This window comes from Bufo bufo, chromosome 1 (genome assembly GCF_905171765.1).
Source record: "Bufo bufo chromosome 1, aBufBuf1.1, whole genome shotgun sequence".
NCBI classification, from domain to species: Eukaryota; Metazoa; Chordata; class Amphibia; order Anura; family Bufonidae; genus Bufo; species Bufo bufo.
Window position 1 is genome coordinate 260,818,572 of NC_053389.1, and position 72,089 is coordinate 260,890,660.

Below are 72,089 nucleotides of genomic sequence, written 5' to 3' on the forward strand. Positions count from 1 at the left end.
AGCACACCAACCAAGGCCCAATAGACAGCTACTATCACAAGTGCCCTTTGACTGTTATTGTAAGAGTTGTGCCTTTTAAACAGAACTACTACACTTAGCGCTTCCTAGTGATAGAAACCATTGCACTTTTATTACCACCAACTTGGCTACTAATCTTGTACCTGAACTGTAACCATTACGTTAGTACTGGACTGTAACCACAAGATATACTGAATATTTCCTATAAGTGAATTTGCTCAGCTTCTCCTGCTCTATACCATGCTGCCTTCCTGTTTAAAGGATCCATGACATATCATGCATCCACTTTGATCAGTTTTGGAACAGGTCCTTCTGACTTATAATGGGTCTCTCATGTACAGAGTATAATAGCACAGCCGACGACTATTACTACTATTCTGCACATCTAAAGCAACAGATTTTGTATACCATGCCATATTTTGGATAATGCCTTTTATGTTCTTTCGTTCTTTCAGTACAATTGATTTTTTTCTTTCAATTGCAACTTTGCAGAACAACATATTATCAGGATGTCTGCCCAGGGTCCATTTTGTCCTAATATGGGCCTGCTGTTACACCATCACCTTTTTCTTTATGATATCACTTTAGTCTTTCATTCTCCTCTGACAGCAAAAAGAAAATAATCAGAAAATAATTTGGAAATACTGGGAAGATGTCTGGAAACAGTTGAGAAAACTGGGGAGTTTTTTCTTGTAAACATTTCTAGCAGAAAATAGCAATTTTCCCGTTACAAGACCAGTACTGACATCAATTGGCAGGAAATATGATGTTCTATAGCAAAGATAGATTAAAAAAAAAAAACTCAGCAAAACACAATAAACAACTTTTCCTGTAAATCATAACTGGGTTACTCCTCTCTGGGAAAGAAATGAATCTCTAACCAGCAACCTACAGGTGTTCCTAATCATTTTTTGTTGGATTTTTGAGGAACCGGACTGTACCACTTGAGCCAAATCTTGAAAAACTGCGTCTTTGCCAGGGCAACCTCACTGTCGGCCAATATGCTCTAAGTATCTGTAAAGTGGCTTCAGAACTGTCCTGGAATAATGAGGCATTTGTGGCAGTGTTCTGGTTGGGTCTCTCCAGTCACATCAAGGATGAGCTGGCAGGCTGTTATATTCGTTCCATGTACAACAACATTCTTTAGCCACTTGCATTAACCTCTGGTTCAGGGAACATGCCAAGAAAGTTGTGCATGAGAGAAGAGTACCCAGGCTGGCACCTGCTTTTCAAAGACCCATGCTTCCGATTCCTACACCTCTAGCTCCTGGGCCTGGACAAGGTCCTGTGCATGTACTGCGGAGCCAAGGGATACTGCGTTCGGCCCCGGGCGAAGACCAGCTCTCTCCAAAATTAACTTTTCCTGTGAATTTGTATTGCTCAGATACTTGGTTTACCATATAGACCTTCCTGGACTCTGGCTTGGCAGGAAAATTCTTGCATGAAGCCTTGGTGACTTAACTCCACATAACCGCCATGCACCGGGAGAAGTCCTTGGTGATGACATCTGTCAATGGAATGGCAGTCCCAGAATCTATGCAGTACATCACCGTGCCCATGGAGTTTCAAGTGGGAATACTCCACACAGAGAAGACATAATTTTATGCCCTGTCAAATCTACTTGTCCCCTGCTGCTGGAACTACCATGGCTCCCTTCACAAACTCCAGTCCTCAACTGGAAGACTGGGCAGTTTCAGAGTTGGGGTTCTGCCTGTCACTCCGTGTTATTGGCCTCAGTACTGCTTGCTCAAGCTCTTCAGATCCCTCTGCAGGGTCTACCTCCACCTTATGCCAATTACGTTGATGTCTTCAACAAGAAGGAGGCTAAGACACTGTTACCACATTGTCCCTATGACTGACATATTGACCTGTTACCTGGTATTACTCCTCCACATGGGCATGTCTATCCGTTGTCCTTACCGGAGACACAAGCCTTGACAGAATACTTGGAGAGAACTTGGAAAGAGGCTTCATTAAAAAATCTTCTTTTTTGTCAAGAAGAATGTGTCTCTACGGCAGTGTATTTTGTCTAAATAAGATAACACTAAAAGACAAATATTGTCTGCTGTTGATTTCAGAACTCTTTAATAGGTGCCATGGAACCAGAATGCTCACTAAACTGGATGTCTGAGGTGCTTCCCATTTACTTTGGATTCGAGAAGAAGATTGCCATTGCGAATACCTGGTCTTGCCATTCGGTATTCTAAGAATTCATCAATGATATATTTTCTCTAGATCTGTGTTGTCATTTATTTGGGTGACATCCTAATCTTCTTGCCATATCTGATCCCCCACCATACACTGCGTGCAGAATTATTAGGCAAATGAGTATTTTGACCACATCATCCTCTTTATGCATGTTGTCTTACTCCAAGCTGTATAGGCTCGAAAGCCTACTACCAATTAAGCATATTAGGTGATGTGCATCTCTGTAATGAGAAGGGGTGTGGTCTAATGACATCAACACCCTATATTAGGTGTGCATAATTATTAGGCAACTTCCTTTCCTTTGGCAAAATGGGTCAAAAGAAGGACTTGACAGGCTCAGAAAAGTCAAAAATAGTGAGATATCTTGCAGAGGGATGCAGCACTCTTAAAATTGCAAAGCTTCTGAAGCGTGATCATCGAACAATCAAGCGTTTCATTCAAAATAGTCAACAGGGTCGCAAGAAGCGTGTGGAAAAACCAAGGCGCAAAATAACTGCCCATGAACTGAGAAAAGTCAAGCGTGCAGCTGCCAAGATGCCACTTGCCACATATTTCAAGATGCCACATTTTTCAGAGCTGCAACATCACTGGAGTGCCCAAAAGCACAAGGTGTGCAATACTCAGAGACATGGCCAAGGTAAGAAAGGCTGAAAGACGACCACCACTGAACAAGACACACAAGCTGAAACGTCAAGACTGGGCCAAGAAATATCTCAAGACTGATTTTTCTAAGGTTTTATGGACTGATGAAATGAGAGTGAGTCTTGATGGGCCAGATGGATGGGCCCGTGGCTGGATTGGTAAAGGGCAGAGAGCTCCAGTCCGACTCAGACGCCAGCAAGGTGGAGGTGGAGTACTGGTTTGGGCTGGTATCATCAAAGATGAGCTTGTGGGGCCTTTTCGGGTTGAGGATGGAGTCAAGCTCAACTCCCAGTCCTACTGCCAGTTTCTGGAAGACACCTTCTTCAAGCAGTGGTACAGGAAGAAGTCTGCATCCTTCAAGAAAAACATGATTTTCATGCAGGACAATGCTCCATCACACGCGTCCAAGTACTCCACAGCGTGGCTGGCAAGAAAGGGTATAAAAGAAGAAAATCTAATGACATGGCCTCTTTGTTCACCTGATCTGAACCCCATTGAGAACCTGTGGTCCATCATCAAATGTGGGATTTACAAGGAGGGAAAACAGTACACCTCTCTGAACAGTGTCTGGGAGGCTGTGGTTGCTGCTGCACGCAATGTTGATGGTGAACAGATCAAAACACTGACAGAATCCATGGATGGCAGGCTTTTGAGTGTCCTTGCAAAGAAAGGTGGCTATATTGGTCACTGATTTGTTTTTGTTTTGTTTTTGAATGTCAGAAATGTATATTTCTGAATGTTGAGATGTTATATTGGTTTCACTGGTAAAAATAAATAATTTAAATGGGTATACATTTGTTTTTTGTTAAGTTGCCTAATAATTATGCACAGTAATAGTCACCTGCACACACAGATATCCCCCTAAAATAGCTAAAACTAAAAACAAACTAAAAACTACTTCCAAAAATATTCAGCTTTGATATTAATGAGTTTTTTGGGTTCATTGAGAACATGGTTGTTGTTCAATAATAAAATTAATCCTCAAAAATACAACTTGCCTAATAATTCTGCACTCCCTGTAGACATGTTTTTCACTGTTATTCAACCCCATTATGTTAAATCTAAAAAAGGATCTTTAAGAAAACATCCTTACACTTCCTGGGCTGCTTCAGACTGGGGCATTAAGACTGTGGTCCTTCAGGTTTGCAAGCTATTCAGCATTTCTTGGGTTTTGCCAACTGCTGCAGACAGGTTATTAATCACTTCTCTTTCTTGACTTATACAGTAGTTGTCCCTTGAAGAATGGCATGATCTGTGGAGGGTGACAGTCACCCAGTCATTATTTACACAAATCACAAGAACCTGACATTTCCAGTCACCTTCTCAGGCCCTGTGGTGCTGTTTAAGTCCAAGTTATGAATAGCTTGTAAACTACTGGTCATCTAATTGGACTTTTCATACACTTAGCTTCCACAGATCAGATATGTATTTTTTACTTCAAGTTTTCTTATAATAACTAGTGATGAGCGGCAGGGGTCATATTCTAATTCGCGATATTTCACAAATATTTTGTAGAATATTCGTCGAAAATTCGCAAATTTGAAAATTCTCAAATTTTTTTTTTACTCGAAAAATCGGAAAGGTAATGATTGTGTAATATGCGGATTTTTGGAATTCAAATTTTCGGATTCAAATTTTTTATTGCGAATTTTTCAACTTACAACTATTAGACAAAGAAGATTATAGCACTATATTAGCTAAATTGCTCTATATTCGATTTTTTTCGAATATTCTCTATATTGCTATAACTTAGTTTTTTCTAATATTCATAATATTCTAAAACAAGAATATTTAGCAATATAGCGAATATTAAAAAAAAACGAATATAGAGCAAAATTCGCAAACACTACTACTCCTAAAGTCAAGTATATTGCAGCCTTCTTATTGGCCCACAAGCTAGAAGCAGTGAGGGATCATGTGTACTGATAAATAAATAAATAAAAATATTCGAAATTACGAATATATATAGCTATATTCAAAATATTCTCGAATTTTCGAAGTACCTATATTCGCAATAAAAATTCAAAATTCGAATATTCGTGATCAACACTAATAATAACCAGTCTAGCGAATCTACCGGAAAGTCTTTCTTCTTCATCCTGTACGGACACTGACTATGGATTCTTGTTTCTGTGACAGTTTTCTCTAGAGTGCAGGCAGAAGACAGACTCCTCTGTCAAAAACTTCACTCTGGCAGGAAACTAGAGCCTCTCTTCTGAGGATCTGTTTGGATGAAAAAGTTTACTGATCAAAAATGCAGAGCCCAGGTCTGGCTATCTTCTAAGAACATCAGACTCAAGGCACCCTCATAAAGGTTGGCACATTATTTAAACGGCTCATTCAAGGTGCTAAAGTAATTGAACGGGGTCTGTTACAAATTATGTATTCCAGTCTCTCTACGAATACCAAATTCATTTAATGTCTCTCTCCTCAATCCAGTTGTCTTCAATACATATTCCAGATGTCCAGCTCCTGCTTCTTCTCCAGTCACCTCTGAAAGCGTGTATGAGGTTAAGGACAGGAAGAAGATCAGAGGTAAAACCTTTTTCTTGATTGACTGGAAAGTTTTTGGCCCTGAGGCGAGATCTTGGGGACCCCATAAGAATATTACCCAGCCTTACCTAGCTCTTAACGGACCAGCGCACACACTGTAATCTTTACCTTCCTCTATGGGAGGATGCCTCAGTATTAGGTCTACTAGCTTACTAGATACTACAAAGGTGCGTAATTTCTGCCCGTCTACCCATGTACCGGCCACTGCCCGATTCCTGTATTTTGACCCTCTTCTACCTGACCTGACCCATACTTAATTACTGTATTGACCCTTCCCTGCCTGCCTGACCTCAGAGTGTTTAATCATTCGCACATACTCTGCCTGCCCTAACCTCGGCCTATTACTGACTATGAGCTTAGCCTGTCCTTTGGGTGCTATGCACCAGTGTCTCTAGGCCCACGTGGGTCAGCAACCAACTACACAGAGACTACTCCAAGAGTTATGGGTCTGGTGTGTATAGAGGTTAAAGAGTGAAAACCAGGGAACCAACAGGGTTATGCCAATAAGCTTAGCCCTAATTCAAATTCATTGTTTGTAACAGTAGTTCAAAACACACAATAAAAAGGGGGCGGAGCTAGCGCCAGAGAGAGATGGTGGTGTGCGTCTGAGCTCCGTCTGACTTACAGAGCTTTACCGCAGCTAACACTAGCTATACCGATCAGACAATGGTCAAAATCGGCAACCCGAGACAGGGGGACACCCTGCAACACCAGAAGCCTTCCATTACCTCAGGGGACATGGACAAATTCATTAAAAAAGCGGCGGCAATACATGTCGCTAAAGAAACTAAAATGGCGCCTGCGGCTGCCCCAGAAGAAGAAAACATGCTCTCAGAGGAAAAAGACAGCGATATGGAAGAAACGGGTGGACGTCAAAACCTACCCATCTCCAGGAAATACCTGGAGTCGGTCCTCACCAAAGCCCTGGAACCACTGGTTAGTGAGGTCTCTTCCCTGAGACAAGATATCAGACACATTGGGGGCAGGGTGGAGGATCTGGAGTCGGCGCATCATGCGGTGCTAGATTTTCAGACGGCGGCTTCCAATAGCCTGCAAAAGGTTCAAATACATCTTAACCATGTTTATGCGGCTTTAGAGGACCAAGAGAACCGGGGCAGGAGGAACAATTTAAGATTCCGCGGGCTGCCTGAGTCAATCCTCCCCTCAGAAATACCGGAGGCAATGAAGGCCCTATGCAAGCAACTACTAGGCCCTGATTATCCCAGCCCGACCATTGAAAGGGCTCACAGGGCCCTCAGGCCTAAGCCGAAACCGGCCGAACCATCAAGAGACGTAATATGCCGTTTCCTAAACTTCCAGGATAAGGAAGCTATTCTAGAGTGCGCAAGAAAGAAAACCGAAGTCCTATTCAGGGACTACCGCATCCATGTATATCAAGACCTAGCGCCACTCACGCTGAAAAAGCGCAAGGCGCTTAAACCCCTCACAGAATGGCTTATCCAGAGGAAAATTACATACAGATGGACTTTCCCCTTTGGCATTTCGTTCCTGTACAATGGAAGCAGGATCACAATCAGATCCCACGCTGACCTGGATCAGGTGTTCCAGCATCTAGAGATCCCCGACATGGAAATTGAGAACTGGGACTTAATCCAGGATGTCACTTCCTTACCAGAAGTTCCTAGGCCGCAGCTCTTTGAACCCAGGAGGACCCCTAAAGCCCAGCGCCAGAGAAAGAAAGCCAACTCAATCACTCCTAGACGTCTATCCACAGACTCATTTTGATCCAACTGGAGATTATTGTGTCGTTTGATGGCCAAATAGGAGCTATTCCCCATGGAAGGGATTAAAGTAGTACTTGTTTTTTTTATCTCTTATAAGTATATTGCTTTTATTATCCATATATATTGTCTCCAGTTATCGGCAGCACTGCCCCTATGGTACAATGGGTACAATGTATATAATCTGTATAACCTGTCTCCCTTCCCCCCCCCCCCTCTATACCACTCATCTCCCCCCCTCCTACCCCCCCCTTTCTTCCCCCCCTTTCCCCCCCCCACCCCTCCCCTCTTCTTCCACCTAGAATGTTGATACGCTGGGGTATTAACACAAAGCAATACTTAACCTAGTATTAAGTAACGGGAAATCCTTCCTCCCCCAGTTTCAGGCCTTTACCTTTTCTGCCGCCTTCCATTGTTTTGGCCGGTAGTGTTGGAGCAGGGGGTGTTCCGCTGGTTCACTTCCCTCCTCTGACACTCGCAGGAGGCATATTTGGTGGAGCTCTGTACATTAGGGGTTCACCCTTATTCCCCCCCACACATAGAGCAATGTCTCTAATATGTTGTTTATGCCTTTTGTTCTTTTCTTGTTATTTTAGTTACCATTCTTATAATGTCAACATGTCGCCTGATGACCTCAGACGGATGGCTTTGGTATGGGATGCAAGTAAAAGGTTTGATATCTCCAAGCCCACACTCTACCATCTTCACATAACTATCATGGCTTCCACCTCTCCTCATATTCCAGATGGATGACCTTAAGATAGCATCTTACAATGTGAGAGGCTTTAACTCGCCAGCTAAGAGGGGTCAGATATTTGGAGTGCTGAGGAGAGAGGGGGTGAAGGTGATTTTTCTCCAAGAAACTCACCTAAAGTTGGGCCATTTTCCAAATCTGTCACACTCATATTTCTTCCAATGGTACCATAGCGGCTCTAATTCTTCCAACTCAAGAGGTGTCAGCATAGGATTGCAAAGAGGAATCCAATTCCAACACATAGACCAGGTCTTGGATCCTGAGGGTAGGTTCATAATGCTGAAAGGAAAAATAGCTCAGCATATCTATACTTTTATCAACGTATATGCTCCTAATAGGAAACAAATCCCCTGGTTAAAAAACGTTTTAGACAAAGTAAACAAATTTGGGGAGGGGACCTTGGTGATGGGAGGAGACTTCAACCTTGTAATAAATCCACTATTGGATTCTTCCTCGGGCAAATCCGTACATTCCCAGTCAGCTGTTAGATCCCTGACTTCGAAGTTGTGGAAAGCTCAACTCATAGATGTTTGGCGAACTTTCTATCCAGACACCAAGGATTACTCCTTTCATTCAACAGTTCACAACTCATATCAGCGTCTGGACTATATTTATGTCTCCAAAAACCATCTGCAATATTGTAAAGACACTAGCATAGGAAATATCCTACTATCTGATCACTCCCCTATTTATTTGTCCCTGACTTCTCCAAAGAAAAACAGTACCTCGAGATCTTGGAGATTAAATGAGCAATTGCTAGGCAACCCTGAATCTAGATCAAAAATCAAAACAGTCCTGAAAGACTACTTTGATCTAAACGTCTCATCAGAAATATCCCCCCAGACCCTGTGGGATGCCCACAAGACAGTAGTAAGAGGCCAATGTATCAGCATTGGAACTTATCTTAAAAAATCAAGGAACAAACAGATAGATGAGCTACATGCGAACATAACTAAATTAGAACAAACACATAAAATTTCCCTGCTCAAAAGTCATCTAGAGGAACTGAATGGTTATAGACGCTCTCTTAAGGATCTTCTTAACTCCCTCTCAGCAAAGTACTACCTCAACTCTCAGCACAAGATATTTGCCCACGGGAATAAGGCCACTAAATTCGTGATGAGCAGAGTCAAAAAGAGGAAATCAAATAACTTTGTCCATAAACTTTCAACCACATCAGGCTCACATATTTTCGACTCAGAATTGATCGCATCGAAATTTAGAGATTTTTACGAATCTTTATACAACATAGACACTCATACTCCCCCCTTGTCCTCCCCTGATTCCTCATCTCATATTTTAGCGTACTTAGAAAAGCTACATCTTCCTACTCTGACCGAGGAGAATAGATCAATGCTAGCCACTCCCTTTACACCAAAAGAACTTTTAGAAGTTATACGTAATTCACCCAAAGGGAAAAGCCCAGGCCCTGACGGTCTCCCTATCTCATATTACTCATCATTTTATGACACCCTCATTCCCCACTTAATCCCACTGTTTAACCAGACTTTATCCGGCACCCCATTATCTAACGACATGACCAAAGCCCATATCGTATTAATCCCTAAAGAGGGTAAGGATCCAACACTTTGCCCTAGCTATAGGCCTATCTCTTTCCTTAACATCGACCTTAAACTCCTAGCTAAAATGCTGGCAAACCGTCTAGCGTCAATCTTGCCCTCTCTGATACACAGAGATCAGACTGGCTTTGTTAGGGGGAGAGAAGGCAAAGACAATACTGCTAGAGTTCTTAACGTTCTCTTCCACGCGAAAAAAAAATCCTCGCCCTTAGTCCTTCTCAGCACAGATGCTGAGAAGGCTTTTGACAGGGTCAAATGGTCATTTATGAATACGGTCCTCTCCTCGCAGAAATTCCCGCCCCCATTCCTTTCAGCCATAAACGCCATGTACTTAAAAGCTTCCGCCTCCATCTCGGTCAACAATATCATCTCCTCCCCTTTCACTATCAGAAACGGCACTAGGCAGGGTTGTCCCCTTTCCCCCCTTCTCTTCGTCTTAACTATGGAACCACTACTGCAAGTCATTAGATCTGATAGAGACATCAGAGGTGTAGTCCTGGGAGATCAGGAACATAAGACGGCGGCCTTTGCCGACGACTTATTGATGCTGATCAGCAATCCTGCAACTGCACTCCCCAAAGTCTATCATCATCTAGAGACGTTCGGTAGCATGTCCAATTTTAAGGTTAACCATGGGAAATCCCTAATCATACATACTGGCCTCTCCTCTAGTTTAGCAAAATCCCTGGAACAAAATTCACCCTTCAATTGGGCAAGTCCTCACCTTACATACCTTGGGATAAAGATCAGCAATGACCCCTCCCAATTGTTTGCGTTAAATTATTTACCATATCTCCACTTCCCTCAAAGATCTAGACCTGCCAATCCTATCCTGGTTTGGTAGGAAGAACCTACTCACATCCCTGGTGTTACCTAAATTGACATACTTAATTCAGGTTCTCCCTATCCCTATCCCCTCCTCATACTATTCCTCTCTCCGATCGTTATTCAGCGCTTTCATCTGGTCGGGGAAGAAAGCTCGTCTTGCCTATAAAACCCTAAACAAACCAAAAACCCTAGGAGGTATAGCCCTTCCAGATCCAGAGCTATACGGGAATGCAGTCCTGTTAGCCAGAGTAGTAGATTGGCTGAGAGTCCCCTCTCATAAATCCTGGGTCCAAATAGAACAGTCATTAATTAAGTCATCTTTTAGTACGCTTTTGCTAGGATACAAATCTATACCTCCTTTTCCCTCAGATGTAACACCTATAATTAGAGCTACTTATAAAGCCTGGAAATGGTTCCAATCTACCTATCTTCATGTTCCCTTCCCTTCGCCCCTCCTCCGGCTTGGCGACATTCTACGAACTGCCCCTAAAGCATTACAAGACAGCCTACCCACACACCTCAGAGACTCTGGTATTAAGCTGAGAGATCTTCTCATAGACAATACTTCTCTATCATTAGACAAACTGAGAGAGAGTCTTGCAATCCCTCCCTCTCGCATACTCAATAACCCTATATACTTTATCAAGACATACATGTCCTTACACATCTCAATGGGAGAATTAACAAGACCTCTAACATGGTTTGAAAGCTTGATAGAGAGCTCATTGTGTCCCAAAAAAATTATTTCGCAGCTATATAGTAGATTTAGATCTCATACCCCCAATGTTTTACCTTCATTCATTGGCCTATGGGAGAAAGACCTGGATCGAACCTTTACTAGTAAAGAAATTATCACTATACTACAATCTCCACATAAATTGTCTAGATGTGTTCGTATCCAAGAAAACGGGTACAAGATCATGACTAGATGGTACAAGACCCCAGATATAGTCTCCAGATACTCATTGTCTGGCTGTGATAAATGTTGGAGATGTCTGTCAGAGAGAGGCTCCTTCATCCACATATGGTGGAGATGCCCTAGACTCCTTAAATGGTGGGAGAAAATATTCCATGTAACCAACCACATATGTGGAGCAGATCTAGTACCTTCTCCAGAAGTAGCACTCCTGAATGTATTCCCGTCCGGACAGAGGATCACTAACATGACTCTGTTTAAACATCTGATAGCAGCTGCCAGACTTCTCATTCCGAGATTATGGCTCTCTATAGAAACCCCCTCCATTGAACAATGGTTACTAAAAGTCGACCAAATCCACAGATTTGAAGAAATTTCCTCTTGGGAACTAAGAAACTTCCAAAGTTTCACAAAGGTATGGAAGGACTGGAAGGCATTCAGGAGTCTCAACGACATATCACAATTCTATCCTTAGTATCAGGATTCTATTTCATTCTATATGTTCCGGAGTCTTGGGCCATTCATCCTGGTCCTTCTGACCTAATTGTGCTTTATATCTCAAACCATGTAAACCAAACTTCTTGTGCACCCATACCAATCCATCACCGTACATAATATTATCCTGTATTGTTCATGAAGCCTTCTTGACAAGAATTGCTTACTTGTAATGAACCAACACATTGGCCTGTCATTGTATACTGTGACAACAATGGTATTGTTTTACTTTATGTTCTTTATTTGTGAGGATGCTTCCTCCACTTGTTAAATCTTTTTGACTTCAATAAAGAAATTTGAAAACAAAAAAAAAAAAAAAAAAATATATAAAAAGAACTTCACATTTGCATTCACACACAGTAACTGAAGCAAATTTTTTGAACATTACATTGCTCTAAATTGTAAATCGATGTTTAAAAGTTGCAGCTGTCAGTAGTACAGTGGAGGTACCACTATATACTCTATTCCTTACCAAAGATACAGAATAATTTCCCATTAACAGTGAAGAGTATGAAGAATATGGTATGTTAGAAATGATATTTGATAATAAAAAAGTCTGCAATATTTGTTTTTTGAATGATGTGGACCTTCCGGTTCACAGTATACTATTTTAGTAATGGTTGATTGCGAGAAAACAGTGACATCATTTCCCAGACTTTTCCCAGAGTTGTTTGCAATTATGAATGTTTACACAGTCTCTTTGATTTTAAAACAGATTAATGCTTTGAGATCAGAGATCTGTAAATATTGGAATGGGGCCTAATGCTAAAAAATCTATGGGTCATTAAGTGCAATTTCAATTTCACAGGCCGAGGCATCTACTGAGTCCCGTAGTTATCTGAAAGGATGTTTTCTGCTAAACTGGAGCTGACTAATTAATCTATAAATCAAGGGGGAAAAAATCAACCCATTCAGCTCTAAGAGCTCTGAGTTTGAACAGTAGGAGGCAGATGTATATAAATAGGGAAATAGATGCATTCTCAGATTGAAATACTGATATATGTTGGACACCTGGCTATGGATACCTATAATTGCATTCTACTTATTTTGGGCTAAAATATTTTTTTCAATTGCTCTTTTAAAAAAAAAAATCTATTTTTCCTATACAGTTTTCAGTTTTAGTGTTTCTGCAGAATGTTAATAATTCAATAGTCTAGGACTATAATTTCCTGTTTCTAGTCTTTAATTTAAAATATAACTTTTATTCTTTATTTTCAAAACAATAACCAAAGCACGAAAACCAAAAGTGAAGATTTAAAAATACATATGGAGGGCTACTATATAGGGGCTGAATGTATAGTGTGCCACTACTTTATTGATAAATCAGGAGGATATTATTTGCATATCCACCAGGAGGTAGTGTGTGGTCTGTATCATTGTTGTTGCTTATGTCTGCAATGTCATTCGACAACAGCTACTCTATCGCCTAGTCCAGTGGTCTGCAAAGGGCGGCTCGCGAGCCACAAGCGGCTCTTTAGATCCTTGAATGCGGCTCTTTGGTTCGGGCTGGCGGGTGGGCGGCCGCGCAGCCATATCGCGCTGCTCAAGCTGCTTGCAAAATGTCCGTCATGCGCCTCCTGCCCCGTCTGTCTGCTCCTTCCACTTTATGAATGAAGCAGGCAGGCGGGGCAGGAGGTGCATGACGGAGGGTGAGATGTCACGCTGCGCACAGCAGCAGAAGGGTGGGCAGCGGCGGACTTTCGGCAGAACACCGGCCATGTGAGGACTGGTGAAGAGGCCGCCGCTCAGGAGGAGCGAAATGTCCTTCAGCAGAAAGGTAGGAGCTGCCCCGGCCCTGCCGCAAGTGTCCCTGCCTCCTCCCTTCCCCCCACTAATACATTACTTTACTTACTGGAGAGCACTTATGGGGGATATCTGTGGAGGGCACTTATGGGGGATATCTGTAGAGGGCACTTATGGGGGATATCTGTGGAGGGCACTTATGGGGGATATCTGTGGAGGGCACATATATAGCATCTTATGCTATATATGTGTCATCCACAGATATCCCCCATAAGTGCGTCATCCACAGATATCCCCCATAAGTGCGTCATCCACAGATATCCCCCATAAGTGCGTCATCCACAGATATCCCCCATAAGTGCGTCATCCACAGATATTCCCCATAAGTGCGTCATCCACAAATATCCCCCATAAGTGCGTCATCCACAGATATCCCCCATAAGTGTGTCATCCACATTACATCCACATCTGCAGACAAGTTTAATAAAAGTAAAAAATGATAAAGATAAAATGAAATAATAATCAAGATCCAAATAAAAGAAAGTACATATAAAAGTATTCAAAAACACACTCTGGGCTTATGCCCACGAATGTAAGGGCGCCGTGCCTGTGCTGCGGACCGCAAATAGCGGTCCGCAATGCACGGACACAGACCATGGGGCAGCTGCATGAGGATCGCGGACCCATTCACTCCGCATCCGACTGCCCGCACCGCAAAAAAGTAGCGCATGCTGAAGTGAATGGGTCCATGATGCGGGCTGCACACCGTGTGCAGCCCGCATCATGGACCCATTCACTTCAATGGGTCCAGGATCCGGGATATGAGTGCTACAGTGTGCTTTCTTGGTGCTTCTGGCTGTGCCTCCGCACCGCAAAAAAGTAGTGCATGCGCTACCTTTTTGCAGTGTGGAGGCACAGCCAGAAGCACCACGGAAGCACTCTGTAGCACTCATATCCCGGATCCTGGACCCATTGAAGTGAATGGGTCCTTGATGCGGGCTGCACACGGCCAGTGCCCGTGTATTGCTGACCCGCCGTATGCGGCCTGCAATATGGCAACGGCGGGCAGACAGTCGTGTGCATGAGCCCTAATAGTCCTCACTGGTACTGTTGACGCAATATTTTAGGTTTTAAAAATGTGGCTCTCGAAAGAAATTTCAATCGTGGTTTTGGCGATATTTGGCTCAGTTGACAAAAAAGTTTGCCCACCACTGGCATAGTCCACACTCTATTAGCTAATCGACCTTAGGGGAGTGCTCTTTGCGATTTGTAATTTAGACCTTTCTAGGATTCCCCCGGTCGTAAGCTAATGGCACCTCGATTTTTATCTATACTGCCCCTATCATATGAGCATATATGCTTGGCGTCTGCAGATCGCCGTGCTAATGTTCAATTGTTTGCCCTGCCATAATTTTTAAAAAATCATTCAAGACGCAGCTCCCCTGACATGTTTTACCACAGCAAGCGGCGTCTTCAGGGGGAATGGAGCTACATTCAGCCCCTAAATAGTATCCCTCCATATGTATTTTTAAATCCTCACTTTTGGTTTTCGTGTTTTGGTTATTGTTTTGAAAATAAACAATAAAAGTTATATTTTAAATTAAAGACTAGAAACAGGAAATTATAGTCCTAGACTATTGAATTATTATTATTGACCTCCTGGGTTCAGTGGGTCATTTGAAATATTATATCTGCAGAATGTTGCTTCTGTTTCTCCTTGAATCAGTCAGAGAATTGCTCTGACAGCTGCCTTTATTTTAGTTGACATGACACCTCAAAAACACTCATTTAAAGCATATTGTTTTCAGTTTGGTAAGAATTCAGCTTAAATTAGTGTTTATGAGTAGAGTTGAGCGAACACCTGGATGTTCGGGTTCGAGAAGTTCGGCCGAACTTACCGGAAATGTTCGGGTTCGGGATCAAAACCCGACCCGAACTTCGTCCCGAACCCGAACCCGAACCCCATTGAAGTCAATGGGGACCGGAACTTTTCGGCACTAAAAAGGCTGTAAAACAGCCCAGGAAAGGGCTAGAGGGCTGCAAAAGGCAGCAAAATGTAGTTAAATCCCCTGCAAACAAATGTGGATAGGGAAATTAATAAAAATAAAAATAAAATAAATAAAAATTAACCAATATCAATTGGAGAGAGGTCCCATAGCAGAGAATCAGTCTTCATGTCATAGCAGAGAATCAGGCTTCACGTCACCCAACACTGGAACAGTCCATTGTCAGATATTTAAGCCCCGGCACCCAGGCAGAGGAGAGAGGTCCCATAACATAGAATCTGGCTTCATGTCAGCAGAGAATCAGTCTTCATGTCATAGCAGAGAATCATGCTTCACGTCACCCACCACTGGAACAGTCCATTGTCAGATATTTAGGCCCCGGCACCCAGGCAGAAGAGAGAGGTCCCATAGCAGAGATTCAGGCTTCATGTCAGCAGAGAATCAGTCTTCATGTCATAGCAGAGAATCAGGCTTCATGTCATAGCAGAGAATCAGGCTTCACGTCACCCACCACTGGAACAGTCCATTGTCAGATATTTAGGCCCAGGCACCCAGGCAGAGGAGAGAGGTCCCATAGCAGAGAATCTAGCTTCATGTCAGCAGAGAATCAGTCTTCATGTCATAGCAGAGAATCATGCTTCACGTCACCCAACATTGGAACAGTCCATTGTCATATAATTTAGGCCCCGGCACCCAGACAGAGGAGAGAGGTCCCATAACATAGAATCTGGCTTCATGTCAGCAGAGAATCAGTCTTCATGTCATAGCAGAGAATCATGCCTCACGTCACCCACCACTGGAACAGTCCATTGTCAGATATTTAGGCCCAGGCACCCAGGCAGAGGAGAGAGGTCCCATAGCAGAGAATCTGGCTTCATGTCAGCAGAGAATCAGTCTTCATGTCATAGCAGAGAATCAGGCTTCACGTCACCCACCACTGGAACAGTCCATTGTCAGATATTTAGGCCCAGGCACCCAGGCAGAGGAGAGAGGTCCCATAGCAGAGAATCTGGCTTCATGTCATAGCAGAGAATCATGCTTCACGTCACCCACCACTGGAACAGTCCATTGTCACATATTTAGGCCCAGGCACCCAGGCAGAGGAGAGAGGTCCCATAGCAGAGAATCAGGCTTCATGTCAGCAGAGAATCAGTCTTCATGTCATAGCAGAGAATCATGCTTTACGTCACCCAACATTGGAACAGTCCATTGTCATATAATTTAGGCCCCGGCACCCAGACAGAGGAGAGAGGTCCCATAACAGAGATTCAGGCTTCATGTCAGCGACTCAGCAGAGAATCAGTCTTCATGTCATAGCAGAGAATCAGGCTTCATGTCACCCACCACTGGAACAGGCCACTGTCAGATATTTTTAGGCCCCGGCACACAGACAGAGGAGAGGTTCATTCAACTTAGGGTTGCCCCGCAATATAATGGTAAAATGAAAATAAAAATAGGATTGAATGAGGAAGTGCCCTGGAGTACAATAATATATGGTTAAGGGGAGGTAGTTAATGTCTAATCTGCACATGGGATGGACAGGTCCTGTGGGATCCATGCCTGGTTCATTTTTATGAACGTCAGCTTGTCCACATTGGCTGTAGACAGGCGGCTGCGTTTGTCTGTAATGACGCCCCCTGCCGTGCTGAATACACATTCAGACAAAACGCTGGCCGCCGGGCAGGTCAGCACCTCCAAGGCATAAAAGGCTAGCTCTGGCCACGTGGACAATTTGGAGACCCAGAAGTTGAATGGGGCCGAACCATCAGTCAGTACGTGGAGGGGTGTGCACACGTACTGTTCCACCATGTTAGTGAAATGTTGCCTCCTGCTAACACGTTCCGTATCAGGTGGTGGTGCAGTTAGCTGTGGTGTGGTGACAAAAGTTTTCCACATCTCTGCCATGCTAACCCTGCCCTCAGAGGAGCTGGCCGTGACACAGCTGCGTTGGCGACCTCTTGCTCCTCCTCTGCCTTCGCCTTGGGCTTCCACTTGTTCCCCTGTGACATTTGGGAATGCTCTCAGTAGCGCGTCTACCAATGTGCGCTTGTACTCGCGCATCTTCCTATCACGCTCCAGTGCAGGAAGTAAGGTGGGCACATTGTCTTTGTATCGTGGATCCAGCAGGGTGGCAACCCAGTAGTCCACACACGTTAAAATGTGGGCAACTCTGCTGTCGTTGCGCAGGCACTGCAGCCTGTAGTCGCTCATGTGTGCCAGGCTGCCCAGAGGTAAGGACAAGCTGTCCTCTGTGGGAGGCGTATCGTCATCGTCCTGCGTTTCCCCCCAGCCACACACCAGTGATGGGCCCGAACTGCATTGGGTGCCACCCCGCTGTGAACATGCTTCATCTTCATCCTCCTCCACCTCCTCCTCATCCTCGTCCTCCTCGTCCTCCAGTAGTGGGCCCTGTCTGGCCACATTTGTACCTGGTCTCTGCTGTTGCAAAAAACCTCCCTCTGAGTCACTTCGAAGAGACTGGCCTGAAAGTGCTAAAAATGACCCCTCTTCCTCCTCCTCCTCCTGGGCCACCTCCTCTTCCATCATCGCCCTAAGTGTTTTCTCAAGGAGACATAGAAGTGGTATTGTAATACTGATAACGGCGTCATCGCCACTGGCCATGTTGGTGGAGTACTCGAAACAGCGCAACAGGTCACACAGGTCTCGCATGGAGGCCCAGTCATTGGTGGTGAAGTGGGGCTGTTCCGCAGTGCGACTGACCCGTGCGTGCTGCAGCTGAAACTCCACTATGGCCTGCTGCTGCTCGCACAGTCTGTCCAGCATGTGCAAGGTGGAGTTCCACCTGGTGGGCACGTCGCATATGAGGCGGTGAGCGGGAAGGCCGAAGTTACGCTGTAGCGCAGACAAGCGAGCAGCGGCAGGATGTGAACGCCGGAAGCGCGAACAGACGGCCTGCACTTTATGCAGCAGCTCTGACATGTCGGGGTAGTTGTGAATGAACTTCTGCACCACCAAATTCAGCACATGCCCCAGGCAAGGGATGTGCTTCAAACCGGCTAGTCCCAGAGCTGCAACGAGATTTCGCCCATTAACGCACACCACCAGGCCGGGCTTGAGGCTCACCGGCAGCAACCACTCGTCGGTCTGTTGTTCTATACCCCGCCACAACTCCTGTGCGGTGTGGGGCCTGTCCCCCAAAAAGGAGTTGTGGCGGGGTTTCAGAATGGCCTGCTGACGTTTACCCCGGGCTGTGCTGAAGTTGGTGGTGAAGGTGTGTGGCTGACTGGATGAGCAGGTGGAAGAAGAGGAGGAGGAAGCCGAATAGGAGGAGGAGGCGACAGGAGGCAAAGAATGTTGCCCTGCGATCCTTGGCGGCGGAAGGACGTGCGCCAAACAGCTTCTTCGCCTGGGGCCCAGCCGCCACTACATTTACCCAGTGTGCAGTTAGGGAGATATAGCGTCCCTGCCCGTGCTTAATGGTCCACGTATCTGTGGTTAGGTGGACCTTGCCACAGATGGCGTTGCGCAGTGCACACTTGATTTTATCGGATACTTGGTTGTGCAGGGAAGGCACGGCTCTCTTGGAGAAGTAGTGCCGGCTGGGAACAATATACTGTGGGACAGCAAGCGACATGAGCTGTTTGAAGCTGTCTGTGTCCACCAGCCTGAATGACAGCATTTGATAGGCCAGTAGTTTAGAAATGCTGGCATTCAGGGCCAGGGATCGAGGGTGGCTAGGTGGGAATTTACGTTTTCTCTCAAATATTTGTGAGATGGAGAGCTGAACGCTGCCGTGTGACATGGTTGAGATGCTTGGTGACGGAGGTGGTGGTGGTGTTGGTGGTACATCCTCTGTTTGCTGGGCGGCAGGTGCCAACGTTCCTCCAGAGGCGGAGGAAGAGGCCGAGGCGGCAGCAGCAGAAGAGATAGCAGGGGGAGCCTGAGTGAGTTCCTTGTTTTTAAGGTGTTTACTCCACTGCAGTTCATGCTTTGCATGCAGCTGCCTGGTCATGCAGGTTGTGCTAAGGTTCAGAACGTTAATGCCTCGCTTCAGGCTCTGATGGCACAGCGTGCAAACCACTCGGGTCTTGTCGTCAGCACATTGTTTGATGAACTGCCACGCCAGGGAACTCCTTGAAGCTGCCTTTGGGGTGCACGGTCCTAGATGGCGGTGGCAAGTAGCAGACGGACTCTCTTGGTGGCGGGTGTTCTGCTTTTGCCCACTGCTCCCTCTTTTTCTACGCTGTTGGCTCGGTCTCACCACTGCCTCTTCCTCCGAATTCTGAAAGTCAGTGGCACGACCTTCATTCCATGTGGGGTCTAGGACCTCATCGTCCCCTGCATCGTCTTCAACCCAGTCTTCCTCCCTGACCTCCTGTTCAGTCTGCACACTGCAGAAAGACGCAGCAGTTGGCACCTGTGTTTCGTCATCATCAGAGACGTGCTGAGGTGGTATTCCCATGTCCTCATCATTAGGAAATATAAGTGGTTGTGCGTTAGTGCATTCTATCTCTTCCACCCCTGGGGAAGAGCTAGGTGGATGCTCTTGGGAAACCCTGCCAGCAGAGTCTTCAAACAGCATAAAAGACTGCTGCATAACTTGAGGCTCAGACAGTTTACCTGATATGCATGGGGGTGATGTGACAGACTGATGGGCTTGGTTTTCATGCGCCATCTGTGCGCTTTCTGCAGAAGACTGGGTGGGAGATAATGTGAACGTGATGGATCCACTGTCGGCCACCCAATTGACTAATGCCTGTACCTGCTCAGGCCTTACCATCCTTAGAACGGCATTGGGCCCCACAAAATATTGCTGTAAATTCTGCTGGCTACTGGGACCTGAGGTAGTTGGTTCACTAGGACGTGTGGCTGTGGCAGAATGGCCACGTCCTCTCCCAGCACCAGAGGATCCACTAACACCACCACGACCATGTCCGCGTCCGCGTCCCTTACTAGATGTTTTCCTCATTGTTACCGTTCACCACAATAAGAAAAAAATTATTTGGCCCAATGTATTGAATTCAAATTCAGGCCTTTTTTTACAGGCACCTAACACTATCTGGCTATCTATTTAGGTACCGTATTACACTAATAAAGGCACAACAGTAACGACAGATTTAGCTGAATATAAATTGTAGGCCTAGTATTTAGGCGCTGGGTGACAGGTATACGTTTACGGACAGAATTATTTAAACTTGGAAATGCACGGTAGCGTGTGACGTTATTGAGGATGACACTATCCGCACCTTCAATCTAATATACCCTTTTATGGATCAATTTAAACTCGGCTTGATACAGCAGAAAAAATATATTTAGGGGATTGCTAAGTTGGGAATTGTATTCAACCCAGAACAAAAACTGTGCTTTGGCGGACACTAAATAAATTGACCAGCCTCAGCAATAAACACAGATTGAGCTGAATATAAATTTTAGGCCTATTATTTAGGCGCTGGGTGACAGGTATACGTTTACGGACAGAATTAGACTTGGAAATGCACGGTAGCGTGTGTGTGAAGTTATTGAGAATGACCCAATCAGCACCTTGAATCTAATATACCCTTTTAGGGATAGATTTAAAGTAGGCCTGATACAGCAGAAACCACTAATTTAGGAAATTGCTAGGTTGGGAATTGTATTTCAACCCAGAACAAAAACTGTGCTTTGACGGACACAATATAACTTGACCAGCTACAGCAATAGCCACAGATTTTGCTGAATATAATTTTGAGGCCTATTATTTAGGCGCTGGGTGACAGGTATACGTTTACGGACAGAATTAGACTTGAATATGCACAGTAGCGTGTGTGTGAAGGTATTGAGAATTACCCTATCAGCACCTTGAATCTAATATACCCTTTTAGGGATAGATTTAAAGTAGGCCTGATACAGCAGAAACCACTAATTTAGGAAATTGCTAGGTTGGGAATTGTATTTCAACCCAGGACAAAAAAACTGTGCTTTTACGGACACAAAATAACTTGACCAGCTACAGCAATAGCCACAGATTTTGCTGAATATAAATTTGAGGCCTATTATTTAGGCGCTGGGTGACAGGTATACGTTTACGGACAGAATTAGACTTGGATATGCACAGTAGCGTGTGTGTGAAGTTATTGAGAATGACCCTATCAGCACCTTGAATCTAATATACCCTTTTATGGATAGATTTAAATAACCACAGTATTGATGGTTAAATGGACTTGGTGGCAGCTTGCCCCTGATGTAGGATATGGCCAAAAAATAACCACACTATTGATGGTTAAATGGACTTGGTGGCAGCTTGCTCTTGATGTAGGATATAGCCAAAAAATAACCACACTATTGATGGTTAAATGGACTTGGTGACAGCTTGCCCCTGATGTCGGATATAGCAAAAAATAATCACACTATTGATGGTTAAATGGACTTGGTGGCAGCTTGTGCTGGCGCACCACAAGCCGTAAAATGGCCGCCGATCACCCCAGAAAAAAGTGACTGAAAAATGTTCTGTGCAGCCTAAAAACAGTGAGCAATTGAATAGCAGCAGTTCAATGATCCACAGCTGTAGATCGATCACTGTCTTAAGTGTTTTGGAGGAGTTAATCTGCCTAATCTCGCCCTAACGTCGCAGCAGCATCCTCTCCCTACACTTGTAACAGCAGAGTGACGTGCAGCGCTACGTGACCCAAGCTTATATAGAGGCTGGGTCACATGCTGCACTGGCCAATCACAGCCATGCCAATAGTAGGCATGGCTGTGATGGCCTCTTGGGGCAAGTAGTATGACGCTTGTTGATTGGCTGCTTTGCAGCCTTTCAAAAAGCGCCAAGAAAGCGCGGAACACCGAACCCGAACCCGGACTTTTACGAAAATGTTCGGGTTCGGGTCCGTGTCACGGACACCCCAAAATTCGGTACGAACCCGAACTATACAGTTCGGGTTCGCTCATCCCTATTTATGAGCAGTTAGAAAAGTAAAGATAAGGGCTATAGATGGCTGTGTCACAGCAGCTCTCCGATGGAATCATTGAGAAGGAGAAGCAGCAGTCTGAAGAGGCACTGAAACTGAAAGCTATTGAGGTAAAACTGTTAAAATGTTTTAATAACGACAAAATTGAAAAATAAATTTTAAAAAAATAGCCCAAAAAGTGTAGGTTTTCTACTGTATCCTTTGCTGTTTGGGTTGTTTTTACTGTATGAAATAAAGACTACATTTATACAGAATTTGGATGCTGGAATATACCATCTTCTTTCATTTTATTGTTCTGGATCCACAGACCTTCGGTGCATTCTAGTTGAATCAGCAAGTGAGCTATAATTTTTGACTCTTGGACCCCGCTACTACAGAATGGAGAGTAATGTCACTAATTGTACCCTCATGCTTCATACACTGTGCTGATGTAAATTATAATTATCAGGACAGTCTAAGACTATAGTTCTCCCATACTGCCACTGCAGGGATATGGTAGTCTGAAAGTCACAGCAACATTGCATCCTGCTGGAATTGTGAAGAGCTCGCTAAGGTGATCCTTGTCCCAAAAGGTTGTCAGGTTAATTATACATTGTTGTTTTTTAGCTCAGATAGTTTATAATGAACTTTTTTAACAATAAAGTACACTTAAAATTAACATTCCCCAAAAAGCCTCACTCTCCCAACTTCATCACCTTGCAGCCAAAATTACTATATATTTACAATTATATACATACACAATGTAAAATCACTTAATGATACGGAAGATTTTTGTGCCACATACAGTACTGTAGGGCAGATATATCACAATACACCATTCAAAGATCAAACCAATGTGTCTTTGTTTATTGTAAGAGCACAAGCCTAGTTCCACCTAGTGCTGAAGATGGTAAGCCTGCAATATTCATCCACAGATCCCACTTTATATCAAATTTTGATGGAATCTCTCTTTCCAAGTAGACCCACTTTTCCAACAATATCACTAAGTTCAATAGACCGATGACTTCATCAACCTACAGAGCTTTGAGTTTTAACCAATGTCTAGATAATGACTAGTGTTGATCACGAATATTCGAATTGCGAATTTTAATCGCGAATATCGGCACTTCGAGAATTCGTGAAAATTTAGAATATCGCTAAATATATTCGTAATTGCGAATATTCGATTTTTTTCAAAATACCAGTTCAATTTTTTATGCGCATATTTTCTCCGAATTTTAGGCGAATTTTCGCAATCAAGAAAATAATGCCTGGAGATCATGAATTCGCAAATTCTCGGATATATGGCGAATATTCGCCCAAATATTCGCGAAATATCGCGAATTCGAATATTGCCCCTGCCGCTCATCACTAAAAATGACTCGCAGAAAAAAAGGTCATACACACAATTCCAAAGTAAGGAAATATCTGGGCATAACCACAGCATATGCCTACAGGGCTTTTCCAGTTTGCATCACCATCCTTTAAAATAATAATTTATGAAGGTGGCTTTAATTTTGTAATGTATTTCTTTTACCTTTATTGCTCTTTTCTTCCTCTCTAGTCTGTGATCACATGACCATGTCCATGCAGCTCTTTCTGATTTCCTATGATATTATGTCCATGAGAATGTAAAAAAGGCATTGATAGGGGAGGAGTTTCTATGTAACTAGCTGGGTATGAGGACCAATAAAATATGTGAGTGTTGTTAGGGATGGCGCTGGAGCTGTGGCAGTAAAAGAAGACGTGCATCATGGGTTTGGTTGGAGAAACAGGAAGTGGTACAATACATACAGGATAGAAGCAAAAAAGATTAGTTTACATGGTGACAAACGGGTTACGAGAGCCAAAATTGAAAAGAAAAAGCATGAGGACGATGTACATGAGGTAAGCAACTGCATGACCATATCCATTAGAAACCAGAGTAATCCCATAAACCTCTTTTAGGATCAGATTCTAGTGCTGGGCACGTAAGACACTATGCATCCATTCTAATTCCAATTTAAAATAAAATTGCTGGGATTCTGTATCCTTGTGGATGAGAAATAGTTGAGAGCAACGATGCTCCACACTATGTGCAACAGTGGCAGTGCTCATAAAATACTCCCATACCTGAGCAGCCATTGTGTCCACATCCACCTCCCATTTTTCTTCTCAAGTATCATCCAAATATTTATGTAGGAGCCACTGACAGGTGAAAAAAATTAGATTTTAGGAAACAGTTGAATCTGCAACATGATCATTTACATTCAAAGAAATAGTACAGCATGAAGTGTGTTCTACATGTCTCAATTTAAGGCATTGTTAAAATATAGAATGTGGAAGCTCAGACTCTGGTTGTAACTCTTAGAATGACTTGAAATTTGTGCCATGGTTGATACACATATTTAACACACTTCTGGGCTCACCTATCAAACCTGTAAAACTCCCACAGATACACATTTTCCCAAAATGGAATATATTTAGTGCCCTGACAATATATCTAAAGCTAGGCCCAGATGAAGAGTGGTGGAACCCACTGGCCAAAAAATTGTTGGCGGACCACTCCTCAAAGTTCTTATATTTGTACAGATCTTATCACCTTTTGTTTAAAGGGCTGCTCCACATAAATTGGAAGTGTTGGCAAGAATGAATGTTTTTAAGTGTCACAATTAGGGATGAGCGAATCGACTTCGGACGAAACATCCGAAGTCGATTTGCATAAAGCTTTGTTCTAATACTGTAGAGAGCAGGAGCTCTGTACAGTATTAGAATGAATTGTCTCCGATGAGCCGAAGTTATTGCTTCGCTAAGTTTCGCGAGACTTCGCGCAATAACGTCATAAATTAATTTGTACTGTAAAAAAACACAGTTTTGTTTTTTACAGTACAAATTAATTTATGAAGTTATTGCGCGAAGTCTCACGAGACTTCGTGAAGCAATAACTTCAGCTCACCAGAGACAATACATTCTAATACTGTACGGAGCTCCTGCTCCGTACAGTATTAGCACAAATTTTTATGCGAATCGACTTCGGATGTTTCATCCGAAGTCAATTCGCTCATCCCTAGTCACAATGTTCCCAAGTTTCTGCCATTAGGGAAAATATGGTTACGGGATTTTAATATGCTTGATCCTTTGATCAACCTGTACATAAGTGAAACCATATGTATAATGTGGCAGCTTCTTATAATCTCTCCCTAATTAGTAGAGAGGGTACAAGCTCTTTCCCCTAGAAATAACCGTTATTAAAAGATACATAATCCGTCAATTGTTACATATTAAAACAATTCATTCTCCCTCCTTGCTGCTGGAAGTCTTTAGGAAGGACTAGGGGGTACTACGTGGGACAGCAGTTCATTCAGAACACAAGGTGTTGTTTACCTTTGCACATGTGGTTGTCCATTAAACTATGTAGGTAAAACGAAGCGCAAATTGAGACAAAGAGTTGGCGAACACATAGGGGATATCAATAATCTAAGGGACAAGCCCATTTCACGACATGTGTTACAGGTGCACAATGGCGATATCAGAACCTTAAACTTCCAGGTAATTAAAGTGGAACGACAGTCACCAAGGGGGGGAAATTGGGATAGACTAATCCTGTGTAAGGAGGCCCAGTGGATTTACCGTCTCAAGACGGTGAGCCCACTGGGTTTAAATTAACAGATCTCATTTAGTTGTTTTTTGTGATACGGTCATGGGCCTCACTTTTAACTCCAGAATTTAGTTTTATTTTATTTTGGTACCCTTTCATTGTTTCCTGCCATCCATTTAACCGCAATAGGTTCAGTATGGTTATCCAATTATATGGGCTTCTATTGGCACTATATCATTTTTTTGTGGCGATTGATTTTTATTTATTTTGACCCATCTATTATTTAGGCATATAAATTTCCTGTTGTGGGAGGTTAGCGCTATAATCCAGAACAACTAATCAACAGAATTAATTGGTGTTACGTTCCACCTTGGAACGCGGTATGTTATAGTCATCTCTCGTCACAATTTGGAACGCATACCCCATATACTTATTTATGATATCATTGTACAAACCAGTCATTATCATAGTAACATAGTAACATAGTACATAAGGCCGAAAAAAGACATTTGTCCATCCAGTTCGGCCTGTTATCCTGCAAGTTGATCCAGAGGAAGGCAAAAAAAAAAACTGCGAGGTAGAAGCCAATTTTCCCCACTTTAGGGGAATAAAAAATTTCTTCCCGACTCCAATCAGGCAATCAGAATAACTGATTGGATCAACGACCCCTCTCTAGTAGCTATAGCCTATAATATTATTACACTCCAGAAATACATCCAGACCCATATTGAATTCCTTTTTTTGTACTCACCATCACCACCTCCTCAGGCAGAGAGTTCCATAGTCTCACTGCTCTTACCGTAAATAATCCTTTTCTATGTTTGTGTACAAACCTTCTTTCCTCCAAACGCAGAGGATGTCCCCTCGTCACAGTCACAGTCCTGGGGATAAATAGATGATGGGAGAGATCTCTGGACTGACCCCTGATATATTTATACATATTAATTAGATCTCCCCTCAGTCGTCTTTTTTATAAAGTGAATAACTCTAATTTTGATAATCTTTCAGGGTACTGTAGTTGCCCCATTCCAGTTATTACTTTAGTTGCCCTCCTCTGGACATTCTCCAGCTTTGCTATGTCTGCCTTGTTTACAGGAGCCCAGAACTGTACACAGTACTCCACGTGTGGTCTGACTAGCGATTTGTAAAGTGGTAGGACTATGTTCTTATCACGGGCATCTATGCCCCTTCTGATGCAAACCATTATCTTATTGGCCTTGGCAGCAGCTGCCTGACACTGTTTTTTGCAGCTTAGTTTGCTGTTTATTAAAATTCCTATATCCTCTTCCATGTCACTGTTACCGAGTGTTTTATCATTTAGTATGTACGGGTGACTTGCATTATTCCTTCCCATGTGCATAATTTTACATTTGTCAGTGTTAAACCTCATCTGCCACTTATTTGCCCAAGTCACCAATCTATCCAGATCCCTCTGTAGTAGTATACTGTCCTCTTCAGTGTAAATTACTTTACACAGTTTAGTGTCATCTGCGAAAATTGATACTTTACTATGCAAGCCTTCTACAAGATCATTAATAAATATATTGAAGAGAATAGGGCCCAATACTGACCCTTGAGGTACCCCACTAGTGACAGTGACCCAATCTGAGTGTGTACCGTTAATAACAACCCTCTGTTTTCTATCATTGAGCCAGTTACTTACCCACTTACAGACGTTTTCTCCCAGTCCGAGCATTCTCATTTTATATACTAACCTTTTATGTGGTACAGTGTCAAATGCTTTGGAGAAGTTCAGATATACGACATCCATTGATTCGCCGCTGTCAAGTCTAGAACTTACCTCCTCATAGAAACTGATTAAATTAGTTTGGCATGACCGATCCCTCACGAAGCCATGCTGATATGATGTTTTTTGCTTATTTCCGTTGAGATGCTCTAAGATAGCATCTCTCAGAAAACCTTCAAACAGTTTACCCACAACAGATGTTAAACTTACCGGCCTATAGTTTCCAGGCTCTGTTTTTGGACCCTTTTTGAATATTGGCACCACATTTGCCATGCACCAATCCTGTGGGACATTCCCTGTCAATATAGAGTCCGCAAATATCAGAAATAAGGGTCTGGCTATGACATTACTTAATTCCCTTAGGATACGGGGGTGTATGCCATCCGGTCCTGGCGATTTGTCTATTTTAATCTTTTTAAGTCGCTGATGTACTTCTTCCTGGGTCAGACAGGACACTTTTAATGGGGAATTTATTTTTACATTCTGCATGTCATCTGGCAGTTTATTTTCCTCAGTGAATACATTGGAGAAAAGCTTTGCTTTCTCCTCATCGCTCTCTGCGACTCCCCCCTCATTACTTTTTAAAGGGCCGACACCTTCAGATTTATACTTTTTAAAGGGTTTCTATCACTTCGTATGACATATTTAGGTGTCAGACACTAGCGATCCGCTAGTGTCTGCTCTGCCCAACCATCCTAATATGATAGGTTTTGGGGCAGCCGTTTTGCTAAAATAACAACTTATATCTATATGCTAATGAGCCTCTAGGTGCTATGGGGGCGTCATTAGCACCTAGAGGCTCCGTCTACCTTCATAAACTGTCGCCGCCCAGCGCGTCCCTCCAGCCCGCCCATCTCCTGCTGAATGCGATCCTCTCCGTGCGCGTCTCTGTTCTGCGCATGCGCAATGAATGTCTGACCGCTTCCCTGCTCAGACATCTCCACTGCGCCTGCGCCGATGACATCATAGTGCTCCGAGGAACAGGCGCAGTGGAGATGTCTGAGCAGGGAAGCGGTCAGACATTCACCTAGAGGCTCATTAGCATATATATATAAGTTGTTATTTTAGCAAAACGGCTGCCCCAAAACTTATTATATTAGGATGGTTGGGCAGAGCAGACACTAGCGGATCGCTAGTGTCTGACACCTAAATATGTCATAGGAAGTGATAGAAACCCTTTAACATTTATATAATTGAAGAACATTTTAGGGCTAGTTTTACTCTCTTTGGCAATTAATCTCTCGGTCAATGACTGTAATATGTGGTGTTCACACTCCAAGAATAAATTTACTATCAGAGTTAGTCGGAATTGCGTTCCATCTTGGAACGCAGTATGGCAGTATCGTCTTGCGTTACATCTTGGAACGCATGCCTTTTTTATATATATAATCTGGATATGGTTGTATCTTTTCCACCTAAAAGTATATTATAGAGTTGTTCGGTATGATCTATTCTTATATCTAAATTTAATATCAGCGATTGTGCCTTTCACTTGTCAGATGTGGTGCACGGCTTTCGGATATCTATTGACAGCCGAGGCTATGCGTCACTTCCAGTGTGCGTTCCATTTACCGGAAGTGACGCGTCTCGTGTATGCGCGCCAGGCGCGAATTTTGTCCGTGGCACTTCCTCTTGCAGCAGGTATTTAATCTTGGCACCTGAGCTATCTCAGAGCGCCTTTGCCATCTGGATGCCACATCGTCATTTTTATATATTATAAAATGGTCCCCTGATGAACCAGAATATCTATACATTGGGGAAACGGGTCTGGACAGATTCGGGACAGATCTACATCAAAGAACACTATTTTCCTAACTTTCAGGTCTTTTTCAGGTGATAGCAAGGGTTTTGCCACCAATAAGTGGGGTCGCCCCTTTCGGGGCGGGTGATCTGCTTTTAGGCAGGGGTAGCCTCAGGGACAAAATTGGGATAATTTGTAATTTTAGTCCTGACCTCACTGCTGACCTGCTCTCTCTACCTGAAGTCATCAAATTGTAAGTTAGAATCGACCATCTTATTTTGTTGGATTATCATGTCCAGTGTGCTTAGTATCTAAATATCTGTGTGTACCAGTGTTTTCATAAATAGCCTCTGAATTTGCGAGAAATTACAAATTTTATTGCTCATTGGGTAATTTTTGTTTTGGGATGAAACTAATCTCTTATCTCTTATATATAAATAAAAACTAGCAGAAGGACCTGGCTTCGCACGGGTATATTTCATCTATTTCATTTCATGTTCATGTCACGGCCATGGCTATGACCGTGACTCCTGAACCGCATGCGGTTGTCAGCGGTTCTCTTTGGTGTTCAATCACAGGTGAGGGCTGTGGTATTTGCCTCACCTGTGGTTGCCGCTGGCAACAGTGTGTATGGGCAGCGTAGCAGTCGGAGCTGTGCCATTGCAGCTTGCTACGTTGTGCATGCGGTTTTGTGTGATGTGTATATGTGTGCACTTGTTGTTAGTTATTGTGTGCACTTTCCCTTTATGTATGTTTGTTTTCCCTTCTGTGTTACTGGAAGGGTTAACTTCCTTCCCAGTGTGTGTGTGATGTCACTGGGTGTGTCCAATCCTTGGGTGTGGCCACTTGGGCCTATAAAGACCCTCTCTCTTGCAGAGCTCAGTAGGTTGCTTCAGCATGCTTGCTGATAGCAGCCTCCTGTGTTTGTCATCCGCCAGTGAGAGCCACCACTGTGGTCATAGTTTAAGTTTGAGTTTACAGTTTAAGTTTAAGTCTATGTTTATGTCCTCTTATGTCATGTTGTATGTGATGTTCTGTTGGGACCTTCCTTGTCACTTTGTGCAGTTTACGGTTCTGGATTCCTGTTGCTCAGGGATCCAGTCAGCAAGGCTGTGGCAGGTTGGTGGAACTTCTAGTTCGCCTGCCATACCCGTAAAACTGTTTGTGTTCTCCTTTTTCCCAACAGCTTGGCCAGTGAGACTCCTGCTCCTCCGCGTCTAGGAGGAGTAGGTCGTCTTACCCTGACTCCTAGCGCAGGGACCGGACGGAGGGTGAGTTAGGGATCCGAGGTTCCTGCGCATGGGTCCTCCTACCTTTAAGGTCGGCCCATGCAGTTAGGAGTTAGGGTCAGGGTAGGGACGATGTTAGGAGGTGACCTGCTCCCTATCCTGTTCTCCTGGCCGAGTAGGCCAACAGCATCTGGCATTGCACGGCTGAGGATTTCCCCCATCCTCAGCCGTGACAGTTCATCAGTGTCGTAAAAAAAATTATCAACAGTATCCCCCATAAGTGACCTTTAGAGTATCCGCCCCTTTAACAATGACCTCCACAGAACCCGCCCATTTAACAATGATCTCCACAGTGGCCGTCCCTTTAACAGTGACTTCCACAGTGGCCGCCCCTTTAACATTTACCTCCACAGTGGTCTCCCCTTTAACATTGACCTCCAAAGTGCCCGCCCCATTAACAGTGACCTCCACTGTGCCTGCACCTTTAATAATGACCACATCTTGAACAGTGACCTACACTGTGCCTGACCCTTTAACAGTGACCTCCACATTGTTCACCCTTTTAACAGTGACCTCCACAGTGCCCCCCCTTTAACAGTGACCTCCACATTGCCCACCCCTTTAACAGTGCTCACCCCTTTAACAGTGACCTCCACAGTTCCCGCCCCTTTAACATTGACCACCCCTTTAACAGTGACCTTCATAGTGGCTGCCCCTTTAACAGTGACCTTTACAGTGCCTGCCCCTTTAACAGTGACTTCCACAGAGCCCGTCTCTTTAACATTGACCACCACTTTAACAATGACCTTCATAGTGGCCGCCACTTTAACAGTGACCTCCACAGTGCCCACCCCCTTAACATTGACCTCCACAGTGTCCACCCATTTAACAGTGACTGCATCTTTAACAGTGACCTCCACAGTGCCCACCCCTTTAACATTGACCTCCACAGTGCCCGCCCCTTTAATATTGACCTCCAAAGTGCCCGCCCCATTAACAGTGACCTCCACAGTGCCTGCCCCTTTAACAGTGACGTCCACAGTGTTCACCCCTTTAACAGTGACCTCCACAGAGCCCGCCCCTTAAACAGTGACCTCCACATTGCCCACCCTTTTAACAGTGCCCACCCCTTTAACAATGACCTCCACAGTTTCCGCCCCTTTAAAATTTACCACCCCTTTAAAAGTGATCTTCATAGTGGCTGTGCCTTTAACACTGATCATCACAGTGCCCACCCCTTTAACAGTGACCTCCACAGTGCCCACCCCTTTAACATTGACCACCCCTTTAACAGTGACCTTCATAGTGGACGCCCCTTTAACAGTGACCTTCATAGTGGCCGCCCTTTTAACAGTGACCTCCACAGTGCCTGCCCCATTAACAGTGACTTCCACAGAGCCCGCCTCTTTAACATTGACCACCACTTTAACAATGACCTTCATAGTGGCTGCCACTTTAACAGTGACCTCCACAGTACCCCCCCTTAACATTGACCTCCACAGTGTCCACCCATTTAACAGTGACTGCATCTTTAACAGTGACCTCCACAGTGCCCACCCCTTTAACATTGACCTCCACAGTGCCCGCCCCTTTAATATTGATCTCCAAAGTGCCCGCCCCATTAACAGTGACCTCCACAGTGCCTGCCCCTTTAACAGTGACGTCCACAATGTTCACCCCTTTAACAGTGACCTCCACAGAGCCTACCCCTTAAACAGTGACCTCCACATTGCCCACCCCTTTAACAGTGCCCACCCCTTTAACAGTGACCTTCACAGTGCCCTCCCATTTAACAGTGACCTTCACAGTGCCCTCCCCTTTAAAAGTGACCTTCACAGTCCCCTCCCATTTGACAGTGACCTTCACAGTGCCCTCCCTTTAAAAGTGACCTTTACATTGCCCGCCCCTTTAACAGCGACCTACACAATGCTCGCCCTTTTAACAGTTACCTCCACAGTGCCTTTCTCTTTAACATTTACCACCCCTTTAACCGTGACCTTTATAGTGTCTGCCCCTTTTACAGTGCCCCCCCTTTTAACAGTGACCCCACAGTGTCCGCCATTTTTACAGTGACCTCCACAGTGCCCATCTCTTTAATAGTGACCGCCCCTTTAACAGTGACCTCCACAGTGGCCACCCCTTTAACCCCTTAAGGACATAGGACGTACCGGTACGCCCTATTTCCCGAGTCCTTAAGGACACAGGACGTACCGGTACGTCCTGACTTAAAATCGGCATTCCGGCGCCGCGGGGGTTAATCGGAACGGGATGCCGGCTGAAATCATTCAGCCGGCATCCCGTAACAATGCAGGGGGGGGTCATTTGACCCCCCCGTATCGACGATCGCAGAAAACCGCAGGTCAATTCAGACCTGCGGTTTTCTGCATTTCCGGTCCATTCGGGTGTCCTGTGACCCGATGAACCGGAAAAAGACTGCGATCGGTGGCGTAATTATACACCACCTATCGCAGTCCGAGGATTTGGAGAGGCGTTGCTGGCCCTGGTGCTGAACGCCGCTGTCCAGGGTGCTGATTGGAGCAGGGGAGAGAGGCGCGAGATTCAAACTTCCTGCGCTCCTCTCTCCCCTCCTCTTCCTGTCCAGCACCCTGACCGTGCAGCACCGTTCGGCACCAGCTCCTGCGTCCCCCTAATCGCCATTCATCACCCTCCTGCACCCATCGCCACCCAGGTAGGTTAGGGTCAGTGAGGGAGAGGCACCGTTAGGCAGGGAAAGAAGGGAAAAGTTAGAAAAAAAAAAAAAGTTCTTTTATTTCAAAACTTTTTTTGATCCATCAGACCCCAGACCCCCCCACCAGCCCCGCACCCCCCCCACCCCCACCAGCCCCCCACCCCCCACCAGCCCCCCTTCCCCCACCAGCCCCCCCACCCCCCACCAGCCCCCCTTCCCCTCACCACCACTTTTTTTTTTTTTTTCTGCGTGCGCTGACTGGCCGGCACTTTTTAGCGTCCGTCCACTGTTAGCGCATCGCCCACCCCACCACCGCACCACCCCACCGACCGCTGATCAGCGTTGTACCGCTGATCAGCAAATTTGAACTTTTTTTTCCTAACACTTGCCCTTTCTTTTTTTGCCTTTTTTAGTACGTGAACACCCGTTGCCCCCACACACACGCACATATAATAAAGGTTTCCACACACGCACACATACACGCACACACACCCATGGCCCGCCGGATGTTCTCGGCCGAGGAGGCATACGCCCAGATTGCCTCCGACTCTGAGAGCCCCAGTGAGGATGAGGATGACCCCACGTTCCTTTTGTCATCCGCATCCTCCTCATCATCATCGGATGATGATGAGCCACCGAGGCGGCGGAGACGCCGCCAGGCGGAGCCAGGGGCCCCACATGCTAGGGATCCTGTGGCCCACCCTAGTACGAGCCGCCCTGGGGTTCGTACTGGTTTCCCGGCCCACCAAATAAGTCCACCGGAGCCCCCTGCCGATGAACTTAGTTGGTGTCCCCCAGTGGACTTTGAGCCTGAGATTCCGGATTTTGCTGGCAATCCTGGAATCCAGATTCCCACAGTGGGGTTTACTGAAATTGACTATTTTAGTTTTTTTTTCAGTAACCCACTGGTGAATCTGATGGTGGAGCAGACGAATCTGTACGCCCAACAGTTCGTCGCTCAAAACCCAGGCTCATTTTTGGCTAGACCCGGTGGCTGGACGCCGGTCAGTGCAGCCGAGATGAGGACATTTTGGGGCCTCGTGCTGCATATGGGTCTAGTCCAAAAACCCAGTGTCAGGCAATACTGGAGTGGGGACGTCCTATACCAGACCCCACTGTACAGTATGGTCATGACACGCTCCCGGTTTGAGGCCGTCCGGAAATGTCTGCATTATTCCGATAATGCAGCATGTCCACCCCGAGGTGATCCTGCCTATGACCGGCTGTATAAGATACGGCCGGTCATCGATCACTTTGGGGCCAAATTCATGGAGGCCTACGTACCTGGAAGGGAGGTCGCGGTTGATGAGTCTCTCGTTGCGTTCAAGGGGAGACTCAGTTTCCGCCAATACATTCCCACAAAGCGGGCGAGGTATGGCGTGAAGCTATACAAAATTTGTGAGAGTACCTCAGGGTACACTTACAAATTTCGTGTGTACGAGGGGCGAGATTCCCGTATTCAACCCCCAGAATGTCCCCCCACTCTGGGTGTTACCGGGAAACTCGTGTGGGACCTTATGTACCCACTGCTGGATAACGGTTACCACTTGTACGTGGACAACTTTTATACCAGTATCCCCTTGTTCAGGTCCCTTGCCGCCAGATCCACGTTCGCTTGTGGGACCGTGCGGAAAAATCAACGCGGCCTCCCTGCCTACCCCCTCCAGGTACCTATCCCCAGGGGTGAGACCTGTGCCCTTACCAGTGGAAACCTGTTGCTGGTCAGGTATAAGGACAAGAGGGATGTCCTTATGCTGTCCACAATCCACAGTAACAGCACCACCCCAGTCCCTGTGCGAGGTACCGCGGCAACGGTCCTCAAGCCCGATTGTATCGTCGACTACAATCGGTATATGGGAGGAGTTGATCTCTCTGATCAAGTCCTCAAGCCATATAACGCCATGCGCAAAACCCGGGCATGGTACAAAAAAGTTGCGGTCTACTTGGTACAGGTTGCCATGTACAACTCTTTTGTACTATCCCGAAGCGCTGGCAGCACAGGGACATTCCTCCAATTCTATGAGGCAGTCCTCAAGGCCCTGATCTTTTCGGACCGGGAAAGAGCAGGCCGGAGTACCTCGGGAATTGGAGGCGCCCGGATCGTCCCTGGCCAACACTTTCCAGGTGTGGTCCCCCATACTGGAAAGAAGGGACGAACCCAAAAAAAGTGCAGAGTGTGTCACAAGAGGGGGATACGGAAGGACACCACCACTCAGTGTGACACGTGCCCCGATCATCCGGGCCTCTGCATTATCGATTGCTTCAGGGAGTATCACACTTCCATGGAGTACTAAATTTTTATAATCCCCAACAGTCCACTAGAGAACATAAAAAACTATGGCTCTCAGACTTTGGAGACACGGAAACATTTTTTTTTTCCCAAAAAAATATTAGTTTTAGTGCAGGCATCCTCAAACTGCGGCCCTCCAGATGTTGTAAAACTATAACTCCCAGCATGCCCAGACAACCTACAGCCATCAGCAGGACATGGTGGGAATTGTAGTTTTACAACATCTGGAGGGCCGCAGTTTTTAGGATGCCTGCTTAGTGTCTCCAAAGTCTGAGAGCCATACATATTGGGCATCGTCGCGTGCGTAAAAGTCGTCGCTATAAAAATAACTTTTGCCCAAACGCCTCGGATGAACGGTGTTAAAAATATAAAATAAAAACGGTGCCAAAACACCAATTTTTGGGCAAAATTTCCATTTGAATCCTTTTTGCCGGTAATAAAGCTAGGGTTAACAGCCAAACAAAACTCAATATTTATGGCCCTGATTCTGTAGTTTGCAGAAACACCCCATATGTGGTCGTAAATGGCTATATAGCCGCACGGCAGGGCATAGAACGAAGGGAACTCTATATGGTTTCTGGAAGGCAGATTTTGATGGACAGTTTTTTTTTTGACACCATGTCCCATTAGAAGCCCCCCCTGATGTAGCCTAGACTAGAAACTCCAAAAAAGTGACCCCATCTAAGAAACTACACCCCTCAAGGTATTCAAAAGTTACTTTACAAACTACGTTAACCCTTTAGGTGTTCCACAAAACTAAATAGCGAATGTAGAAACAATTTTAGAATTTAATTTTTTTGTTACATTGCCTCAAAAAGAGTAATATAGAGCAACCAAAAATCTAATTTACCCCTAAAATAGTCCCAAAACAACAACCACCTTATCCCGTAGTTTCCTAGATGGGGTCACTTTTATGGAGTTTCTACTCTAGGGGTGCATCAGGGGGCTTGAAAGGGTACATGGTGTCAATAAACCAGTCCAGCAAAATCTGCCTTCCAAAAACCATATGACATTCCCCTTCTTCTATGTCCTGCCGTTTAGCCAAACAGTAGTTTACGACCACATATGGGGTGTTTTTGCAAACTACAGAATCAGGGCAACCCATTTTGAGTGTTGTTTGGCAGTTAACCCTTGTTTTACTCCTGGAAAAAATTGATTATATTGGAAACTTTTCCAAAAAATAGAAATTTCAAAATTGTTTCTCCATCTGCCATTAACTCTTGTGGAACACCTAAAGGGTTAACAAAGTTTGTAAACCCAGTTTTGAATACCTTGAGGGGTGTACTTTCTTAGATGGAGTCACTTTTTTGAAATTTCTATTCTAGGGGTGCAACAGGGGGCTTCAAATGGGACATGGTATAAACAAAACCAGTCCTGCCAAATCTGCCTTCCAAAACCCATATGGCGTTCCCCTCCTTCTATGTGCTACCGTTCGGCCAAACAGTAGTTTACGACCACATATGGGGTGTTTTTGCAAACTACAGAATCAGGGCAACCCATTTTGAGTGTTGTTTGGCAGTTAACCCTTGTTTTACTCCTGGAAAAAATTGATTATATTGGAAACTTTTCCAAAAAATAGAAATTTCAAAATTGTTTCTCCATCTGCCATTAACTCTTGTGGAACACCTAAAGGGTTAACAAAGTTTGTAAACCCAGTTTTGAATACCTTGAGGGGTGTACTTTCTTAGATGGAGTCACTTTTTAGAAATTTCTATTCTAGGGGTGCAACAGGGGGCTTCAAATGGGACATGGTATAAACAAAACCAGTCCTGCCAAATCTGCCTTCCAAAACCCATATGGCGTTCCCCTCCTTCTATGTGCTACCGTTCGGCCAAACAGTAGTTTACGACCACATATGGGGTGTTTTTGCAAACTACAGAATCAGGGCAACCCATTTTGAGTGTTGTTTGGCAGTTAACCCTTGTTTTACTCCTGGAAAAAATTGATTATATTGGAAACTTTTCCAAAAAATAGAAATTTCAAAATTGTTTCTCCATCTGCCATTAACTCTTGTGGAACACCTAAAGGGTTAACAAAGTTTGTAAACCCAGTTTTGAATACCTTGAGGGGTGTACTTTCTTAGATGGAGTCACTTTTTAGAAATTTCTATTCTAGGGGTGCAACAGGGGGCTTCAAATGGGACATGGTATAAACAAAACCAGTCCTGCCAAATCTGCCTTCCAAAACCCATATGGCGTTCCCCTCCTTCTATGTGCTACCGTTCGGCCAAACAGTAGTTTACGACCACATATGGGGTGTTTTTGCAAACTACAGATTCAGGGCAACCCATTTTGAGTGTTGTTTGGCAGTTAACCCTTGTTTTACTCCTGGAAAAAATGTATTATATTGGAAACTTTTCCAAAAAATAGAAATTTCAAAATTGTTTCTCCATCTGCCATTAACTCTTGTGGAACACCTAAAGGGTTAACAAAGTTTGTAAACCCAGTTTTGAATACCTTGAGGGGTGTACTTTCTTAGATGGAGTCACTTTTTTGAAATTTCTATTCTAGGGGTGCAACAGGGGGCTTCAAATGGGACATGGTATAAACAAAACCAGTCCTGCCAAATCTGCCTTCCAAAACCCATATGGTGTTCCCCTCCTTCTATGTGCTACCGTTCGGCCAAACAGTAGTTTACGACCACATATGGGGTGTTTTTGCAAACTACAGAATCAGGGCAACCCTTTTTGAGTGTTGTTTGGCAGTTAACCCTTGTTTTACTCCTGGAAAAAATTGATTATATTGGAAAATTTTCCAAAAAATAGAAATTTCAAAATTGTTTCTCCATCTGCCATTAACTCTTGTGGAAGACCTAAAGGGTTAATAAAGTTTGAAAAAACAGTTTTGAATACCTTGAGGGGTGTAGTTTCTAGAATGGGGTCATTTTTGGGAGGTTTCTATTATCTTAGCCTCACAAAGTGACTTCAAACCTGAACTGGTCCATAAAAAGGGATTTTGAAGATTTCTGAAAATTTCAAAATTTGCTTCTAAACTTCTAAGCCTTGTAACATCCCCAAAAAATAAAATATCATTCCCAAAACAATTCAAACATGAAGTAGACATATGGGGAATGTAAAATCATCATAATTTTTGGGGGTATTACTATGTATTACAGAAGTAGAGAAACTGAAAGTTTGAAATTTGCTAATTTTTCAAAATTTTTGGTAAAAATTGTATTTTTTTATGCAAAAAAATTAAATTTTTTGACCCAATTTTAGCAGTGACATGAAGTACAATATGTGACGAAAAAACAATCTCAGAACGGCCTGGGTAAGTCAAAGCGTTTTAAAGTTATGAGCACTTAAAGTGACACTGGTCAGATTTCCAAAAAATGGCCTGGTCCTTAAGGTGAAAATGAGCCCGGTCCTTAAGGGGTTAACAGTGACCTCCACAGCACCTGCCCCTTTAACAGTGACCTTCAAAGTGCCCGCCCCTTTAACAGTGACCTTAATAGTGGCCGCCCCTGTCCCTTACTAGCCAATAGAAGCTTGCAGGTCCTACTCCAGGTTGCCATAACAACTGATCACAGGTTTTAGCAGTTCGCAGGTCCTTAAATATTCAGACATATGACGTATGATGGCACAACTACACTGCTACATGGCGGGCGGGCAATGTGGAAGTTACTGTTAAAGGGGCAGGTACTATGGAGCTTACTGTTAAAGGGGCGGCCACTATGAAGGTCACTGTTAAAGGGGTGGTCAATGTTAAAGGGGCAGACACTGTGGAGGTCACTGTTAAAGGGGTGGCCACTATAAAGGGGTGGTCAATGTTAAAGGGGCGGACACTGTGGAGGTCACTGTTAAAGAGGTGTTCACTGTTAAATGGGCGGTGTCACACCGGTGACAGGTTTTAGAAGGTCTGAAAGATTTTCTGCACATTAGTGATCTGACAGCCTCATTTGGTTTTGGTTTCATGATCATGTGACTTTACCCATCACTCCTTGCTCTGGATAGCTTCATTTGGTTTTTGGAAGAGCTGGAGTGTGGTTCTAGTTGAAGTCTTGTTCATCCATCAGCCTCAAAAGTTAAGTGTTCCGCTTGTTGTATTTTGTATTCCCCCCACCTTTGTTGTTTACTAGGCCTCTTTGTTGTTTACTAGATGCTGGTTCCTTCACCGGGAAAGGAGCGGGTTGTTTCTGCCCTGTCATTACTAGGGATGAGCGAACCCGAACTGTATAGTTCGGGTTCGTACCGAATTTTGGGGTGTCCGTGACACGGACCCGAACCCGAACATTTTTGTAAAAGTCTGTGTTCGGGTTCGGTGTTCGGCGCTTTCTTGGCGCTTTTTGAAAGGCTGCAAAGCAGCCAAACAACAAGCGTCATACTACTTGCCCCAAGAGGCCATCACAGCCTTGCCTACTATTGGCATGGCTGTGATTGGCCAGTGCAGCATGTGACCCAGCCTCTATATAAGCTTGGGTCACGTTGCGCTGCACGTCACTCTGCTGATTGAAGCATAGGGAGAGGTTGCAGCTGCGACGTTAGGGCGAGATTAGGCAGTGATTAAATCCTCCAAAAGACTTCATTCTGTGATCGATCTGCAGCTGTGGATCATTGAAGTGCTAGTATTGACTTGCTCACTTTTTTGAGGCTGCCCAGAAGATTTTTAGATCACTTTTTTTCTGGGGTGATCGGCGGCCATTTTGTGACTTGTGGTGCGCCAGCACAAGCTATCACCAAGTGTATTTAACCATCAATAGTGTGGTTATTTTGTGCTATATCCTACATCAGCTGCAGGCTGAGCCTGTGTCACCGAAGTGCATTTAACCATCAACAGTCTGGTTATTTTTTGGCCATATACTACATCAGCTGCAGGCTGAGCCTGTGTCACCCAAGTGCATTTAACTATCAACAGTGTGGTTATTTTTTGGCCATATACTACATCAGGGGCAAGTTGAGCCTGTCACCCAGCGCCTAAAAAATAGACCTGACATTTCTACTCAACCAAATCTGTACTGTTTTAGCTGGTCAAGTTATTTGTAGTGACCGTAAAAGCACACTTTTTTTCTGGGTTGAAAAACTATTCCCAAATTTGCCATTCTCAAAATAACTAGTTTCTGGTATTTGAGGCCTACTTGAAATCTATCCCAAAAAGGATATCTTACATTGAAGGTACTGATAGTGTCATTCAGAAAAACCTAAGACACACGCTACCGTGCAGATAGAAGTCTGATTCTGAGATTAAACCTTAACCTGTCACACAGTGCAAAAAAAAACAGGTCTCACATTTCTATTCAAGCAAATCTGTACAGTTTTAGCTGGTCAAGTTATTTGTAGTGACCGTAAAAGCACACTTTTTTTTCTGGGTTGAAAAACTATTCCCAAATTTGCCATTCTCAAAATAACTAGTTTCTGGTATTTGAGGCCTACTTGAAATCTATCCCAAAAAGGATATCTTACATTGAAGGTACTGATAGTGTCATTCAGAAAAACCTAAGACACACGCTACCGTGCAGATACAAGTCTGATTCTAAGATTAAACCTTAACCTGTCACACAGTGCAAAAAAAAACAGGTCTCACATTTCTATTCAAGCAAATCTGTACTGTTTTAGCTAGTCAAGTTATTTGTAGCGACCGTAAAAGCCCCTTTTTTTTCTGGGTTGAAAAAGTATTCTCAAATTTGCCATTCTGAAAATAACTAGTTGGTGGTATTTGAGGCCTACTTGAAATCTATCCCAAAAAGGATATCTTACATTGAAGGTACTGATAGTGTCATTCAGAAAAACCTAAGACACACGCTACCGTGCAGATAGAAGTCTGATTCTGAGATTAAACCTTAACCTGTCACACAGTGCAAAAAAAAACAACAGGTCTCACATTTCTATTCAAGCAAATCTGTACTGTTTTAGCTGGTCAAGTTATTTGTAGCGACCGTAAAAGCACACTTTTTTTCTGGGTTGAAAAACTATTCCCAAATTTGCCATTCTCAAAATAACTAGTTTCTGGTATTTGAGGCCTACTTGAAATCTATCCCAAAAAGGATATCTTACATTGAAGGTACTGATAGTGTCATTCAGAAAAACCTAAGACACACGCTACCGTGCAGATAGAAGTCTGATTCTGAGATTAAACCTTAACCTGTCACACAGTGCAAAAAAAAACAGGTCTCACATTTCTATTCAAGCAAATCTGTACTGTTTTAGCTGGTCAAGTTATTTGTAGCGACCGTAAAAGCACACTTTTTTTTCTGGGTTGAAAAACTATTCCCAAATTTGCCATTCTCAAAATAACTAGTTTCTGGTATTTGAGGCCTACTTGAAATCTATCCCAAAAAGGATATCTTACATTGAAGGTACTGATAGTGTCATTCAGAAAAACCTAAGACACACGCTACCGTGCAGATAGAAGTCTGATTCTGAGATTAAACCTTAACCTGTCACACAGTGCAAAAAAAAACAGGTCTCACATTTCTATTCAAGCAAATCTGTACTGTTTTAGCTGGTCAAGTTATTTGTAGTGACCGTAAAAGCACACTTTTTTTTCTGGGTTGAAAAACTATTCCCAAATTTGCCATTCTCAAAATAACTAGTTTCTGGTATTTGAGGCCTACTTGAAATCTATCCCAAAAAGGATATCTTACATTGAAGGTACTGATAGTGTCATTCAGAAAAACCTAAGACACACGCTACCGTGCAGATAGAAGTCTGATTCTGTGATTAAACCTTAACCTGTCACACAGTGCAAAAAAAAACAACAGGTCTCACATTTCTATTCAAGCAAATCTGTACTGTTTTAGTTGGTCAAGTTATTTGTAGCGACCGTAAAAGCCCTTTTTTTTACTGGTTTGAAAAACTATTCCCAAATTTGCCATTCTCAAAATAACTAGTTTCTAGTATTTGAGGCCTACTTGAAATCTATCCCAAAAAGGATATCTTACATTGAAGGTACTGATAGTGTCATTCAGAAAAACCTAAGACACACGCTACCGTGCAGATAGAAGTCTGATTCTGAGATTAAACCTTAACCTGTCACACAGTGCAAAAAAAAAACAGGTCTCACATTTCTATTCAAGCAAATCTGTACTGTTTTAGCTGGTCAAGTTATTTGTAGCAACCGTAAAAGCACACTTTTTTTTCTGGGTTGAAAAACTATTCCCAAATTTGCCATTCTCAAAATAACTAGTTTCTGGTATTTGAGGCCTACTTGATATCTATCCCAAAAAGGATATCTTACATTGAAGGTACTGATAGTGTCATTCAGAAAAACCTAAGACACACGCTACCGTGCAGATAGAAGTCTGATTCTGAGATTAAACCTTAACCTGTCACACAGTGCAAAAAAAAACAGGTCTCACATTTCTATTCAAGCAAATCTGTACTGTTTTAGCTGGTCAAGTTATTTGTAGCGACCGTAAAAGCACACTTTTTTTTCTGGGTTGAAAAACTATTCCCAAATTTGCCATTCTCAAAATAACTAGTTTCTGGTATTTGAGGCCTACTTGAAATCTATCCCAAAAAGGATATCTTACATTGAAGGTACTGATAGTGTCATTCAGAAAAACCTAAGACACACGCTACCGTGCAGATAGAAGTCTGAATTTGTGATTAAACCTTAACCTGTCACACAGTGCAAAAAAAAAAAACAGGTCTCACATTTCTATTCAAGCAAATCTGTACTGTTTTAGTTGGTCAAGTTATTTGTAGCGACCGTAAAAGCCCTTTTTTTTACTGGTTTGAAAAACTATTCCCAAATTTGCCATTCTCAAAATAACTAGTTTCTAGTATTTGAGGCCTACTTGAAATCTATCCCAAAAAGGATATCTTACATTGAAGGTACTGATAGTGTCATTCAGAAAAACCTAAGACACACGCTACCGTGCAGATAGAAGTCTGATTCTGAGATTAAACCTTAACCTGTCACACAGTGCAAAAAAAAACAGGTCTCACATTTTTATTCAAGCAAATCTGTACTGTTTTAGCTGGTCAAGTTATTTGTAGCAACCGTAAAAGCACACTTTTTTTTCTGGGTTGAAAAACTATTCCCAAATTTGCCATTCTCAAAATAACTAGTTTCTGGTATTTGAGGCCTACTTGATATCTATCCCAAAAAGGATATCTTACATTGAAGGTACTGATAGTGTCATTCAGAAAAACCTAAGACACACGCTACCGTGCAGATAGAAGTCTGATTCTGAGATTAAACCTTAACCTGTCACACAGTGCAAAAAAAAAAACAGGTCTCACATTTCTATTCAAGCAAATCTGTACTGTTTTAGCTGGTCAAGTTATTTGTAGCAACCGTAAAAGCACACTTTTTTTTCTGGTTTGAAAAACTATTCCCAAATTTGCCATTCTCAAAATAACTAGTTTCTGGTATTTGAGGCCTACTTGATATCTATCCCAAAAAGGATATCTTACATTGAAGGTACTGATAGTGTCATTCAGAAAAACCTAAGACACACGCTACCGTGCAGATAGAAGTCTGATTCTGAGATTAAACCTTAACCTGTCACACAGTGCAAAAAAAAACAGGTCTCACATTTCTATTCAAGCAAATCTGTACTGTTTTAGCTGGTCAAGTTATTTGTAGTGACCGTAAAAGCACACTTTTTTTTCTGGGTTGAAAAACTATTCCCAAATTTGCCATTCTCAAAATTGTGGTGAACGGGAACAATTAGGAAAACATCTAATAAGGGACGCGGACGCGGACGTGGACATGGTCGTGGTGGTGTTAGTGGACCCTCTGGTGCTGGGAGAGGACGTGGCCGTTCTGCCACAGCCACACGTCCTAGTGTACCAACTACCTCAGGTCCCAGTAGCCGCCAGAATTTACAGGGATATTTGGTGGGGCCCAATGCCGTTCTAAGGATGGTAAGGCCTGAGCAGGTACAGGCATTAGTCAATTGGGTGGCCGACAGTGCATCCAGCACGTTCACATTATCTCCCACCCAGCCTTCTGCAGAAAGCACACAGATGGCGCATGAAAACCAAGCCCATAAGTCTGTCACATCACCCCCATGCATATCAGGGAAACTGTCTGAGCCTCAAGTTATGCAGCAGTCTCTTATGCTGTTTGAAGACTCTGCTGCCAGGGTTTCCCAAGGGCATCCACCTAGCTCTTCACCAGGGGTGGAAGAGATAGAATGCACTAACGCACAACCACTTATGTTTCCTGATGATGAGGACATGGGAATACCACCTCAGCACGTCTTTGATGATGACGAAACACAGGTGCCAACTAATGCGTCTTTCTGCAGTGTGCAGACTGAACAGGAGGTCAGGGGTCAAGACTGGGTGGAAGACGATGCAGGGGACGATGAGGTCCTAGACCCCACATGGAATGAAGGTCGTGCCACTGACTTTCAGAGTTCGGAGGAAGAGGCAGTGGTGAGACCGAGCCAACAGCGTAGCAAAAGAGGGAGCAGTGGGCAAAATCAGAACACCCGCCGCCAAGAGACTCCGCCTGCTACTGACCGCCGCCATCTGGGACCGAGCACCCCAAAGGCAGCTTCAAGGAGTTCCCTGGCATGGCACTTCTTCAAACAATGTGCTGACGACAAGACCCGAGTGGTTTGCACGCTGTGCCATCAGAGCCTGAAGCGAGGCATTAACGTTCTGAACCTTAGCACAACCTGCATGACCAGGCACCTGCATGCAAAGCATGAACTGCAGTGGAGTAAACACCTTAAAAACAAGGAAGTCACTCAGGCTCCCCCTGCTGCCTCTTCTGCTGCTGCCGCCTCGGCCTCTTCTGCTGCTGCCGCCGCCTCGGCCTCTTCTGCTGCTGCTGCCGCCGCCTCGGCCTCTTCCTCTGCCTCTGGAGGAACGTTGGCACCTGCCGCCCAGCAAACATGGGATGTACCACCAACACCACCACCTGCGTCACCAAGCATCTCAACCATGTCACACGGCAGCGTTCAGCTCTCCATCTCACAAACATTTGAGAGAAAGCGTAAATTCCCACCTAGCCACCCTCGATCCCTGGCCCTCAATGCCAGCATTTCTAAACTACTGGCCTATGAAATGCTGTCATTTAGGCTGGTGGACACACACAGCTTCAAACAGCTCATGTCACTTGCTGTCCCACAGTATGTTGTTCCCAGCCGCCACTACTTCTCCAAGAGAGCCGTGCCTTCCCTGCACAAACAAGTGTCCGATAAAATCAAGTGTGCACTGCGCAACGCCATCTGTGGCAAGGTCCACCTAACCACAGATACGTGGACCAGTAAGCACGGCCAGGGACGCTATATCTCCCTAACTGCACACTGGGTAAATGTAGTGGCGGCTGGGCCCCAGGCGGAGAGCTGTTTGGCGCACGTCCTTCCGCCGCCAAGGATCGCAGGGCAACATTCTTTGCCTCCTGTCTCCTCCTCCTCCTACTCAGCTTCCTCCTCCTCTTCTTCCACCTGCTCATCCAGTCAGCCACACACCTTCACCACCAACTTCAGCACAGCACGGAGTAAACGTCAGCAGGCCATTCTGAAACTCATATATTTGGGGGACAGGCCCCACACCGCACAGAAGTTGTGGCAAGGTATAGAACAACAGACCGATGAGTGGTTGCTGCCGGTGAGCCTCAAGCCCGGCCTGGTGGTGTGCGATAATGGGCAAAATCTCGTTGCAGCTCTGGGACTAGCCGGTTTGACGCACATCCCTTGCCTGGCGCATGTGCTGAATTTGGTGGTGCAGAAGATCATTCGCAACTACCCCGACATGTCAGAGCTGCTGCATAAAGTGCGGGCCGTCTGTTCGCGCTTCCGGCGTTCACACCCTGCCGCTGCTCGCCTGTCTGCGCTACAGCATAACTTCGTCCTTCCCGCTCACCGCCTCATATGCGACGTACCCACCAGGTGGAACTCCACCTTGCATATGCTGGACAGACTGTGCGAGCAGCAGCAGGCCATAGTGGAGTTTCAGCTGCAGCACGCACGGGTCAGTCGCACTGCGGATCAGACACACTTCACCACCAGTGACTGGGCCTCCATGCGAGACCTGTGTGCCCTGTTGCGTTGTTTCGAGTACTCCACCAACATGGCCAGTGGCGATGACGCCGTTATCAGCGTTACAATACCACTTCTATGTCTCCTTGAGAAAACACTTAGGGCGATGATGGAAGAGGAGGTGGGCTAGGAGGATGAGGAGGAAGAGGGGTCATTTTTAGCACTTTCAGGCCAGTCTCTTCGAAGTGACTCAGAGGGAGGTTTTTTGCAACACCAGAGGCCAGGTACAAATGTGGCCAGACAGGGCCCACTACTGGAGGATGAGGATGAGGTGGAGGAGGATGAGGATGAAGCATGTTCACAGCGGGGTGGCACCCAAAGCAGCTCGGGCCCATTACTGGTGCGTGGCTGGGGGGAAACACAGGACGATGACGATACGCCTCCCACAGAGGACAGCTTGTCCTTAACTCTGGGCAGCCTGGCACACATGAGCGACTACATGCTGCAGTGCCTGCGCAACGACAGCAGAGTTGCCCACATTTTAACGTGTGCGGACTACTGGGTTGCCACCCTGCTGGATCCCCGGTACAAAGACAATGTGCCCACCTTACTTCCTACACTGGAGCGTGATAGGAAGATGCGCGAGTACAAGCGCACGTTAGTAGACGCGCTACTGAGAGCATTCCCAAATGTCACAGGGGAACCAGTGGAAGCCCAAGGCGAAGGATGAGGAGGAGCAAGAGGTCGCCAACGCAGCTGTGTCACGCCCAGCTATTCTAAGGGCAGGGTTAGCTTGGTAGAGATGTGGAAAAGTTTTGTCAACACGCCACAGCTAAGTGCACCACCACCTGATACGGAACGTGTTAGCAGGAGGCAACATTTCACTAACATGGTGGAACAATACCTGTGCACACCCCTCCACGTACTGACTGATGGTTCGGCCCCATTCAACTTCTGGGTCTCCAAATTGTCCACGTGGCCAGAGCTAGCCTTTTATGCCTTGGAGGTGCTGGCCTGCCCGGCGGCCAGCGTTTTGTCTGAACGTGTATTCAGCACGGCAGGGGGCGTCATTACAGACAAACGCAGCCGCCTGTCTACAGCCACTGTGGACAAGCTGACGTTCATAAAAAAGGAACCAGGCATGGATCCCACTGGACCTGTCCATCTCTTGTGCAGATTAGATATTAACTACCTCCCCTTAACAATATATTATTCTACTCCAGGGCACTTCCTCATTCAATACTATTTTTAATTTCATTTTACCATTATATTGCGGGGCAACCCAAAGTTGAATGAACCTCTCCTCTGTCTGGGTGCCGGGGCCTAAATGTGTGACAGTGGCCTGTTCCAGTGGTGGGTGACGTGAAGCCTGATTCTCTGCTATGACATGAAGACTTATTCTGTGCTGACATAAGGCCAGATTCTCTGTTACGGGACCTCTCTCCTCTGCCTGGGTGCCTGGGCCTAAATGTGTGACAGTGGCCTGTTCCAGTGGTGGGTGACGTGAAGCCTGATTCTCTGCTATGACATGAAGACTTATTCTGTGCTGACATCAGGCCAGATTCTCTGTTATGGGACCTCTCTCCTCTGCCTGGGTGCCTGGGCCTAAATGTGTGACAGTGGCATGTTCCAGTGGTGGGTGACGTGATGCCTGATTCTCTGCTATGACATGAAGACAGATTCTGTGCTGACATAAGGCCAGATTCTCTATTACAGGACCTCTCTCCTCTGTCTGGCTGCTGGGGCCTAAATGTCTGACAGTGGCCTGTTCCTGTGGTGGGTGACGTGAAGCCTGATTCTCTGCTATGACATGAAGACAGATTCTGCGCTGACATAAGGCCAGATTCTCTGTTACGGGACCGCTCTCCTCTGTCTGGGTGCCTGGGCCTAAATGTGTGACAGTGGCCTGTTCCAGTGGTGGGTGACGTGATGCCTGATTCTCTGCTATGACATGAAGACTTATTCTGTGCTGACATAAGGCCAGATTCTCTGTTACGGGACCTCTCTCCTCTGCCTGGGTGCCTGGGCCTAAATGTGTGACAGTGGCCTGTTCCAGTGGTGGGTGACGTGATGCCTGATTCTCTGCTATGACATGAAGACAGATTCTGTGCTGACATAAGGCCAGATTCTCTATTACAGGACCTCTCTCCTCTGTCTGGGTGCCGGGGCCTAAATGTGTGACAGTGGCCTGTTCCAGTGGTGGGTGACGTGATGCCTGATTCTCTGCTATGACATGAAGACAGATTCTGTGCTGACATAAGGCCAGATTCTCTATTACAGGACCTCTCTCCTCTGTCTGGGTGCCGGGGCCTAAATGTGTGACAGTGGCCTGTTCCTGTGGTGGGTGACGTGAAGCCTGATTCTCTGCTATGACATGAAGACAGATTCTGCGCTGACATAATGCCAGATTCTCTGTTACGGGACCGCTCTCCTCTGTCTGGGTGCCAGGGCCTAAATGTGTGACAGTGGCCTGTTCCAGTGGTGGGTGACGTGAAGCCTGATTCTCTGCTATGACATGAAGACAGATTCTGCGCTGACATAAGGCCAGATTCTCTGTTACGGGACCTCTCTCCTCTGCCTGGGTGCCTGGGCCTAAATGTGTGACAGTGGCCTGTTCCAGTGGTGGGTGACGTGATGCCTGATTCTCTGCTATGACATGAAGACAGATTCTGTGCTGACATAAGGCCAGATTCTCTGTTACGGGACCTCTCTCCTCTGCCTGGGTGCCTGGGCCTAAATGTGTGACAGTGGCCTGTTCCAGTGGTGGGTGACGTGAAGCCTGATTCTCTGCTATGACATGAAGACTGATTCTGCGCTGACATAAGGCCAGATTCTCTGTTACGGGACCTCTCTCCTCTGCCTGGGTGCCTGGGCCTAAATATGTGACAGTGGCCTGTTCCAGTGGTGGGTGACGTGATGCCTGATTCTCTGCTATGACATGAAGACAGATTCTGTGCTGACATAAGGCCAGATTCTCTATTACAGGACCTCTCTCCTCTGTCTGGGTGCCGGGGCCTAAATGTGTGACAGTGGCCTGTTCCTGTGGTGGGTGACGTGAAGCCTGATTCTCTGCTATGACATGAAGACAGATTCTGCGCTGACATAATGCCAGATTCTCTGTTACGGGACCGCTCTCCTCTGTCTGGGTGCCAGGGCCTAAATGTGTGACAGTGGCCTGTTCCAGTGGTGGGTGACGTGAAGCCTGATTCTCTGCTATGACATGAAGACTGATTCTGCGCTGACATAAGGCCAGATTCTCTGTTACGGGACCTCTCTCCTCTGCCTGGGTGCCTGGGCCTAAATGTGTGACAGTGGCCTGTTCCAGTGGTGGGTGACGTGATGCCTGATTCTCTGCTATGACATGAAGACAGATTCTGTGCTGACATAAGGCCAGATTCTCTGTTACGGGACCTCTCTCCTCTGCCTGGGTGCCGGGGCCTAAATGTGTGACAGTGGCCTGTTCCAGTGGTGGGTGACGTGAAGCCTGATTCTCTGCTATGACATGAAGACTGATTATGCGCTGACATAAGGCCAGATTCTCTGTTACGGGACCTCTCTCCTCTGCCTGGGTGCCTGGGCCTAAATGTGTGACAGTGGCCTGTTCCAGTGGTGGGTGACGTGATGCCTGATTCTCTGCTATGACATGAAGACAGATTCTGTGCTGACATAAGGCCAGATTCTCTGTTATGGGACCTCTCTCCTCTGCCTGGGTGCCTGGGCCTAAATGTGTGACAGTGGCCTGTTCCAGTGGTGGGTGACGTGAAGCCTGATTCTCTGCTATGACATGAAGACAGATTCTGCGCTGACATAAGGCCAGATTCTGTTAAGGGACCGCTCTCCTCTGTCTGGGTGCCGGGGCCTAAATATGTGACAGTGGCCTCTTCCAGTGGTGGGTGACATGAAGCCAGATTCTCTGCTATGGCATGAAGAGACTGATTCTCTGCTGACATGAAGCCAGATTCTTTGCTATGGCATGAAGAGACTAATTCTCTGCTGACGTGAAGCCAGATTCTCTGCTATGTGACCTCTGTCCAATTGATATTGGGTCATTTTTATTTTTTTTATTTTTATTTTAATTCATTTCCCTATCCACATTTGTTTGCAGGGGATTTACCTACATATTGCTGCCTTTTGCAGCCCTCTAGCTCTTTCCTGGGCTGTTTTACAGCCTTTTTAGTGCCCAAAAGTTCGGGTCCCCATTGACTTTAATGGGGTTGGGGACGAAGTTCGGTTCGGGTTCGGATCCCGAACCCGAACATTTCAGTGAAGTTCGGCCGAACTTCTCGAACCCGAACATCCAGGTGTTCGCTCAACTCTAGTCATTACCATTAGGGCATCCGAGGGCCACCAGGGTTTTCTAGGTTCCTGTGAATGGGCATCTCTATCATCGAGAGGTGCCCATATGGATAGGAGTTAGGGCCAGGAGCAGGGTTTTATAGGTGGTGACTAGAGTTGAGCGAACACCTGGATGTTCGGGTTCGAGAAGTTCGGCCGAACTTCCCGGAAATGTTCGGGATCCGAACCCGAACTGAACTTCGTCCCGAACCCGAACCCCATTGAGGTCAAAGGGAACCCGAACTTTTGGGCACTAAAAAGGCTGTAAAACAGCCCAGGAAAGAGCTAGAGGGCTGCAAAAGGCAGCAACATGTAGGTAAATCCCCTGCAAACAAATGTGGATAGGGAAATGAATTAAAATTCAAATAAAAAAAATAAAAATGACCCAATATCAATTGGACAGAGGTCCAATAGCAGAGAATCTGGCTTCACATCAGCAGAGAATCAGTCTCTTCATGCCATAGCAAAGAATCTGGCTTCATGTCAGCACAGAATCAGTCTTTTCATGCCATAGCAGAGAATCTGGCTTCATGTCAGCACAGAATCTGTCTTCATGTCATAGCAGAAAATCAGGCTTCACGTCACCCACCACTGGAACAGGCCACTGTCACACATTTAGGCCCCGGCACCCAGACAGAGGAGAGCGGTCGCGTAACAGAGAATCTGGCCTTATGTCAGCACAGAATCTGTCTTCATGTCATAGCAGAGAATCAGGCTTCACGTCACCCACCACTGGAACAGGCCACTGTCACACATTTAGGCTCAGGCACCCAGGCAGAGGAGAGAGGTCCCGTAACAGAGAATCTGGCCTGATGTCAGCACAGAATCTGTCTTCATGTCATAGCAGAGAATCAGGCTTCACGTCACCCACCACTGGAACAGGCCACTGTCACACATTTAGGCCCAGGCACCCAGGCAGAGGAGAGAGATCGCGTGACAGAGAATCGGGCCTTATGTCAGCACAGAATCTGTCTTCATGTCATAGCAGAGAATCAGGCTTCACGTCACCCACCACTGGAACAGGCCACTGTCACACATTTAGGCCCAGGCACCCAGGCAGAGGAGAGAGGTCCCGTAACAGAGAATCTGGCCTGATGTCAGCACAGAATCTGTCTTCATGTCATAGCAGAGAATCAGGCTTCACGTCACCCACCACTGGAACAGGCCACTTTCACACAATTAGGCCCCGGCACCCAGGCAGAGGAGAGAGGTCGCGTAACAGAGAATCTGGCCTTATGTCAGCGCAGAATCTGTCTTCATGTCATAGCAGAGAATCAGGCTTCACGTCACCCACCACTGGAACAGGCCACTGTCACACATTTAGGCCCAGGCAGAGGAGAGAGGTCGCGTAACAGAGAATCTGGCCTTATGTCAGCACAGAATCTGTATTCATGTCATAGCAGAGAATCAGGCTTCATGTCACCCACCACTGGAACAGGCCACTGTCACACATTTAGGCCCCGGCACCCAGACAGAGGAGAGCGGTCCTGTAACAGAGAATCTGGCCTTATGTCAGCGCAGAATCTGTCTTCATGTCATAGCAGAGAATCAGGCTTCACGTCACCCACCACTGGAACAGGCCACTGTCACACATTTAGGCCCAGGCACCCAGGCAGAGGAGAGAGGTCCCGTAACAGAGAATCTGGCCTTATGTCAGCGCAGAATCAGTCTTCATGTCATAGCAGAGAATCAGGCTTCACGTCACCCACCACTTGAACAGGCCACTGTCACATATTTAGGCCCAGGCACCCAGGCAGAGGAGAGAGGTCGCGTAACAGAGAATCTTGCCTTATGTCAGCACAGAATCTGTCTTCATGTCATAGCAGAGAATCAGGCTTCACGTCAACCACCACTGGAACAGGCCACTGTCACACATTTAGGCCCAGGCACCCAGGCAGAGGAGAGAGTTCGCGTAACAGAGAATCTGGCCTTATGTCAGCACAGAATCTGTCTTCATGTCATAGCAGAGAATTAGGCTTCACGTCACCCACCACTGGAACAGGCCACTGTCACACATTTAGGCCCCGGCACCCAGACAGAGGAGAGCGGTCCCGTAACAGAGAATCTGGCCTTATGTCAGCGCAGAATCAGTCTTCATGTCATAGCAGAGAATCAGGCTTCACGTCACCCACCACTGGAACAGGCCACTGTCACACATTTAGGCCCAGGCACCCAAGCAGAGGAGAGAGGTCGCGTAACAGAGAATCTGGCCTTATGTCAGCACAGAATCTGTCTTCATGTCATAGCAGAGAATCAGGCTTCACGTCACCCACCACTGGAACAGGCCACTGTCACACATTTAGGCCCAGGCACCCAGGCAGATGAGAGCGGTCCCGTAAAACAGAGAATCTGGCCTGATGTCAGCACAGAATCTGTCTTCATGTCATAGCAGAGAATCAGGCTTCACGTCACCCACCACTGGAACAGGCCACTGTCACACATTTAGGCCCCGGCACCCAGACAGAGTAGAGCGGTCCCGTAACAGAGAATCTGGCCTTATGTCAGCGCAGAATCTGTCTTCATGTCATAGCAGAGAATCAGGCTTCACGTCACCCACCACTGGAACAGGCCACTGTCACACATTTAGGCCCAGGCACCCAAGCAGAGGAGAGAGGTCGCGTAACAGAGAATCTGGCCTTATGTCAGCACAGAATCTGTCTTCATGTCATAGCAGAGAATCAGTTTTCACGTCACCCACCACTGGAACAGGCCACTGTCACACATTTAGGCCCCGGCACCCAGACAGAGGAGAGCGGTCCCGTAACAGAGAATCTGGCCTTATGTCAGCGCAGAATCTGTCTTCATGTCATAGCAGAGAATCAGGCTTCACGTCACCCACCACTGGAACAGGCCACTGTCACATATTTAGGCCCAGGCACCCAGGCAGAGGAGAGAGGTCGCGTAACAGAGAATCTGGCTTCATGTCAGCACAGAATAAGTCTTCATGTCATAGCAGAGAATCAGGCTTCACGTCACCCACCACTGGAACAGGCCACTGTCACACATTTAGGCCCCGGCACCCAGACAGAGGAGAGGTTCATTTAACTTTGGGTTGCCCCGCAATATAATGGTAAAATGAAATTAAAAATAGTATTGAATGAGTAAGTGCCCTGGAGTAGAATAATATATTGTTAAGGGGAGGTAGTTAATATCTAATCTGCACAAGGGACGGACAGGTCCTGTGGGATCCATGCCTGGTTCATTTTTATGAACGTCAGCTTGTCCCCATTGGCTGTAGACAGGCGGCTGCGTTTGTCTGTAATGACGCCCCCTGCCGTGCTGAATACACGTTCAGACAAAACGCTGGCCGTTGGGCAGGCCAGCACCTCCAAGGCATAATAGCCTAGCCCTTACCACATGGACAATTTGGAGACCCAGAAGTTGAATGGGGCCGAACCATCAGTCAGTACGTGGAGGGGTGTGCACAGGTACTGTTCCACCATGTTAGTGAAATGTTGCCTCCTGCTAACAGGTTCCGTATCAGGTGGTGGTGCAGTTAGCTGTGGCGTGGTGACAAAACTTTTCCACATCTCTGCCATGCTAACCCTGCGCTCAGAGGAGCTGGCCGTGACACAGTTGCGTTGGCGACCTCTTGCTCCTCCTCTGCCTTCGCCTTGGGCTTCCACTGGTTCCCCTGTGACATTTGGGAATGCTCTCAGTAGCGCGTCTACCAACGTGCGCTTGTACTCGCGCATCTTCCTATCACGCTCCAGTGTAGGAAGTAAGGTGGGCACATTGTCTTTGTACCGGGGATCCAGCAGGGTGGCAACCCAGTAGTCCACACACGTTAAAATGTGGGCAACTCTGCTGTCGTTGCGCAGGCACTGCAGCATGTAGTCGCTCATGTGTGCCAGGCTGCCCAGAGGTAAGGACAAGCTGTCCTCTGTGGGAGGCGTATCGTCATCGTCCTGTGTTTCCCCCCAGCCACGCACCAGTGATGGGCCCGAGCTGCTTTGGGTGCCACCCCGCTGTGAACATGTTTCATCCTCATCCTCCTCCACCTTCTCCTCATCCTCGTCCTCCAGTAGTGGGCCCTGTCTGGCCACATTTGTACCTGGCCTCTGGTGTTGTAAAAAACCTCCCTCTGAGACACTTCGAAGAGACTGGCCTGAAAGTGCTAAAAATGACCCCTCTTCCTCCTGGGCCACCTCCTCTTCCATCATCGCCCTAAGTGTTTTCTCAAGGAGACATAGAAGTGGTATTGTATCGCTGATAACGGCGTCATCGCCACTGGCCATGTTGGTGGAGTACTCGAAACAGCGCAACAGGGCACACAGGTCTCGCATGGAGGCCCAGTCATTGGTGGTGAAGTGTGTCTGATCCACAGTGCGACTGACCCGTGCGTGCTGCAGCTGAAACTCCACTATGGCCTGCTGCTGCTCGCACAGTCTGTCCAGCATATGCAAGGTGGAGTTCCACCTGGTGGGTACGTCGCATATGAGGCGGTGACCGGGAAGGACGAAGTTATGCTGTAGCGCAGACAGGCGAGCAGCGGCAGGGTGTGAACGCCGGAAGCGCGAACAGACGGCCCGCACTTTATGCAGCACCTCTGACTTGTCGGGGTAGTTGCGAATGAACTTCTGCACCACCAAATTCAGCACATGCACCAGGCAAGGGATGTGCGTCAAACCGGCTAGTCCCAGAGCTGCAACGAGATTTCGCCCATTATCGCACACCACCAGGCCGGGCTTGAGGCTCACCGGCAGCAACCACTCGTCGGTCTGTTGTTCTATACCCCGCCACAACTCCTGTGCGGTGTGGGGCCTGTCCCCCAAACATATGAGTTTCAGAATGGCCTGCTGACGTTTACCCCGAGCTGTGCTGAAGTTGGTGGTGAAGGTGTGTGGCTGACTGGATGAGCAGGTGGAAGAAGAGGAGGAGGAAGCTGAGTAGGAGGAGGAGGAGACAGGAGGCAAAGAATGTTGCCCTGCGATCCTTGGCGGCGGAAGGACGTGCGCCAAACAGCTCTCCGCCTGGGGCCCAGCTGCCACTACATTTACCCAGTGTGCAGTTAGGGAGATATAGCGTCCCTGGCCGTGCTTACTGGTCCACGTATCTGTGGTTAGGTGGACCTTGCCACAGATGGCGTTGCGCAGTGCACACTTGATTTTATCGGACACTTGTTTGTGCAGGGAAGGCACGGCTCTCTTGGAGAAGTAGTGGCGGCTGGGAACAACATACTGTGGGACAGCAAGCGACATGAGCTGTTTGAAGCTGTGTGTGTCCACCAGCCTAAATGACAGCATTTCATAGGCCAGTAGTTTAGAAATGCTGGCATTCAGGGCCAGGGATCGAGGGTGGCTAGGTGGGAATTTACGCTTTCTCTCAAATGTTTGTGAGATGGAGAGCTGAACGCTGCCGTGTGACATGGTTGAGATGCTTGGTGATGCAGGTGGTGGTGTTGGTGGTACATCCCATGTTTGCTGGGCGGCAGGTGCCAACGTTCCTCCAGAGGCAGAGGAAGAGGCCGAGGCGGCGGCAGCAGCAGAAGAGGCTGAGGCGGCAGCAGCAGAAGAGGCAGCAGGGGGAGCCTGAGTGACTTCCTTGTTTTTAAGGTGTTTACTCCACTGCAGTTCATGCTTTGCATGCAGGTGCCTGGTCATGCAGGTTGTGCTAAGGTTCAGAACGTTAATGCCTCGCTTCAGGCTCTGATGGCACAGCGTGCAAACCACTCGGGTCTTGTCGTCAGCACATTGTTTGAAGAAGTGCCATGCCAGGGAACTCCTTGAAGCTGCCCTTAGGGTGCTCGGTCCCAGATGGCGGCGGTCAGTAGCAGGCGGAGTCTCTTGGCAGCGGGTGTTCTGATTTTGCCCACTGCTCCCTCTTTTGCTACGCTGTTGGCTCGGTCTCACCACTGCCTCTTCCTCCGAACTCTGAAAGTCAGTGGCACGACCTTCATTCCATGAGGGGTCTAGGACCTCATCGTCCCCTGCATTGTCTTCCACCCAGTCTTGATCCCTGACCTCCTGTTCAATCTGCACACTGCAGAAAGACGCAGCAGTTGGCACCTGTGTTTCGTCATCATCAGAGACGTGCTGAGGTGGTATTCCCATGTCCTCATCATCAGGAAACATAAGTGGTTGTGCGTTAGTGCATTCTATCTCTTCCACCCCTGGTGAAGAGCTAGGTGGATGCCCTTGGGAAACCCTGGCAGCAGAGTCTTCAAACAGCATAAGAGACTGCTGCATAACTTGAGGCTAAGATAGTTTCCCTGATATGCATGGGGGTGATGTGACAGACTGATGGGCTTGGTTTTCATGCGCCATCTGTGCGCTTTCTGCAGAAGACTGGGTGGGAGATAATGTGAACGTGCTGGATGCACTGTCGGCCACCCAATTGACTAATGCCTGTACCTGCTCAGGCCTTACCATCCTTAGAACGGCATTGGGCCCCACCAAATATCCCTGTAAATTCTGGCGGCTACTGGGACCTGAGGTAGTTGGTACACTAGGACGTGTGGCTGTGGCAGAACGGCCACGTCCTCTCCCAGCACCAGAGGGTCCACTAACACCACCACGACAATGTCCACGTCCGCGTCCCTTATTAGATGTTTTCCTCATTGTTCCCGTTCACCACAATTTTGAGAATGGCAAATTTGGGAATAGTTTTTCAACCAAAAAAAAAAAAAGTGCTTTTACGGTCACTACAAATAACTTGACCAGCTAAAACAGTACAGATTTGCTTGAATAGAAATGTGAGACCTGTTTTTTTTTTGCACTGTGTGACAGGTTAAGGTTTAATCATAGAATCAGACTTCTATCTGCACGGTAGCGTGTGTCTTAGGTTTTTCTGAATGACACTATCAGTACCTTCAATGTAAGATATCCTTTTTGGGATAGATTTCAAGTAGGCCTCAAATACCAGAAACTAGTTATTTTGAGAATGGCAAATTTGGGAATAGTTTTTCAACCCAGAAAAAAAAAAGTGCTTTTACGGTCGCTACAAATAACTTGACCAGCTAAAACAGTACAGATTTGCTTGAATAGAAATGTGAGACCTGTTTTATTTTGCACTGTGTGACAGGTTAAGGTTTAATCTCAGAATCAGACTTCTATCTGCACGGTAGCGTGTGTCTTAGGTTTTTCTGAATGACACTATCAGTACTTTCAATGTAAGATATCCTTTTTGGGATAGATTTCAAGTAGGCCTCAAATACCAGAAACTAGTTATTTTGAGAATGGCAAATTTGGGAATAGTTTTTCAACCCAGAAAAAAAAAATGTGCTTTTACGGTCACTACAAAACACTTGACCAGCTAAAACAGTACAGATTTGCTTGAATAGAAATGTGAGACCTGTTTTTTTTATTCACTGTGTGACAGGTTAAGGTTTAATCTCAGAATCAGACTTCTATCTGCACGGTAGCGTGTGTCTTAGGTTTTTCTGAATGACACTATCAGTACCTTCAATGTAAGATATCCTTTTTGGGATAGATTTCAAGTAGGCCTCAAATACCAGAAACTAGTTATTTTGAGAATGGCAAATTTGGAAAGGGTTTTTTAAACCAGAAAAAAAAAATTTGCTTTTACGGTCGCTACAAATAACTTGACCAGCTAAAACAGTACAGATTTGCTTGAATAGAAATGTGAGACCTGTTTTATTTTGCACTGTGTGACAGGTTAAGGTTTAATCTCAGAATCAGACTTCTATCTGCAAGGTAGCGTGTGTCTTAGGTTTTTCTGAATGACACTATCAGTACCTTCAATGTAAGATATCCTTTTTGGGATAGATATCAAGTAGGCCTCAAATACCAGAAACTAGTTATTTTGAGAATGGCAAATTTGGGAATAGTTTTTCAACCCAGAAAAAAAAAAGTGCTTTTACGGTCACTACAAATAACTTGACCAGCTAAAACAGTACAGATTTGCTTGAATAGAAATGTGAGACCTGTTTTTTTTTGCACTGTGTGACAGGTTAAGGTTTAATCTCAGAATCAGACTTCTATCTGCACGGTAGCGTGTGTCTTAGGTTTTTCTGAATGACACTATCAGTACCTTCAATGTAAGATATCCTTTTTGGGATAGATTTCAAGTAGGCCTCAAATACCAGAAACTAGTTATTTTGAGAATGGCAAATTTGGGAATAGTTTTTTAAACCAGAAAAAAAAAATTTGCTTTTACGGTCGCTACAAATAACTTGACCAGCTAAAACAGTACAGATTTGCTTGAATAGAAATGTGAGACCTGTTTTTTTTTGCACTGTGTGACAGGTTAAGGTTTAATCTCAGAATCAGACTTCTATCTGCACGGTAGCGTGTGTCTTAGGTTTTTCTGAATGACACTATCAGTACCTTCAATGTAAGATATCCTTTTTGGGATAGATTTCAAGTAGGCCTCAAATACCAGAAACTAGTTATTTTGAGAATGGCAAATTTGGAAAGGGTTTTTTAAACCAGAAAAAAAAAATTTGCTTTTACGGTCGCTACAAATAACTTGACCAGCTAAAACAGTACAGATTTGCTTGAATAGAAATGTGAGACCTGTTTTATTTTGCACTGTGTGACAGGTTAAGGTTTAATCTCAGAATCAGACTTCTATCTGCAAGGTAGCGTGTGTCTTAGGTTTTTCTGAATGACACTATCAGTACCTTCAATGTAAGATATCCTTTTTGGGATAGATATCAAGTAGGCCTCAAATACCAGAAACTAGTTATTTTGAGAATGGCAAATTTGGGAATAGTTTTTCAACCCAGAAAAAAAAAAGTGCTTTTACGGTCACTACAAATAACTTGACCAGCTAAAACAGTACAGATTTGCTTGAATAGAAATGTGAGACCTGTTTTTTTTTGCACTGTGTGACAGGTTAAGGTTTAATCTCAGAATCAGACTTCTATCTGCACGGTAGCGTGTGTCTTAGGTTTTTCTGAATGACACTATCAGTACCTTCAATGTAAGATATCCTTTTTGGGATAGATTTCAAGTAGGCCTCAAATACCAGAAACTAGTTATTTTGAGAATGGCAAATTTGGGAATAGTTTTTTAAACCAGAAAAAAAAAATTTGCTTTTACGGTCGCTACAAATAACTTGACCAGCTAAAACAGTACAGATTTGCTTGAATAGAAATGTGAGACCTGTTTTTTTTTGCACTGTGTGACAGGTTAAGGTTTAATCTCAGAATCAGACTTCTATCTGCACGGTAGCGTGTGTCTTAGGTTTTTCTGAATGACACTATCAGTACCTTCAATGTAAGATATCCTTTTTGGGATAGATTTCAAGTAGGCCTCAAATACCAGAAACTAGTTATTTTGAGAATGGCAAATTTGGGAATAGTTTTTCAACCCAAAAAAAAAAAAGGGCTTTTACGGTCGCTACAAATAACTTGACCAGCTAAAACAGTACAGATTTGCTTGAATAGAAATGTGAGACCTGTTGTTTTTTGCACTGTGTGACAGGTTAAGGTTTATTCACAGAATCAGACTTCTATCTGCATGGTAGCGTGTGTCTTAGGTTTTTCTGAATGACACTATCAGTACCTTCAATGTAAGATATCTTTTTTGGGATAGATTTCAAGTAGGCCTCAAATACCAGAAACTAGTTATTTTGAGAATGGCAAATTTGGGAATAGTTTTTCAAACCAGAAAAAAAAAAGTGCTTTTACGGTCGCTACAAATAACTTGACCAGCTAAAACAGTACAGATTTGCTTGAATAGAAATGTGAGACCTGTTTTTTTTTGCACTGTGTGACAGGTTAAGGTTTAATCTCAGAATCAGACTTCTATCTGCACGGTAGCGTGTGTCTTAGGTTTTTCTGAATGACACTATCAGTACCTTCAATGTAAGATATCCTTTTTGGGATAGATTTCAAGTAGGCCTCATATACCAGAAACTAGTTATTTTGAGAATGGCAAATTTGGGAATAGTTTTTCAACCCAGAACAAAAAGTGTGCTTTTACGGTCACTACAAATAACTTGACCAGCTAAAACAGTACAGATTTGGTTGAATAGAAATGTCAGGTCTATTTTTTAGGCGCTGGGTGACAGGCTCAACTTGCCCCTGATGTAGTATATGGCCAAAAAATAACCACACTGTTGATGGTTAAATGCACTTGGTTGACACAGGCTCAGCCTGCACCAGATGTAGTATATGGCCAAAAAATAATCAGACTGTTGATGGTTAAATGCACTTGGGTGACATAGGCTCAGCCTGCACCAGATGTAGTATATGGCCAAAAAATAATCCGACTGTTGATGGTTAAATGCACTTCGGTGACACAGGCTCAGCCTGCAGCTGATGTAGTATATGGCCAAAAAATAACCAGACTGTTGATGGTTAAATGCACTTCGGTGACACAGGCTCAGCCTGCACCAGATGTAGGATATAGCACAAAATAACCACACTATTGATGGTTAAATACACTTAGTGATAGCTTGTGCTGGCGCACCACAAGTCACAAAATGGCCGCCGATCACCCCAGAAAAAAAGTGATCTAAAAACGCTCTGGGCAGCCTCAAAAAAGTGAGCAAGTCAATATTAGCACTTCAATGATCCACAGCTGCAGATCGATCACAGAATGAAGTCTTTTGGAGGAGTTAATCACTGCCTAATCTCGCCCTAACGTCTCAGCTGCAACCTCTCCCTATGCTTCAATCAGCAGAGTGACGTGCAGCGCAACGTGACCCAAGCTTATATAGATTCTGGGTCACATGCTGCACTGGCCAATCACAGCCATGCCAATAGTAGGCAAGGCTGTGATGGCCTCTTGGGGCAAGTAGTATGACGCTTGTTGATTGGCTGCTTTGCAGCCTTTCAAAAAGCGCCAAGAAAGCGCCGAACACCGAACCCGAACACTGACTTTTACGAAAATTTTACGAAAATGTTCGGGTTCGGGTCCGTGTCACGGACACCCCAAAATTCGGTACGAACCCGAACTATACATCCCTAGTGGTGACCCTTTTCCTTCCCTAGCGGTGAGGCCTAGTGTCTTTTCCCTTCCTTCTTGTTGTCTTTTGGTGTTCTCCCCTACTACATCCGTGACATTATCCAGAGCCAATACCGCCATTTTTTTGTTCTGATATGTGCAGCTATGGATGCTATGACTGCACTGGTCGAACAGCTGCAGAATCTGACTTTGGAGACCTCCGTCAGATGGTTTTGTAGATTCAGAGTCCACAGGCTGCTGGTTCCGGTGGGGGGTCCAGGCCTGCCCTGAACCGAAAGTAGCTCTCCCGGAAAGGTTTTCCAGGGGTAGTGACAATTTCATCCGGTTCAGGGAGTCATGTAAATTATACTTTAGGCTGCGTCCATACTCTTCTGGTGATGAGTGTCAACGTGTGGGTATGATTATTTCATTGCTTAAAGAGGATGCCCAATCTTCGGCTTTTTCTCTGCCAACCGGATCACCGTCCCGCCGGTCGGTAGATGAATTCTTTAGAGCCTTGGGTCTTATCAATGATGACCCGGATCGGATCTCTCAGGCCGAGACCAAGTTACGGGGTTTGCCGCAGGGAGAACGTTCTGCGGAGACCTATTGCTCGGAATTTAAAAGATGGGCTACAGATACTGAGTGGAACGATTCTGCTCTCCGTAGCCAATTCTGCCAGGGTCTCTCTGAGAGACTGCAGGACGCATTGGCTTTTCATGAAAATCCTGAGTCATTGGAAGCAGCTATGTCCCTTGCTGTACGTCTTGATAGACGCCTGAGGGAGAGATCTAAGAGTCCTCACCTTCAGGACGTACTGTCCAATGAGGGTACTGCTTCCTTTGACACTCATGGTGGAGAGACACGGGTGGTTGTGCCTTGTGATGAGCCTATGCAGTTAGGAGGAGCTACTCCTGGAACTACTGGCAAAAGCTTGGGTCATGTGAAAGGAGTCTACTTTTGTTGTGGCAAGAAGGGACATTTTGTGAATATTTGTCCGTACTTGCAGCATCAAGGTGTAAACAAAAAGAAAAAAAAAGTTTAATCCCCAAATTACTATTGGTAGTGTGGGTGGGGAGCAAGAAAACCTACTTTTGTCTTTTACTGGTAGTACCCGTTTTTTCTCCTGTATGCCGAGGTGGCGCTAGAGTCCAAAACTGTGAAAATCTAAGCATTTATCGACAGTGGGGCAGGAGATAACTTAATTGATCGACAGTTTGTACGCATTCACGGGTTGACTACTAATGCATTAGAGAATAGTATTTCTGTCTTTGCAATTGACTCAGCACCTCTCGCCCAAAAATGCCTGTCGCAGGTAGTGAATGACATTCATTTAAGAGTGGGTGATTTGCATCAGGAATCTATCTCCTGTTATGCTTTGGAGGGTCTGCCTGCTCCGTTGGTGTTGGGCTTACCATGGTTAAGCAAACATAACCCTAACATCGATTGGCAAGCGAGACAGATTCTCGATTGGAATGATTTTTGCATGGACAACTGTCTTAATGCATCGTTGTCTATGGTTACCACTAAAACTGTACCCTCGTTCATTTCTGAATTTTCTGATGTGTTTTCTGAGAGTGATAATCAGGAGTTGTTCCATCAATCTTATTCCTGGAGCTAAATTGCCCAAATCTCGGTTGTATAATCTTTCGGAACCCGAAAGAATGGCTATGCGAGAGTATATCACATAGAGTTTGGCAAAGGGACATATTAGACCATCCAAGTCCCCAGTGGCTGCTGGATTTTTCTTTGTAAAGAAAAAGGATGGTACCCTGAGACCATGTCTGGACTTCCGTGAGCTCAATCGTATTACCGTCCGTGATCCTTACCCCTTCCTTTGATTCCGGATTTGTTTAGTCAGATTGTCGGTGTCAAGGTGTTCTCTAAATTGGATATGAGGGGGGCATATAATCTGGTAAGGATCAAGGAGGGAGATGAGTGGAAGACCGCATTTAATACCCCTGAGGGTCATTTTGAAAACTTGGTCATGCCCTTTGGGTTAACCAATGCTCCTGCGGTTTTTCAACACTTTGTCAATGACATCTTTCATCATCTGGTGGGGAGGTTTGTCGTTGTATACCTTGATGACATACTAATTTATTCGCCTAATATGGAGACTCATCAGGATCATGTGAGACAGGTGTTACAGATCCTAAGAGAGAATAAGTTGTATGCTAAGTTGGAAAAGTGTGTATTTGCTGTACAGGAAGTGCAATTTCTGGGTTACCTGCTCTCATCCTCAGGTTTTCATATAGATCCCGAGAAGGTTGGACTGGGATCGCCCCGAAAATCTGAAAGCGCTTATGCGGTTTTTGGGGTTTACCAACTACTACCATAAATTTCTTTTGAACTATTCATCGGTGGTTAAACCTTTAACAGACATGACTAGGAAGGGTGCTGATAATTCTATCTGGTCTAATGCGGCACTACAGACCTTTTCTGCTGTGAAATAATGTTTTGCTTAGGCCCCTAATCTGGTGCAACCGGACGTGTCTCAGCCATTTATTGTTGAGGTTGACGCGTCTGAGGTAGGGGTAGGAGCAATATTGTCGCAGGGTCCTTCACCCAATAATGTTGTTAATAAAGACTTCGGTCCTAACTTGATATTTGATTGCCTGTCACCCCAGCGTCTATGGTTATAGGTTCAATAACTTTTGAGAACTGAAAATTTTCTTTCCTTCATTAGTACTTGATTGTTGTACAATCCCATGGTAATACATGTCATGATATTTAATGCTATGTAGACCAATCTTATTTATGTTTTTGATATGGATATTCATTATCATTTTATTGTAAAACAGAATCAACTTTTTTGAACCTTAAAAATTTGAATAAAAAAAAGAATTTAAACACTAAATGGCGCCTGTGCATTTTTCTCTAAAAAACTCTCGACTGCTGAAAAGAATTATGATGTGGGGAATAGGGAATTGCTAGCCATTAAGTTGGTGTTCGAGGAATGGCGGCATTGGTTGGAAGGAGCAATTCATCCTATTACGGTAATTACGGATCACAAGAATCTGTCCTACTTGGAGTCGGCTAAGCGACTGAACCCAAGGCAGGCCAGATGGTCATTGTTTTTCACCAGATTTAACTTCATTGTCACTTACCGCCCTGGGGTTAAGAACGTCAAGGCGGATGCTTTGTCACGTAGCTTTCCTGGGGGGGGGGTGAGTCTAATGACCCTAGTCCCATTTTATCTGAAGGGGTGGTTATATCCACTCTTTATCCTGATCTCGAGGCCAGGGTGTTGGAGGCACAGGAGGATGCTCCGGACTCTTGTCCTCAGGGGAAGTTGTTTGTTCCCTCCGAATTACGTCACAAGGTGTTCGAGGAACATCACTGTACGGTGCTTGCTGGGCACCCTGGGAGTAGATCGACTTTCGATCTCTCGCAGATTCTGGTGGACGGGGTTGCGTAAGTGTATTGAGGACTGTCAGCCTGTGGTACCTGTGCACGTGCTAAGGTGACACATACTCGGCCTTCCGGATCTCTGCTTCCATTGCCCATCCCTTCCAGACCTTGGACCCATTTGTCCATGGATTTTATCACGGATTTACCGAATTCTTCGGGAAAGACTGTGATTCTGGTGGTTGTCGATCGTTTTAGTAAAATGGCACACTTTATTGCATTACCTAGTCTACCCAATGCTAAAACTCTTGCGCAGGTGTTTGTCGACAACATCGTGAAACTACATGGCATTCCCTCTGATGTGGTGTTTCCAGATTCTGGAGAGCGTTCTGTACTCGTCTAGGTGTACAATTGTCCTTCTCTTCGGCTTTTCATCCTCAGTCGAACGGACAGACGGAGCGCACTAATCAGAATCTGGAGACTTACTTGAGATGTTTTGTTTCAGAGAATCAGGAAGAGTGGTCTTCATTTTTGTCGTTAGCTGAATTTGCTATAAATAACCGCAGACAGGAATCCACTGATAAGTCTCCGTTTTTTGGGGCATATGGGTTCCATCCACAGTTTGGTACATTTTCTGGTGCTCATATTTCTGGCATTCCTGAGGAGGAACGATTTTCCTCTTCTTTGTCTCCGATTTGGTGGAAAATCCAAAATAACCTGGAAAAGATGGGAAATAGGTATAAGTGTCCGGCTGACAGGAAACGTATGAGTGATCCGGACCTGAGAGTGGGTGATTCTGTGTGGTTGTCTACAAGAAACATTAAACTTAAAGGGGTTATCCGAGTTAATAAAAAAAAAAAAAAAACACTTAAAATCCATCAGGATATACATATAATTTGGTTAATCTTGATTTCATCAAGTTAAAACCCATATTTGCACCTTTTCATGGTTCTGTCATTGCTTTGTTTACATGCTCAAGTACAAGGTGAGGGGGCGTATAACAACAAAGCCTGAGCTCTGCCTCATGAATATTTCTGGGCGTGAACAACCTGACCTTTCCCTCACCCTGCTCTGCACTTTGCATAAAAATAAATAAATACACACACAGGGCAGAAGACCTCCCTGTCACATTGCAGCTGCACAGTGTAAGGCCTCTTTCACACTTGCGTTGTCCGGATCCGGCGTGTACTCCACTTGCCGGAATTACACTCCGGATCCGGAAAAACGCAAGTGTACTGAAAGCATTTGAAGACGGAACCGTCTTCCAAATGCGTTCAGTGTTACTATGGCACCCAGGACGCTATTAAAGTCCTGGTTGCCATAGTAGGAGCGGGGAGCGGGGGAGCGGTATACTTACAGTCCGTGCGGCTCCCGGGGCGCTCCAGAATGACGTCAGAGCGCCCCATGCGCATGGATGACGTGATCCATGTGATCACATCCATGCGCTTGGGGCGCCCTGACGTCACTCTGGAGCGCCCGGGGAGCCGCACGGACGGTAAGTATACTGCTCCCCCGCTCCCCGCTACACTTTACCATGGCTGCCAGGACTTTAGCGTCCCGGCAGCCATGGTAACCACTCTGAAAAAGCTAAATGTCGGCTCCGGCAATGCGCCGAAACGACGTTTAGCTTAAGGCCGGATCCGGATCAATGCCTTTCAATGGGCATTAATTCCGGATCCGGCCTTGCGGCAAGTGTTCCGGATTTTTGGCCGGAGCAAAAAGCGCAGCATGCTGCGGTATTTTCTCCGGCCAAAAAACGTTCCGTTCCGGAACTGAAGACATCCTGATGCATCCTGAACGGATTTCTCTCCATTCAGAATGCATTAGGATAATCCTGATCAGGATTCTTCCGGCATAGAGCCCCGACGACGGAACTCTATGCCGGAAGACAAGAACGCAGGTGTGAAAGAGCCCTAAGTTATGTTATTTTACATACATTTCTTTCATGTTTGGTTTTGTTTCTAGTCTAAAAATTTTCTTTCTGTTATTACAGTATATCAAGGAGGACGTATTTGCACTAATTCCAAATTCCGTCACCATAGAAAATGAATGGGTCCGCACCCGTTCTGCAAAATTACAGAACAAATGTGGACCCATTTGCGGATGTGTGAATGGAGCCTAAGGCTACTTTCACACTAGAGGCAGGATCGATCCAACAGGTTGTTCACCCTGTCGGATTCGGCCAGCCGCTATTTTGCCGTGCCGCTGGACTGCCGCTCTGTCCCCATTGACTATAAAGGGGACGGTGGTGGAGCTATGGCGCAGCACGGCAGTGCACAGCGAGCGGCCACTTGACTAAAAGTCCTGGATTTTCAACTTTTTATGGTACTTTCACACTAGCGTTAGTGTGATCCGGCAGGCAGTTCCATCGTCGGAGCTGCCCGCCGGATCCGCCAATCAGTGTGACAACTGACAGCATTTGTAGACGGATCCAGGTGCGGATCCGTCTAGAAATGCATTGCAATAACGGATGCGTCTATCCGCTTGTCATGCGGATGGACGGATCCCTCTGTCAGTCTTTTTCACAGTTTTCATGTTCTGTGCATGCGTAGACCGGAAGGACGGATCCGTCTATCCGCTTGTCATGTGGATGGACGGATCCCTCTGTCAGTCTTTTTCACATTTTTCATGTTCTGCGCATGCGCAGACCGGAAGGGCGGATCTGTCCTTCAGTTGTTTTGCAACGCCGGATCAGCACGGCAGCTCCGTCGTCGGAGCTGCGTGCCTGCTGGATCCGCCGATCAGTGTGACAAGTGACAGCATTTGTAGACGGATCCAGGTGCGGATCCGTCTAGAAATGAATTGCAATAACGGATCCGTCCAGCGGCACCGTCAAATAGCGGCAGGGCGGATCCGACAGGGTGAACAGCCTGTTGGATACGTCCTGCCGCTAGTGTGAAAATATCCTTAGCATTATCTGTATCTAAGCAATATCTATATTATTCAAATATATATTCAATATGGATATTGCTTAGATAAATCCATATATTGGTGGCAGATAAGGATTTTATATAGCTGAATAATGATGATGATGATCATAATAATGATGGCCAATAATTTATTTATATTTCCCAGGGGGTGTTGAATGTGTACTAGTGTGGGGGGGGGGGGACGGACCCAGGGCTGTAATAAAGATCCCCAGATGCAGAGGGGAACGTTTACAAACTGCCACCTCTAGCCCCAGTGAATGCAGGAGGGACAAACATACCCTATGCTGCTGGAGAAGAGATCACCTTGGTATGTACTGCACATGAGTGATCGCATAGCAGAACCGAGGCAGTGACAAGAGCTGGAGGGGGGAGGGCACCAGAGGCTCTGACGTCTCGTTTACAGAGCCTGGCCACTCCCTCAAGCAGAGAGAAGCTTGTAAACGAGACATCATCAGCAGAGCAGAGCCGGGCAGTGTGAGGAGAGCTGGAGGGGGGGAGGGCACCAGAGGCTCTGACGTCTCGTTTACACAGCCTGGACACTCCCTCAAGCAGTGAAAAGCTTGTAAACGAAACGTCATCAGCAGAGCAGGGTTACTGACGTCAGGGGTCACATGACCCTGAACTGAACTGGCCAAACAGTGATAGATAGGTAATGAAAGTGATTTTAAGAATCTTTCACTGGTCTACAATAAATGCAATTAGAATAGATTTATTTAAGTCGGATAACCCCTTTAAGGTACCTTCTTGGAAATTGGGACCAAGATTTATTAGTCCATATAAGATCACTGCCATTGTTAACCCTGTAGCCTTCCGTCTTGAACTTCCTCAGGCATTAAAAAACCATAACGTTTTTCATAAATCGTTGTTAAAGAAATGTGTTGAACCTATAGAACTGTCCTCCTTGCGTCCCGCTCCTGTAATGGTGGACGGCAATTTAGAATTTCAGATCAGCAGGATTGTGGACTCCCGAGTTCTCCGGAGATCCCTCCAGTATCTCGTTCATTGGAGAGGGTACGGACCAGAGGAGAGGATGTGGGTTCCAGAGACCGATGTTAATGCTAGTCGTCTGGTGAGAGCATTCCACAGAGCTCATCCTGATAAGGTCGGTCCTGGGTGCCCGGAGGTCACCCGTAGAAGGGGGGGGTACTGTCACACCGGTGACAGGTTTTAGGTCTGAAAGATTATGTGCACATTAGTGATCTGACAGCCTCTTTTGGTTTTGGTTTCACTTTGTCTGTGTGTTGCTTGTATGTCCACACCTCATGTTCAGGTGTGGATCATGTGACCTTTACCTCCCCAATTTAGTCTGACTTTACCCATCACTCCTTGCTCTGGATAGCTTAATTTGGTTTTTGGAAGAGCTGGAGTGTGGTTCTAGTTGAAGTCTTGTTCATATATCATCCATCAGCCTCAGAAGTTAAGTGTTCTGCTTGTTGTATTTTGTATTCCCCCCCACCTTTGTTGTTTACTAGGCCTCAGCGAGACGCTGGTTCCTTCACCAGGGAAGGAGCGGGTTGTTTCTGCCCGGTCATTACCATTAGGGCATCCGAGGGCCACCAGGATTTTCTAGGTTCCTGTGTATGGGCATCTCTACCATCGAGAGGCGCCCATACGGATAGGAGTTAGGGCCAGGAGCAGGGTTTTATAGGTGGTGACCATTTTCCTTCCCTAGCGGTGAGGCCTAGTGTCTTTTTCCTTCCTTCTTGTTGTCTTTTGTTGTTCTTCCCTACTACATCTGTGGCAGGCGGGCACTGTGGAGGTCACTGTTAAAGGGGCAGGCACTGTGGAGGTCACTGTTAAAGGGGCGAGCACTGTGGAAGTCACTGTTAAAGCAGCTGGCACTGTGAAGGTCACTGTTAAAGGGGTATTCCCATCTTGCTACTTCATCCTCAATTGCTGCCAGCTAGCTGTTCACTTCCTGGTTTTCTGCTGCTAAGGCTGGGCGGGCTTAGGCAGTTTGAGTGAAGGCCAGCCACACCTCCTTATGACATCACACTGAGAACTCAGTCCTTGCGTGCTAGTTCATGTAAAGAGTATGACTAATCAGTCTGGCAGCCTGCAGTGTCTGTGAGGCCCCCCCCCCCTGCTGGGGGAATCAGAGAGCTATGTGAAGTGAGCTCAGTGTACAGTAACACGTGGCTCTTCTGCTCAGTTTTACACACAAAATCTCTGATCTTTTACAAACCCATTCTGTGCATCAAAAACTAGAATTTCATATTATACATTAGCTCAAAAGCTTGACCAACCCCCACCCACCAGCACTGATGCAGATTTGTTTCCATTACAGCTGTACTCCAGTTGTGTATAAACCTTACACTATGTATCTTTATAGATGCATATACAGCTCAGCAACATGTGTCTTCTCCAGTCCCCTAACATCACTTTGGCTGAATGGCTTCCTATACAGCCCTGCTACATCTTTATTCTACTCCCCCACTAGCACTGTGTCTGAAAAGCTTCATATAAAGCTCTACTACATCTGTCTGTTTATCTCTTCAATCAGCAGTGTCAGAACAGCCGCATATTCAGCTCTGCTACATCAGTTTCTCTCTTCCACCAGCATTGATGCTAACCCACAACATATACAGCTCTGCTACATCAGTTTCTCTCTTCCACCAGCATTGATGCTGACCCACAACATATACAGCTCTGCTACATCAGTTTCTCTCTTCCACCATCATTGATGCTGACCCGCAACATATACAGCTCTGCTACATCAGTTTCTCTCTTCCACCAGCATTGATGCTGACCCGCCACATATACAGCTTTGCTACATCAGTTTCTCTCTTCCACCAGCATTGATGCTGACCCGCAACATATACAGCTCTGCTACATCATTTTCTCTCTTCCACCAGCATTGATGCTGACCCGCCACATATACAGCTCTGCTACATCAGTTTCTCTCTTCCACCAGCATTGATGCTTACCCGACACATATACAGCTCTGCTACATCTATCTATTCCCTTCCCCACTAGAACTATGGCTGAACAGCAGCATATTCAGCTCTGCTACATCCATCAGCCCCCAAGTGCCTCCATCAGCCCCCAAGTGCCTCCATCAGCCCCCATATGCCTCAAACAGCCCCCCATATGCCTCAAACAGCCCCCCATATGCCTCCATCAACCCCCATCAGGCTCAAATAGCCCTCCATATGCCTCAAACATCCCCCATCAGCCTCAAACAGCCCCCATCAGCCCCCATATGCCTCAAACAGCCCCCCATCAGCCTCCATCAACCCCCATCAGCCCCATATGTCTCAAATAGCCCCCCATATGCCTCGAACAGCCCCATCACCCTCCATCAGCCCCCATCAGCCTCATACAGCCCCCATAAGCCTCATACAGCCTCCATCAGCCTTAAATAGCCCCCCATATGCCTCAAACAGCCCCAATCAGCCCCCATAAGCCCCCATCAGCCTCCATCAGCCCCCATATGCCTCAAATAGCCCCCCATATGCCTCAAACAGCCCCCATCAGCCTCAAACAGCCCCATATGCCTCAAGCAGCCCCACATCAGCCTCCATCAACCCCCATCAGCCCCCATATGCCTCAAATAGCCCCCCATATGCCTCAAACAGCCCCAATCAGCCCCCAAATGCCTCAAATAGCCCCCCTTATGCCTCAATCAGCCCCCATCAGCCTCATACAGCCCCGATATGCCTCCATCAGCCCCCATATGCCTCAAATAGCCCCCATATGCCTCAATTAGCCTCCATCAGTCCCCATCAGCCTCCATAAGTCCCCATAAGCCCCCATATGCCTTAAATAGCCCCCCATATGCCTCAATCAGCCCCATCAGCCCCCATCAACCCCCATATGCCTCAAATAGCCCCCCATATGCCTCAATCAGCCCCCATCAGCCTCATACATCCCCCATATGCCTCAAACAGCCCCCATCTGCCTCAATCAACCCCCATCAGCCTCAAATAGCCCCCCATATGCCTCAAATATGCACCTATCAGCCTCATACAGCCCCCATCAGACCCCATATGCCTCACATTGCCCCCCAAGTGCCTTCATCTGCCCCCCAAGTGCCTCCATCAGCCCCCAAGTGCCTCCATCAGCCCCCAATCATTGGTGGAATTGGTGGTGCATGT